At 48.2% G+C, this 69,762-nt stretch overlaps 3 protein-coding genes and 1 long non-coding RNA gene across 16 annotated transcripts; 1 reads left to right on the forward strand and 3 right to left on the reverse strand.

The window, feature by feature from the left end:
- The first annotated feature begins 4,862 nt into the window (after nucleotides 1-4,862).
- APBB1 (amyloid beta precursor protein binding family B member 1) lies at nucleotides 4,863-28,938 on the forward strand. Of its 12 annotated transcripts, none has more exons than XM_065528655.1 (15): nucleotides 4,863-4,956; nucleotides 10,423-10,472; nucleotides 12,922-13,656; nucleotides 20,214-20,389; nucleotides 20,489-20,545; nucleotides 20,629-20,714; nucleotides 20,825-20,888; nucleotides 21,333-21,482; nucleotides 21,846-22,078; nucleotides 22,364-22,478; nucleotides 22,623-22,707; nucleotides 22,981-23,064; nucleotides 27,856-27,971; nucleotides 28,106-28,282; nucleotides 28,364-28,938. In XM_065528655.1, exons 3-15 carry the CDS (start codon nucleotides 12,936-12,938, stop codon nucleotides 28,529-28,531), a joined length of 2,232 nt encoding a protein of 743 aa, XP_065384727.1. In that variant the 5' UTR covers nucleotides 4,863-4,956; nucleotides 10,423-10,472; nucleotides 12,922-12,935; the 3' UTR covers nucleotides 28,532-28,938. The 12 variants fall into 12 exon arrangements, with proteins under 12 accessions (XP_065384727.1, XP_073870580.1, XP_065384726.1 ...); XM_074014479.1 differs by having other exon boundaries at nucleotides 21,846-21,973; XM_065528654.1 differs by lacking the exon at nucleotides 10,423-10,472.
- Nucleotides 28,939-29,065: 127 nt separating this feature from the next.
- On the reverse strand, nucleotides 29,066-33,597 carry SMPD1 (sphingomyelin phosphodiesterase 1). Of its 2 annotated transcripts, XM_005578810.4 has the most exons (6): nucleotides 33,139-33,597; nucleotides 31,889-32,661; nucleotides 30,670-30,841; nucleotides 30,366-30,442; nucleotides 30,020-30,165; nucleotides 29,066-29,863 (listed from the first exon to the last, which is right to left on the reverse strand). In XM_005578810.4, exons 1-6 carry the CDS (start codon nucleotides 33,448-33,450, stop codon nucleotides 29,454-29,456), a joined length of 1,890 nt encoding a protein of 629 aa, XP_005578867.3. In that variant the 5' UTR covers nucleotides 33,451-33,597; the 3' UTR covers nucleotides 29,066-29,453. The 2 variants fall into 2 exon arrangements, 1 of the variants encoding a protein (XP_005578867.3); XR_012423438.1 differs by lacking the exon at nucleotides 30,366-30,442.
- Nucleotides 33,598-34,835: 1,238 nt separating this feature from the next.
- LOC107127328 (uncharacterized) lies at nucleotides 34,836-39,178 on the reverse strand. The gene is made up of 3 exons (XR_006692230.3): nucleotides 38,913-39,178; nucleotides 37,042-37,221; nucleotides 34,836-35,420 (listed from the first exon to the last, which is right to left on the reverse strand). It is a non-coding gene; the product is annotated as an uncharacterized lncRNA (long non-coding RNA).
- A 17,498-nt stretch (nucleotides 39,179-56,676) lies between these two features.
- LOC102137390 (V-type proton ATPase subunit E 1) lies at nucleotides 56,677-57,587 on the reverse strand. The gene is given in 1 exon segment (XM_045392425.3): nucleotides 56,677-57,587. A coding segment is annotated over 1 exon segment (681 nt). The 5' UTR covers nucleotides 57,580-57,587; the 3' UTR covers nucleotides 56,677-56,898.
- Nucleotides 57,588-69,762: the final 12,175 nt, after the last annotated feature.

Genomic DNA, 69,762 nt, shown 5'->3' on the forward strand with positions numbered 1-69,762 from the left:
AACACGAGCATGCAGATATCCCTTCAACATACTGATTTCAGTTCCTTTGGATATATACCCACCAGTGGGATTGCTGGATCATATAGTAGCTCTATTTTTAGTTTTTTGAGGAACCTCCACACTGCAAAAACTGAATCTTTTTTTTGTTTCAAGGATTCATGTAGGAGAATCTCACATCCCTTTGCAACTACTGTCTATTCTTTCTTCCAAATTTCTCAAAAGGGGGCTCTGCACTTATTTGTTCTACTTTTTCATTTTCCATTTGCTCAATTCATTGCATTTTGGCTTCTGCCTCCATTTTCTGCTAATACAGATCAAATCATGGGGATCCATAACCTCCATGTTGCCAAATTCAAAGGATACCTTTTTTTTTTTTTGCCTTGACCTTATTGGAAATATTTTCTGCATTTGATGTTGTTGACCACTTCTTCACCCTTGAAAATCTTTCCTCTCTTGGATTTCTCCCATGACATTACTCTTTCCTGATTCTTCTTTTACCCTTCTGCTAATTCTCAGGTTTCTTTTTGACTGTCTTTTTCTGTGCTGGCTCCTAAACACTGGCATTCCAGAATTCAGTTCTCAGTCCTTTTCTCTTCTCACTCTATACTCTTCTAGGTAGTTGTTGGAATAGTCCTGTTGAACCAGGCTTGGTTGCTCACCCCTGTAATCCCAGCACTTTGTGAGACCACAGTGGGAGGATTGCTTGAGTGCAGGAGTTCCTGACCTGCTGGGGCAACACAGTGAGACCTCCATCTCTTCATAACAAACAAACAAAAGAATAGTTCTGATGAAGAAGGGTATTGGATTGAGAAAATTTTTGCCAGGTCTTGAATTTGACTGAGGAATTCCACTTCGTGTAGGATGTGGGAAGACTTTATTCCTTATACATGTTCCAAATGAAAACCACCATCAAGAAGAAAAGAGGTGTGTCAGATCAATCATAAGAAAAATTACAATACCAAAGCAGTATTTATATATAGTGGAGGATAACGCTGCCTTCATTCCAGAAGTGTCTTTACTTTTAATAGAGATGAAAGCTCTATACTTTCATATAGGTGACTTGGGTGCCAACTGTCTAGTAATGCTAATTAGCTAGACTACCAAACCAAATAGCATAAAGCCACTACTCTTGGTAAGTGACTCTAGATGGATTTGCTTATAATTCAATTTTTTCCTGATAGGTCCAAAGTAATAATTTTCAAAACTGCTGCCTCAGAGGAACCCACATTGGTCAGAACTATATGCAGCATCTGAAGTGGCTCACAGGCTATTCATTGGTTGCTCCCACACCATAGAAAGCATCAGAAGAGGGAAGAGATTATAGTAGAGAAAGGATGGGTGAAAGGCACAGGTTGATTCCCCATTGGTCAGGAGACTTTGAAGACCTCAGAGGAGATCAAGAATTCAGTAAGACTGCCTGTGGGTCAAATACATAAGGAAGAAGATGCCCATGTGAACTGCACATGGGCATCCCTAGCTAATTAGACTCCTCCCTTCAACCTCATCATGCAATCTGTGTCCTTCTTACCTGAAGAGATTTCCCTGAATACTGCAGCCTTCCTGCTCAATGAGATTGGGAAGACAAATATTTTGGCATGCTATCTGTAAACGGGTGATACTTCTGGATTTTTTTTTATTTTATCAAAAATAAATCTGGATATCATTTTTTTCTCTACAATTCCATAGCTAATCAACCAATTGATCACTGATTTCTGGGAATTCTACCTCTTGAATATTTATTAAACCTATGCAATTTTCTCCATCCCTAGTCCCACCACTAGAGTCCAAGCCATCATCATCTTTAACCTGGTCTCTTGCTTCCTAACTGGTCTACATTCCTTCAATTTTGCTTTCCTCCTGTCTATTCTTCCTCAGGAGCTGAAAGCGATCTTCTAAAATGCAAGTGTGAACATGCCCCTCTCCTGCTTCAAACCCTTCCATGATTTTCCATTGCCCTTAAAATAAAGGTCAAACCCTTAGCCCAGCATACAAGGCCCTCCTTGATCTGGTACTTTCCCACCTTCCTATTTCATCTTATGCCATTCTCCACTATCACACCTGCGTTAGGCTGTTCTTGTGTTGCTATAAAGAAATACCTGAGACTGGGTAATTTATAAAGAAAAGAGGTTTAATCAGCTCACAGTTCTGCAGGTTATACAGGAAACATGGCACCAGCATCTGCTCGGCTTCCAGGGGAGTTTTTACTCATGGCAGAAAGCAAAGTGGGAACAGGCATCCCACATGGGCTGATCAGAAGCAACAGTGTGTGAGGGTAGAGGTGCCATACACTATTCATTTATTTGAGATGCCCAGACTGGAGTGCAGCGGTGTGATCTCAGTTCACTGTAGCCTCCGCCTCCTGGGTTAAAGTAATTCTCCTGCCTCAGCCTCCCAAGTAGCTGGGACTACAGGTGCCCACCACCATGCCTGGCTAATTTTTTTGTGTTTTTAGTAGAGATGGGGTTTCACCATGTTGACCAGGATGGTCTCGAACTCCTGACCTCAGTTGATCCGCCCTCCTTGGCCTCCCAAAGTTCTGGGATTACAGGCCTGAGCCACCGCGCCTGGACATGCCACACACTTTTAGATAACAGATCTCACAGGAACTCACTCATCATGGGGAAGACAGCACCAAGCCATGAGTGGTCTGCCCCTATGACCCGAACACCACCCACCAGGCCCCACCTCCAGCACTGGGGATTATAATTCAACATGAGATTTGATCAGGGGCAAATATCCAAACTATATCAACACCCATACTGACCTTCCTGTACTTCTCCTGCTACTTGGAATACTTTTCTCTTCTCCTGGCTGACCCTTCATCCCTTTCCCTCACTGAATTGTCACTTCCTATGATAGCCTCCTAAACTTCCCAGGCCAAATTAAACCCACTCACATAGCTCCCTGTACATCTCCTTCAAGATACTCACCACATTCCTAATTACATGTTTAATGTCTCTTTCCCCTGTTAAATTTCAAGCTATATGAGAGACGGAACTATCTTGTTTCTTGACCGGTTGCTAGCACCAAGGACAGTACCTCACACATAGTAATTATTTGCTGGAAGAAAATGAATGAATGAAGACACCTTTGTTTTTCTGGGTAATTCTTCATCTTACAACAACTCAGGTCAGATGTCATCTCCTCCAGGTGAGATGCAGTCAAATCTGATTCGTCTTTGGATCCCTAGCGCCTGGCTTGGGACCTGATACACAGTTCATATATCATAGGCATTTGTCAAATCATTATAAACTATTGGCTGTGAGTTGATAATTGTTGAAACTGAACGATAGGTATATGAGGGTTCATTATATTGTTCTGTCTACTTTAGTATACATTGGAAATTTTCCAGAATAAAAAGTTAAAACATTTATATTTACCTCAAGTAAAATAAAAGTATATTCAAAGATTACTTTGAAGCTTCCGGCTTGGGAAGCCACCAGTAGTTGGTGTCATTCATTGGAATGGATGGAACGGAGCTGTGTCCAGTGTGGGATGTGTGTTGTGTCGTGTGTGTGTGTGTTGAAGAGGGTTCTTTTTCACCCCAGTGAAACTCCTTAGAAGACTAATGAAGGGGGATGAAACAATGAATTCAGGCTAGGTACGGTGTCTGACGCCTGTAAACTCAGCATTTTGGGAGGCCGAGGTGGGAGGATCGCTTGAGCACAGGAGTTCCAGACCAGCCTGGGGAACATAGTGAGACCCCCATCTCTACTAAAATACAAAAAGCCAGGCGCGGTGGCACATGCCTGTGGTCCAGGTACTCTGGGGGCTGAGGTGGGAGGATCACCTGAACCCTGGAGGTTGAGGCTTCAGAGAGCCATGATCTTGCCACTGGGTGATAGAGTGAGACCCTGCCTTGAAAGAAAGAAAAAGAACGAATTCAGATTTGGACATCTTTAGTTTTAGGCACCTTAGAGGGATTAGCATGTAGGGCTTTCTGGATGGTAATATAACCTCTCATTATCCTTGATGGCCTCTGGGTCACTGAGCTGACCACTGGGATGTATCCCACTATCCAGGGAGGGCCTGTAGTAAATATAGTACCCCACCATCTTTCCTTACATCTTTACACTTTTCATTCACAATATCCCCTTCCTTGTGAATTTCTACGGGGGAGCAATGTATTCTTGATATTTTCCAGGCCTTGATATCAGCTTTATGTTCAGCAGCAGAGGTATTTCAGTGTCAAGAAACATCGGAGTTACAGTCCAAATTCATCACTAATTGTGACTGCGGGCAAATCGCTTTACCTGTCTTAATCTTAGCATCAGCCTCTGAAAAATGAGGATAATAATTCTGGTGATTTTACAGGGCTGATGTGAAGATTAATGCGCGTCAACGGTTTAACACCGAGACCCCCACGGCGTAAGTGGTCAATAAATACGAGCTATTATTATCAGCAACGCTGTGTCCTCAGAGCCTCCCCACCAGGACGTCGGGTAGCGGTGCAGCAGGAGCGGAGCAGGCTGCCTCCCCGGAATCCCTCCCGGCGCGGCAGCGGCCCCGCACCGCCACCGCCACCGCCATTCGGGCTCCAGCCCAGTCTGCGCGTCTCCCGGCGGGGGTGCGGGGCCAGGGCCCTGCGGGGCGCGCAGGGTGAGTGTGTGGAATCGTAGTGGATGGCGCCGCGCTAGGCGGGGGTCCCAGGAAATCGGCTGCAGGGATGTCTGCTGGAAGGGCTGGAACGCGGGGCTCGCCGAGGTCCTAGGGTCTCCTACAGGGTGAGGCCCCCAGGAAGCTGCGGCAAGTGCCGCGCCCGCCGAGCTCGCTCCCGCGCCCGCCCCAAGATGGCGCCCCTCCCCATCCCCCCGCGCGCGCCTCTGCCGCTCGGGGCGCGGCCCCGCGGCCCGCGCGCTCCTGGGCGGGGGATGTTGTGATGGAGAAGCCGCGGCGGAGCCCGAACCCCGCAGCCTGAGCCACCTTCGTCATCTGGGCCGGGGCCTCGCCGCGCAGGTAGGAGCTGTCCCTGCCCCGGCCCAGCCCGGGTCGCTGCGTCCCCATCCCCAGCGGCCGGCGGATCGTGCAGCCCCTACCCCGCGGCAGCCCGGGTCCCCCGGCCGGCCCCATCCCCCATCCCCCATCCCCCAACCCCCATCCCCCATCCCCGGGCTGCCGTCTCACCGCGCGCCTGCGGAGCGTCCCCTCATACCCACCATCGCAGGGTCCGCTCGGGCCCTCACACTGCCCCCTCCGCTGCCCTTTACCTCCTGCCCCTCAGGGTGACTAGGGGCGGGTATGGAGGATGAGAAACCAGGGGCGGTGGGGATTGGGGGAGGGGAGGCCCAGGGCCGGGAAGGGGACGTGGAGTGGAGTGGGCTGGCAGGCCGCGCCGATTCCAGCAGGGGTCCCGGGCCCTGGATCTGTCAAGCCGCATTCTGTTGCCCTCGGCGACCGAGGGGTGTGCCCTGGGGCGGCTGTGTCCACAGCTCAGCCAGGAGGCCTAGCACTGGCAGGAATACTCAGTAGGAGGAGTTTTCCCACTGCCAATTCCTAACCTGTTTTGTATCCGCCTGTGTATCTCTTGCATTCTGAGCCCCTCCAGCTATAGTCCCAGCTCTCTCCACCCTTCAGAGTCTACGCTTGCTGTCTTCCTTACTTCCCATTCATTCTTAAAATCACTCCACTCTGTGTCCCTGACACCTACTGAAACTGTCCAGGACAAGGTCACCGGAGTCCTCCTTGTGGAGAACTCCAGTAGACACTGTTATCTCATTTACCTTTGAGTAGTATTCGGTGGGATATGTCAACTCATTCTCATTGAAGCGTTTTCCTGCTTTCTGCCCTACAGCATTGTCTGCTCTTCTCAATCTCATTTGCTTCCTCTCCTACTCTCTTTAGATGCTGGTGAGGCTCTTGGCTCTGTCCCGAGCTGTCTTCTCTCATTCTCTGTTCTTTCTCCCCAGATATTTTATTCACTCCCAAAGCTTCAAATTTCATATATATGCTAACGATTCTCAAATTTATATATCCAGCCCAGACTTCTTTCCTGATATCCAGACTCATATATTCAGCTGCTCTCTTGACATCTCCTTGAAAGACAAACAGGAATTCCAAACCTATAGATTCCAAGCTAAATTATCTTCCCTGGTTTTCTCTGTACCCTACTTCCAAATCTGTTCTTTCTTCATATCTCAGAAATGGCTATTTGCCAATGTGGAGTCATGAGCAAGACTTGAGATTAACCCCTCTCTCACCCTCTGCATCTCATTTCACCAAGTTCTGTCACCACTGCCTGAATATTTCTCAAATTCATTCATTTCACTCTTTCCCCACTGCCACCAAAGTTAATCTGGGCCACCACCTTTTTTTTTTCCTTGACTACTTTAATAGCATACCCTCTTGCCTACCTCCCTTTAACTATTCTCAACACAGCACCCAGAGTGATCCTTTAAAAAATGCTTCCACTCACTTATTCATGCAACACATATGATTTGGGCACCTAATATATGCCAGGCACTGTGTTATGTACGTCCTGAAGATACAACTGTGAGCAAAAGAGACTGAGTCCTTGGAGCTGACAATCTAGGAGAAAAATCAAATAAGAATAACATTATGAATGTAATATATACCATGAAGAAAAGCAGTATGGTGCCTTGAGAACGCACAAGAGCAGCAAATAAACTGGTCATGAGGATAAGGAGAGAGGGTCGAGGTCAGCTTCTCTGAGAATGTGACGTTTGAACTAAAATATAGTGGGTGAGTAGAAGTTGATTCAGCTTAGAGAGTAGGAGAAGAGGTCCCAGGCAGCATGGAAATCATGTGCAAACACCTTGTAGAAGGAAAACACATGACGTCTTTCAGGAATCAGAAGAAGGTTACTGAGGCTGCAGAGCAGAGTGACCAAAGCCAGGGGCAGGGAGGAGGAAGGCAGGCGCCAGACTGAGCAGGAAATTTAGGCCATTTAAGAATTTTGTCTTGGCTGGGTGCGGTGGCTCACGCCTGTAATCCCAGCACTTTGGGAGGCCGAGGCGGGCGGATCACAAGGTCAGGAGATCCAGACCACGGTGAAACCCCGTCTCTACTAAAAATACAAAAAATTAGCGGGGTGCGGTGGCGGGCGCCTATAGTCCCAGCTACTCAGGAGGCTGAGGCAGGAGAATGGCGTGAACCCGCGAGGCGGAGCTTGCAGTGAGCCGAGATCGTGCCACTGCACTCCAACCTGGGGGACAGAGCGAGACTCTGTCTCAAAAAAAGAATTTTGTCTTAAGGGCCAGGCACGATGGCTCACGCCTGTAATCCCAGCACTTTAGGAGGCCGGGGCGGGCGGATCACCTGAGGTCAGGTTCAAGACCAGCCTGGCCAACATGGCGAAACCCCATCTCTACTAAAAGTACACAAAAATTAGCTGGGCATAGTGGTGTGTGCCTGTAATCCCAGCTACTCAGGAGGCTGAGGCAGGAGAATCGCTTGAACCCGGGAGGCAGAGGTTGCAGTGAACTGAGATCTTGCCACTGCACTATAGCCTAGGTGACACAGCAGGATTCCACCTCAAAAAAAAAAAAAAAGAAGAATTTTGTCTTAAGGTCTTTGTCCTTGGTTGTAGTGGATGTGGAGAGTTGATGCAGTTCAGAAATTTTTCTCAGAGAGGCAATCATCAGTACTTAGGGATGGACTGAACATAGCAAGTGCTGGAGAAGGACATGTCAAGATGTACCCCTACTTCAGATTCACAGAATAGGATGGATTGTATCATTCCATGAGCCAGGATCCTGAAAGAGGACCAGTTAGTGTGTGGGAGTGGGAAACACGAGTGGGTATATTAGCTTGAGACATCCAAGTGGAGATGTTGAGTAGAAAGTTTAATGTACTTGTCTGGAGCTCAGGTGAGGGGTCTGAAATGGAGATTTGACTTGGGAAATCATCAGTGTATAACTGAACCTGTGGGCATGAATGAATATTTATACTGATTATAGGATAAGAAAGAGGAAAGGGCATGAGAATAAGCCATAAGAAACTCCAGCATGTTATGGCCAATAGAGGAAGATGAGCCAGCAGAGGAGTCTAGGAACCCAGCAAACAATAACAAGAAGTGTAAAAGATGAGATGAGATGAGGAGTGCGGAGATGAGAGTGTGGAGGCCACGGATAGGGGCTGGATGAGAGATTCATGGGGTCAGATGCTGCTGGGAGGACAACTAAGATGAGGACTGTGTCTGTTGGATTGAATGACACAGGGGTCATGTTGACCTTGATAGGAGCTGTTTCTGAGTCGTGTTGGGACTGGAAGCAGGTTTGGAAAGGGTTGAGGAGTGAGTGGGAGGTGAGGAAGTAGCAACAGTGAGTAGAGACAACTCTATCAGGAAGTTTGCCTGTATGAGGGAGGAAATAGCAGTGAGTGGCTCTGGAGGAACGTCAGGTCAAGTTGGGAGATAGTGGATCCTATTGAGAAGGAGAGGTTGATTATATAGAGGAGAAAATAGATAAACAGTGGTATAAAATTCCTGGAAAGGTATCATAGGAAGAATCCAAATGATAGGTGAAGCAGTTGGTTTTGGGAAGGAAAGAAAGGGATAGGTGCTGAAGTTTGGTTAGGTTTTTATGTTTGAGGATGTTCCCCAGTTGGATGGCTTCCCTTTCCTCTGTGAATTAGGAGGGGAGATCATCCTCTGAGAGGGGTGGCCCACAGAGAGTTATGTCCTAGTCTCAGGCAGGCCTTCGCTGATGTCTTGGCTATAGCAAGCCCCAGGTTCCTGTAATGCCCTCCTCTTCCTCCTTCGTGATATTCAGGCAACAAATAGGGAATGCTATGGGTGCCAGGCACTGTTCTAGATGTTGCCATTACACTGCGTTGTAACAAGTTGTTCAATGACTGTTTCCCCCTACACTGAGAACTCCTCCAGAGGAAGAACTATTTCTTTTTTATTCATCACTCTCCCCTGTGTCTAGCACAGTGCCTGGCATATGGTAAGCTGTCAGATTGAACAACTTCTGATTTGGAGCAAGACTTAACCCCAACGCCTGTGGTCTGATACCAGGATCTTCAGGCTTAGTGGCTACTTCTTTCAGTTCCTGCCCTGAGGCCCCTGCCCAGCTCCCTGCCTTGAGCCAGAACCCATTTGGCTCTTTGCATCCTTTGGTAACTCCAATGAGAGGGGAGAGATTAGGTTATGTTCCTTCTCTAAAAAAATTGGACTGAGGTCATCTTTTTGACCTCGAGCAGTGGGGTGTTGGTGACCACACCACCTCAGGCTAGATGCTAAAGCTTCAGCACTTAAACAGTTTCCCCGTTCCTCCTCTAATACTTCCTGGCCTGGTGACCAGATTGGCAGGGCTGCCCTGAAGTCAACTTGGCTCTTCACTGTTTCAGCCTTACAGCGCACGCACCCTTTTCAGATCGTAACTCCTAATGCCAAGGAGGTCAGTCTCTGCCTGACCTTTGAGAAACCTGGCTCTGTACACCACTGCTTCAGAGAAGAGTTTGCCATCCTTAAGGTCCTCCGAGCATGGCAGAAGTCTTCTACTTCCTGAAACCCATGGAGATGCCACTCTTGTACAGTGTCTGAGCCAAGATGTTGGTTTAAGCTACCTGCCTCACTCCCTTTTCCTAGATCTCAGCCCTCACCTCTCTGGGATTCCTGTCCCATCTTACTTCCCTCTCAGGGACCCTTTGGCATTATCTGACACCCTCCCAAACGCTCCCTTTGCTCCTCTCCAGCCCATTGGGCCCCACAGCCTTTCTAGGTATTTATTCCCAGCCAGTTCTGAGCTTCCTAGATCCTCTCAGCCCCTGTGTCTGTCCCATTCATCCCTTCGTTCCTTCTGCGCGACAGCCCAGTCTGTGGCGGCACACAGCACACGCTCTTTGATAATGGGAATGTGAAATAGAATAAGACACCGTCTCAGATATTCTGATCGAATGTGGTCCTGGATGTTGTGAGACACGAAGGAGAGAATAGTCACTTGATGGTGGGGAGAGAACAGGAAAGACTGCTTAGGAGCTGTGACTGCTGAGGTTAGCTTTGAAATACAAGCAGAGATTTTCACAAGGGGAGACAGAATTCCAGGCCGAGGGAGCAGTATAAACAAAGACCCAGGGCTTTAAGAGTGTGCGACATGTTCCAGAATCTGCCACACTGCTTGTGGCTGGAGTATAAGGTATAAAGGAGGTGGGAGGTGGGGAGAGGTCTGACAGGTTATAGAGGTTGGCTCAAGGGGGCTCTTGGGTGTTCTGCTAACGAGTGCAGACATTATCCGAAAGGCAGTGGTGAGCCCTCTAATTTTCTGAACCAGGGAGTGACACAATCTGGTTTCCATTTTTGGAAGATTACTGTGGTTCTGGGAGGAGGCAGAGCTGTCTATTTTTTTCTTCATTTATTCCAGTGGCCATGAGTTTTCTCATTGGCCAGGAGGAGTCACACTGAGCAGATCAACAGCTACACGTGAGGCAGACACATGCACATAAACCTTTTTCATTTTACAGATGTATGGGCAGCATCGCACTAGGGTCTGAGGAACTAGAGACATAGAAAGGTGAGCTGTGGGGCTGGGCTTAGTGTCTCAAGCCTGTAATCCTAGCACTTTGGGGGACTGAGGCGGGTGGATCACCTGAGGTCAGGAGTTCGAGACCAGCCTGGCCAACATGGTGAAACCCTATCTCTACTAAAAAAAAAAAAAAAAAAAAAAAATACAGAAATTAGCTGGGCGTGGTGGTGGGCACCTGTAATCCCAGCTACCCAGGAGGCTGAGGCAGGAGAATCACTTGAACCCAGGAGGCAGAGGTTGCAGTGAGCTAAGATCATGCCATTGCACTCCAGCCTGGGCGCACTGCGCCTGGAGAGATGGGCAAGCCTTGCTCAGGCAGCTGCAGCACCTCTGCTCAGTGCTGAGGACACAGAGGGAAGGGAGGTAGTGGGGAGTCGGGGAAAGAAAGAACTCCTTAGTGGAGGAACAGAGAGATAGGGAACTCTCAGATAAGACATCAAGGAGAAAGGTCTGTACAGTGGGAATTAGAAAGAGCGCAGTGCAGTGTTTGTTGGGACAGTCAGTGAGGGAGAATTGTGTGTTGGTGGAAGGGTCGGGTAGGAAGAGAGAATCAGTGAGGCCATCGAAGGAGGAGAGAGTAATGTGGTAGGGGCTGTCTGAAGGACGGCTTGCATGGAGGGCTCAGGATGAGAGAGAAGTGGGCAGTGGTTGGTTAGGGAGAAATAACTGAAATCAGGGGCTGGTAAGGTTCCAGGGAAAGAGCACTTTCTTGTGGGGGTCCGGGAAGGAGAGCAGCAGAGCAGCTGGAAGGTCAGGGAGAGTGGGGAGGATGGAATGGGGCCAAGGGTGGGTCCCTGGGTGGCGGGCTGGAAGGATAGTTGGGACTGAAACGGTTGCGAGAAGCTGAGCCACAAAGGGCTGTGAGGAGGCAGAGGGAGGTGTCGGGAGGGGAGCTGGCCTTGTAGAACAGGGCGTCCACTTCCCTGAAAGGCAGGTGGAGTTTGTGTGGGGCACCATGAGGCTCAGTAACATAACCAAAGTGTTTTCTGACACTGGCAGAGGAGAGGCCAAAGCGAAGCCTGGAGGAAATGGGGACTGATTCATACATTCATTCAACAAATATTAATAGAGGTCCTGCTCTGTGCCAAGACTACACTAGGCACTAGGCATACTGTATTTAACCAAAAAGGCAAAATCCTCACCAACACGGAGATTATAAATTGTAGTCTTGAGGAGACAATCATTAGACAAAGTAAATAACAAATTGGCTTGTCAGATGGTGACAGGCGCTGGGGAAGAGTTAGGGATTGCTGAGGAGGGACTGAGGTAGCCTGTGGTTTTAAAATGGGTGTTCAGGGAAGGCTTCACTGAGGCTGTGACATTTGGTCAAAGATCTGAAAGGCTGGGCCGGGCGCAGTGGTGCACGCGTGTAATCCCAGCACTTTGGGAGGCCGAGGCGGGCGGATCACGAGGTCAGAGTTTGAGATCAGCCTGACCAACATGGTGAAACCCCATCTCTACTGAAAATACAAAATTAGCTGGGCGTTGTGGTCGGCACCTGTAATCACAGCTACTCAGGAGGCTGAGGCAGGAGAATCACTTGAACCCGGGAGGCAGAGGTTGCAGTGAGCTGAGATCCTGCCATTGCACTCCAGCCTGGGTGACAAAAGCAAGACTCCATCTCAAAAACAAAAACAAACAAACAAAAACCCCAAAAAGCAAAGATCTGAAAGGCTGAAGGGCCCAGGGGAAAGGCTCCCATAGTGATCCAGGACAGGGCATTATAAGGGCTGGCAGAGGGACCGGTGCCCAAGGGGAGCTACTTCGTGGAAATTGTCACCAAGATGTAGCTTCATCTGGCCAGCGGAGCCGTGAATTGCAGCCGAGCACCCTCCCTCTGTGACCTGCCTTCCTGTGCCATGCCCTGTAGGGCTGGTTCTGCAGCTTATTTCCTCCTGTCCTCACAGTCCCTAGTATGGGGTGGGCTTGGGGGCTGGTTGAGCTGAGTGACTTATGGGAATAGGAACACAGCCGGAGGAGCTTACAGTGGTGGGGCTTGGGATGGAAGTGCAGCAGGAGAGGGGCAGTCAGTGATCAGTGTCCAAAACACACGAGCCAGTCCCACTCTAGTGGTGTTCCTGGCACAGTAAGCCCCGGGTGGATGAGCTGGGGGGTGGGGAGGCACAGAGAGCCATTGTGTGGAGGCCCTGCTGGTGGGATCGAGGGCGGAGCAGGCACCAGCTGTGCCATCCCAGAAAGCTCAGGGCAGGGGATATAGGGATGGGTTGAGCCTCAGACCTGGGCCTGGCCTGTGATGGGGACGATAGTGCTGGGACAGAAGATGAGCCCAGTCATTCTCATAGGATAGAGAGCCATGGGTGCTAGCCTGCTTAGTGCAGGGAGATGAGGAGGCACAGGGCATAGCCCTGGGGCAGAAGCAGTGATGCTGCTGTTCTGGACCAGAGGCTCAACAGCATCTCCCTTCCCCACCCCACAGGAGCTGCCAAGGCCATGTCTGTTCCATCATCACTGAGCCAGTCGGCCATTAATGCCAACAGCCACGGAGGCCCCACACTGAGCCTACCCCTGCCTCTGCACGCTGCCCATAACCAGCTACTCAACGCCAAGCTGCAGGCCACAGCTGTGGGACCCAAGGACCTGCGTAGCGCCATGGGGGAGGGTGGTGGGCCTGAACCAGGCCCTGCCAATGCCAAGTGGCTAAAAGAGGGCCAGAACCAACTCCGGCGGGCCGCCACGGCCCACCGTGACCAGAACCGCAATGTGACCTTGACCTTGGCGGAGGAGGCCAGCCAGGAGCCTGAGATGGCACCCTTGGGCCCCAAAGGCCTGATACACCTGTACTCTGAGCTGGAGCTCTCAGCCCACAACGCGGCCAACCGAGGCCTACGAGGACCTGGCCTGATCATCAGCACTCAAGAGCAGGGGCCAGATGAGGGAGAGGAGAAGGCGGCAGGGGAGGCTGAGGAGGAGGAGGAGGAGGATGATGATGAAGAGGAGGAGGAGGACTTATCTTCTCCCCCAGGGCTGCCTGAGACCCTGGAGAGTGTGGAGGCCCCTCCCAGGCCCCAAGCCCTTACAGATGGCCCCCGGGAACACAGCAAGAGTGCCAGCCTGCTGTTTGGCATGCGGAACAGTGCAGCCAGTGACGAGGACTCAAGCTGGGCTACCTTATCCCAGGGCAGCCCCTCCTATGGCTCCCCAGAGGACACAGGTACCTTGTGGAGCTTGACATGGGCATGTGGGAGGGTGTGAGGGCAAAGGTTAGGCCTCTCATATAGAGGCCAGTGCCAGCCTGATGTGAGCTGAAAGCCCATGTCCTGAGGCCACAGCAGGCCATGTCCAGGCTTTCTCGTTCAGAGAGTGCTTGGACATTCTGGTAGATCTGACCATCATGCATGCCTGGATGGATAGATCTGTTCATTATGCATGCCACCATGGTTGGTAAGTGGACTAGTTTGTTTACTGGGCACTGACTAGGTAACTGGCCCTCTACTCAGCATTTTCAGGCTTTATCCTCACAGTAAAGCTGTGAGGTAAATACTATGATTATCCCCATATTACAGATAACAAAAAAGAGACCCAGAGAGGTTTAGTAGCTTTCTCAAGACCACAGACAGGCTGAGATTACAATAGAGCTGAGATCTAGACCAGGTCTGAGTCCAGGTCTGAGCTCTTGGCCCTGTGTTACACTGCCACCACAGCACAGAGCACAGTGCACTTAGGTGCACTTGGGACAGTCTGCCCCGTTTTAACAGGTCACGTCTGTGGGGAGCTGCTGTCAGGAGTAGGATATTGACTAAAAGTTAGAAAAGAAAACCCTTTGGGTAGGGGGAGGAGAGTAGATACTAGGATTCCAGGGCTTAATAATTAAATATGTCCCATTTAAATCAGCTGAGTCTCCACATTTTCTAATGTCATGTAGAGAATACAGGAAAAGCTGAGCAACAAAGGATGGAGATAATGGGCTATAGTCACAACCCTGGAGTTCTGTAGATGGGGGTCTAAGAAAGATTAGGAAAGATCCCCATCCTCACCAGGCAGCGAACACCATACCCATACCCCAAACTGTGCAATCTTTGTAGAGAACATGCAGTTCAAATGAGCCTAGGGCTGCACACCATCCCCGTTCGAAAAACTCATTCTGGACATTTTCAAACATATACAAAAGTAGAGAGAAAAGAATAATGAGCCTGATTTACCCATGACCCAGTTTTACCAATTATCAATACATAACTAATCTTGCTACCTACATGCTGTCTTCCATTCCTAGGCCCAGCGTAGGTTATTCTGAAGCAAATACTTTTATTTATAAATGTTTACAGCTGGGTGCAGTGGCTCACACCTGTAACCCAGCATATTGGAAGGCTAAAATGGTCAGATTGCTTAAGCCCAAGAGTTCAGGAACAGCCTGGGCAACATGGCAAAACCCCGCCTCTATAAAAAATACAAAGAAGTTAGCTGGGAGTGGTGGCATCAGCAGCTGTGGTCTCAGCTCCTCAGGTGACTGACCTGAGAGGATCACCCGAGCCCGAGAAAGTCGAGGCTACAGTGAGCCATGGTTGTGCCACTGCACTCCAGCCTGGATGGCAGAGACCCTTTTTCAACAACAACAACAAAGTTTACTTTTGCATTTCTGAAAGATAAAACTCTTAAGAAAAACCCACCATAATATCAATGTACCTACAGAAATTTAATAATCTCTTAGTATCATTAAATATCCAGTTGATATTTATGTTTTTAAAAAGGCTGGATTGAGGCTGGGCACAGTGGCTCACACCTGTAATCCCAGCACTTTGGAAGGCTCAGGTGGGCGGATTGCTTGAGCCCAGGAGTTCACAACCAGCCTGGCCAACATGGTGAAACCCCATCTCTACTAAAAATACAAAATTAGCTGGGCATGGTGGCAGGCGCCTGTAATCCCAGCTACTCGGGAGGCTGAGGCAGGAGAGTCACTTGAACATGGGAGGTGGAGGTCATGGTGAGCCGAGATTGAGCCATTACACTCCAGCCTGGGCAATAAGAGTGAGACTCCATCTCAAAAAAAAAAAAAAAAAAAAAAAAAAAAAAAAAAAAAAAAGTAGAGACAGTGTCTCACTATGTTGCCCAGGCTGGTTATGAGCTCCTGTTCTCAAACAATCCTCCTACCTTGGCTTCCCAAAGCACGAGGCTTACAGGCCTGAGCCACCATGTCTGGCCTGATCCATCTCTTAAAGTTTCGTTTGATCAAGTTCCCCCTGTCTATTTGTTTTTTGCTTGCAGTTTTGCTTTTGTTTTTTAACTGAAGAATCATGTTGTTTGTCCTGGGTTTTCTATGGTCTGGATTTTTCAGACTCTCTCCTGTGGTGGTATTTACTATGCTCCTCTTCCCCTGGATTTCCTGTAAATTGGTAGTTAGTTCTAGAGCCTTGATCAGATTCAGATTTGAGCATTTTTGTGTTTTGCTTTTGCAAGAATATTTCATAGGTGGTATTTTAAATACTTCTACCAAAGGCAAAGTCTGATTGCCTCTCTTTTCATGATGTTAGTGGCCTTTGGCAGTCATTGCCTCAACTCCTTTTATTTTTTATTTTATTTTATTTATTTTTTATTTTTTATTTTTTTTTTTGAGACGGAGTCTCGCTCTGTCACCCAGGCTGGAGTGCAGTGGCCGGATCTCAGCTCACTGCAAGCTCCGCCTCCCGGGTTTACGCCATTCTCCGGCCTCAGCCTCCCGAGTAGCTGGGACTACAGGCGCCCGCCACCTCGCCCGGCTAGTTTTTTGTATTTCTTAATAGAGACGGGGTTTCACCGTGTTAGCCAGGATGGTCTCGATCTCCTGACCTTGTGATCCGCCCGTCTCGGCCTCCCAAAGTGCTGGGATTACAGGCTTGAGCCACCGCGCCCGGCCCTCAACTCCTTTTAAAAGGAACAGCCCCTCCTGCACTCCAGCTGATTACATGTGGTATTGGGGTGAGGAAAAATGTAGTCTCAATGCAGCCAGTTAAAGGGAAACTGAAAACTAGATATTGGTGTAAAATAGCCCAATTTCTAAATGTTAACGACAAATTCTATTTTTTAAAAAGCACGGTGCAGGCCACACACAATCTATCTGAGGCTTGCATCAGTCTGCAGGTTGTAGGTTGCAAGTTTGCAAGACTAGGAGGTATGAGTCAGTGACCAGATAGAGGCCTAGTTGCTCAGTTGCCCCTGGGATGGTCACTGTAGTGGCTGCAACTATGAATAACCTATGAAGCTTCTAGGAATAGGAGGATAGTATTGCTGAAGAGCTGGGATGGGTTTGCTGGGCAGTGACCTCAGCAAGGATGTTGGAGGGGTGAGAGGATTCTCAAGGATCTTGCACTGGTGGAGACTTTGTGAATTGAGGATAGAGGTGGGGGCCAGCCCAGGAAAGGGGCCAAGTCACTGATTACTCTTTTATGACTGTGTTGCTATGACCAAGAGGGCTGCAGAGAAGGTTTGTGCTTCTGCAGAAATGAGGCTAGAATTGAGCAAAAATTATTTTCTCCTTCCTATTGTAGGATATTCATAGAGCTATGGATTGAATGCATAAATGCATGAATTCATGAATTAAATGAATGATAAATGAATAAACTTTACTACCTGTGTTGAATTCATACTCTGCTCCAGGCCTTGTCCTAAATGCTGGAAATGTATACTGTGAGGCAAAGATGTTTTTGCCCTCCTGGCCTTCACAGCCTGGTGAGGAGACAAAGAAAGAAACAGGAGGTTATAATCAGTGCGATGAGCTCTCTGGGGCTGGGGAAGTCCAGGAGGGGCCCCTGACCCTGCCTGTGAGAGTGGTGGGGGAGAGGGCAATGGGTCAGTTTTAAAGGGACCTGTATACTGATGTCTGAAGGAGAGGTAGGTGATAGCCAGGTGAAAATCGAGAGAAAGGGAGGTGGGCTGGGAGAGGACAAGGGGCGTGTCCCAAGCCAAGAGAGAGAAGGGGAGTGGCCAGAGGTAAGGCTGAGAGGCAGACAGGGGTTCATGACAACACATAAAACCTGGGGAGGAATTTGGACTTTATCCTGAGGGCAGTGCAAAACAATTAAGAGGATTAAGTTGGAAAATTACTTGATTAGTTTAGCATCTCAGAAGAATCATTTGGGCTGTAGTGTGCAGCTGAGATTGGAGGAGACCAGACAGGAAGAGAAAGACCAGTTAATGATGTTTTTGCAATGATCCAGGTAAAAAAATGCTAGTAGCCTGGGCTATGTTAGTTATGTGGGGTGGAGAGAAGGGGAGAGCATTAAGTCAATCACTGATTCCTGAGCAAGTGAGTACACCTGGCTTTGCCACTAAAGGCATTTGTGGATGAATGAATGAATGAAGGAAGGAATGATATGTGAACATTTAATATATTTTATGTGTAAGTGTCTGCATGAATCGATGCAGGAGTGAAGGTGTACGTTCTGGAATAAATGCATGTATGTGAAAGCAAAGGCCTGGGTGGGCTGTGCTTGAAGGGAGATGTGCCAAGCTCCAGAAGGGCCTCCCAGATGGCCAAGCAGGGAGAAGCTGCCCTTCCAGGACAGATCGGAAGGATGAAGCTCTTTGAAGCAGGAAGGTACAGGCTGTCAGGGATGGCAGATGGATTGGTGTGTGTCACTCAGTCAGGAGATGGTGAACTGGTCCCCAGATTCCAGAAGTGTCCAGCCCTCCTGAAGCAGACTGTGGCTGTGGAGGGCATGGAGGCCTTAGGTGTGGTGTTTCTGGAAGGTTTTAGCAGGAGAGTCCCGAGGCAATGGAGGGTCTCTGGGGAACAGCAGGTATTCCCTGAGCCTCAGTTAAGTTTCAGGTGCCTATTGAAAACCTTATTCCATAGGGTGTCAGTTAGGGGGAAGTGGGGGCGGGGAGAGGCGGTGATGGCTGCCTAGAAGGTGGATGGGCAAGAGCCACTCCTCTTTGGGTGTCTGTGGGCCCACGTCATTTGGAAGCTGAGGATGGTGAAGCACCCTGCCTGAATAACTCATCAGGTGTGCAGCCACCTTGGAGTAACCACGCCCACTTCCAGCCCTGCTGTGTCTGGTTGCCCAGCAGCTGGGGTCTTGGGACTGCCTGTCCCTTAGTGCTGCCTCTTGGACCAGTCAGGATTCCTGGTTTCCCTGGTAACGGGAAGCACGTCAGCAGTCTGGGCGCTCCCAGCCGGTCCTGGTGCTGCGGTTGCCGAGGAGACGCTGCAGCCTAGCTGGGCCCTGGCAGGTGAGGGGTGGGGGGTGGTGCTGGGAAGCCCCAAGCCCAGCCTCAAGCTTGCTGGGGCTCAGGAGCTCAAAGCCCACCCTTGGGTTCAAACGGCTGTGCAGGTTCTGGACAGGGGCAGGATCCCCGAAGGCCTTGAAACCACACCCTATTTATGCTGAGAGCTATAGGCTCTGCAGGGCCCCAGGCAGCTGGGGTATTCCTGAGGGGCTGAGTCTCCTGGTATCCCTAAGACTGGGCTTGGCTTAGGCACTGAGATAACCACTGGAGGGTGGGATGGAGGTTCAGGATTGGGGGAGGGGAGCCAGGGTGAGGAAGAAGAGGTGTGAGCAGGAGGGGCTGGGGTCTCATGAACCTCCCTTTCTCCTCCCTTCCCCACCCCCTCAAGGAGATTCCCTAGCATGGTGGTCCTGGCCCCTCCCTAGCAAGCTTCAAGCGGGGGAGGATCTTGCCTGGCAGACGCTCTGCCCTGGTGAGAAGGGGGCGGGATGAGTTTTTCTCTGCAGCCCAGCACCAGGCTGTGAGCCCCAGCTGGCTGGGCTGGAGGGGCTTTGAGGAGGGAGGGTGGAGGCAGGAGGGGCCGGGAATGAGCGCCACGTTCTCCCAGGACTTTTTCCTGGCCATCATCCTGCAGGACAGCAGCCCAGGTGAGGGGCAGCACGAGGTTGGGCATCATGTGGGGTGGGGCTGACAGGGAAAGAAGAGTTAGAGGACGCATGAGCGGGTTACAGGGATGGAGTGGTGTGGCTCTGTCGGCAGACAAGGGTGTATGACACAGATGCGAGGTATGTGTGTATGTGCATGACATGTTTGCTTGCAACTGTGTGCAGCAAGGGTCAGGAAGTGAGCGTCTGTGGTGTCTGCACACATTTGGCAGGGTTTGATGTATGCCGTGTGTCTGAGTGTGGGTCCACCTGTATGTATTGTACCCACACATGTGTTAGGTGCCACTGTGGTGTGGTATCTGCACACCTGTGTGGCAGGGGCTCATATGTTTAGCTGCATGTGCATGCCTCTGTGGTGTCTGCATAAGTGTATGGCTAAGGTTGGTGTGTATGTTTGCCCATGCACGTACATGTGCACCTGTGTGTGATACCTGCCATCTGTGCTGGCATTTTCTGTGTTGCATACCCTGGTGTTTGTGGCTGCACAGGTGTGTGGTAGGGCTTGTATGTGTTGTGTGTCTGTGTGTACATGTATGTGTGCAGGAGCTAAAAAGTGTTCCCCTTTGTGTTCACTGAGATAGAGATATGTATGAAAGGAGGTTAATTGGGGTCACCCAACCTTCCTTGCTCCGTTCCTTCCTCCTTCCCTGCCTTCCTCCTTTCCACAGTGTGGCCACATTAGCCACCAACAGGGCCCAGGAGGAGACCTGAGCCATGTCCCCTACTGGTGGCCCCACATGTGGTGACTCCAGACTATAGGCTCTAGGCAGAAGCAGGAATTGTGTTGTGGTATAGCTTTTCCTCCACCCCTTCTCAACCATGGGGTCTCAGAGGGGACCGGGCATAGGCACCAACTGTCTGCTCTTTAGGAAGGCTGACCCTCACCAAGCCTCCCACCTGGCAGATTCCTTCTGGAACCCTAACGCCTTCGAGACGGATTCCGACCTGCCGGCTGGATGGATGAGGGTCCAGGACACCTCAGGGACCTATTACTGGCACATCCCAACAGGGACCACCCAGTGGGAACCCCCCGGCCGGGCCTCCCCCTCACAAGGGAGCAGCCCTCAAGAGGAGTCCCAGGTGAGGCTCACAGGCCTGTTGGTTTTGGGCCAGAGGAGGGAGTATGTGCTGCTGGAGTAGGATAGGACACTCGCTCACTACTCCCTTCCCTCCTCCTAGCTCACCTGGACAGGTTTTGCTCACGGAGAAGGCTTTGAGGATGGAGAGTTTTGGAAGGTGAGTAAGGGGACCTGCTTTACCATGGGATAGCTGGAGGAGGTGCATCACTTTGATCCTGATTCCTCAATCCCCTTCCCAAGGATGAACCCAGTGATGAGGCCCCAATGGAGCTGGGACTGAAGGAACCTGAGGAGGGGACATTGACCTTCCCAGCTCAGAGCCTCAGGTGAGCTGCCAGATGCAGTGGGTTGGCAGTGGGATGGATCTGTCTGGAAGGGGCCTTGGGACAGCTCCATTTATGGGGGCCCTGTGCCAAGTATTACCATCTGCCTCCAGCCCAGAGCCATTGCCCCAAGAGGAGGAGAAGCTACCCCCACGGAATACCAACCCAGGGATAAAGGTTTGTTCAAGACTGACACCCATTCTGAGACCAGGGCCCTCTTGTGTGTAGGACAGCCCCTAATATTGTGCTCTGAGGGGTCTCAGTGCAGTCCCCCAGGTCCTGAGTTAGGAGTTCTTCCAGCCTCAGCAAAGAGCCCTGTGAGTGAGCTGGAGGCACTTCCAATTTTTAAATCAACCAGCCCAACAGACAGGTTGGGGGCCCTCGTAGTCTTGGTTCAGGTGCTTTTTTGTACTAGCCAGGGTCTCATATGACATCTCCCTCACCCTCACCACATCCCCCTCTCCCTAACCACATCCTGTTTGGGGAGCTTCTCCGTCTTAGTTCAGAACACCCTGCCTCCTGCCATACTCTGTATTCAGGAACTCTGCTGTGTCCTGTGCTGAGGGCTCTCCAGTTTTGACTCCGATCCTCTGCCTCCTGCCCCTCTTCTGTGTCTGGCAGTGTTTCGCCGTGCGCTCCCTAGGCTGGGTAGAGATGACCGAGGAGGAGCTGGCCCCTGGACGCAGCAGTGTGGCAGTCAACAATTGCATCCGTCAGCTCTCTTACCACAAAAACAACCTGCATGACCCCATGTCTGGGGGCTGGGGGGAAGTAAGGACCTGAGCCAGCAGGGGTGGTACTATGAGAGAGTGTGAAGGGAATTATGAGAGATGGGAGGTCTGACCTGCCCACAAGCAGGCTGGGAAAGGGGCATATTGGCCCTCCGTAAGTGGCAGCCCTGTGGGATGGATGAGTGACCCCAGGCTAGGACCTTGCGAGATGGTAGCCTAACAACAGTGGAGTCGATGTGAGAGATGACACGTGACCTCCACTAGAGTGAGGCCTGCAGGGCGGGTGGTCTGACACCAAAGCAGGGGCCCCAGAGCTGTGGCTAACATCCCCTGAGCTGCAGGATCAGAGATCAGCTACCATCCCGGCTGGAGTCCCACTGAGTGCCTGCTTCTGGGCCTGCAGGGAAAGGATCTGCTACTACAGCTGGAGGACGAGACGCTAAAGCTAGTGGAGCCACAGAGCCAGGCACTGCTGCACGCCCAACCCATCATCAGCATCCGTGTGTGGGGCGTTGGGCGGGACAGTGGAAGGTGGGAACAGGGCCTGGGATTCCAGGGTGGGAGTTCATCCAGCATCAGAGTCCTCCTCTCTAACTCTGTTCTTTGCCTCTCTTGTGCTGCTGGACCCAGAGAGAGGTACTATGCCTATTTTCCCCCTCCTGCACCTGGACCAGATGCCTGGAAGCACCCAAGCTCCCCTCTTCTGCCTTGCCCCTTCCAACCTGCTATGCTCCACCATTACCTTCCACCTCAGCATGCTTGCCTGTCTACCCTCCCTCCAGAAGACAGCACCTATGGGGGACCAGCTGTGGGCAGAAGCCCTGGAGGAGCTGTGACGGGCAGGGAGGACATGGGTGGGGTGGGGACCAGGCTTGGCACTGGATGGTACTGGGAGACACTGAGGTGCCCCTCCCCCAACAGGGACTTTGCCTACGTAGCTCGTGATAAGCTGACCCAGATGCTCAAGTGCCACGTGTTTCGCTGTGAGGCACCCGCCAAGAACATCGCCACCAGCCTGCATGAGATCTGCTCTAAGGCACGGCCCCCTCCACTCCCTGGACTAGCTGCCACCTTCACTCTACAAGGGTGTGGGTGGGGTTACTGAGTAGGGTGGGGGGGCCCCAGGGCAATGAGGCTCTAATAGATTCTCCCTGGCTCCTCGCCTCCCTTCCTTCCTCAGATCATGGCCGAACGGCGTAATGCCCGCTGCTTGGTGAATGGACTCTCCCTGGACCACTCTAAACTTGTGGATGTCCCTTTCCAAGGTCAGTGTCAAAACCCCTCCAGGTCCAGATCAGATTTGTTGGCAAAGGTGGGCGACTCAAGGAAAGGCATGAGCTCCTGGACAGCGCTGATAGAAAAATGAACACATGAAGACTGAATACTCCAATAAGTGGAGGGACTCCGGTTAAAGGGAGGCAAGGGACGAGATGGAAGTAGGACCTCGGCTGGGCAAGTGTCTAGCTTATGCCCTGCTGGTGGGGACTGGGGGTGAGCAAGGTCTCCCACCATGATCAACCTTCTGTTCTTTCCCATAGTGGAATTCCCAGCGCCTAAGAATGAGTTGGTCCAGAAGTTCCAAGTCTATTACCTGGGGAATGTACCTGTTGCTAAACCTGTTGGTATGTGTGTCCTTCTGTACCCAGGGGCTGCTACCTTGATCCTAAAGCTCTGCCCCTACCCTCTGCCTTCCAATACTTCTTCTACCAGACCTTCCTCATGCTTCATGTCTCCCTACCCTTTAAAATGCATCCCACCTCCCTGTACTTCTGTCCTAGCTATATTCACTGTCCTGCTTATAGCAGCAGTCAGCATGCCTTCGCTGAGCATCAGCCACGTGAGTGGTGCTGAACCAGGCACAGAGGGAAACCCCACTCCTTCATCCCATGGAAAAGCTTTGGTGGGATTGGGAGGCAGCTATTAGATGACTGGAAACACCAGACAGCAGCCTGTAGCTGGGTTAAGTGTTACAGCACGAGCTGTGGGCTGGAAGTATCAGGAGAAGGAAACAGTGAGCATAATTGTCACATACGTTATTGTTGCAAATATTTTTTTTTTTTTTAAGACAAGTCTTGCTCTGTCCCCCAGGCTGGAGTGCAGTGGCATGATCTCAGCTCACTGCAACCTCCGCCTCCCGGGTTCAAGCAATTCTCCTGCCTCAGCCTCCTGAGTAGCTGGAATTACAGGCTCCCGCCACCAGGCCTGGTTAATTTTTGTATGTTTAGTGGAGATAGGGTTTCACTGTGTTGGCCAGGGCTGGTCTTGAACTCCTGACCTCAAGTGATCCGCCCACCTCGGCTTCTGAGAGTGCTGGGATTACAGACTTGAGCCACTGTGCCTGGCCTGATCTGGTTAACTCTTATATTTCAGTGCTGTCATAGTATCTGCTATTTATTTGTTCATTCACTTAACAAATACCTTTGAAGCTTACCATGTGGCAGGCCCTGGACTAGGCGCTGGGAGAACAGTGGCCACAGTCCCATTTTCATAGAGGTTATAGAAGGTTGTGGTAGAAAAAAACCAGGAATTAATAAAATAATCACACAAATTGTGAGTTATTCATTGAGAGAAAGTAGCAAGATAGAACAGAGGAATTTCATCTAGTCTGGGGTCATAAAAGACTTCCCTGTGAAAGTGACGTTTGAACTGAAATCCAAAAAATGAATAGAAGTGAATGCAGTCAAGTGGAATGGAGGTGGGGGTAGGATGGGGGAAGATCAGGATCTACAGTGGGTGGCACTTTGGCACTTCCAAGGTACTGAAAGAAAGCCAATGCAAGATGAGGCTGAGAGCCGGGCAGTGGCCAGGCTGCCAGGTCAGGGATCTCAGGGATTATGTTAATGATTTTTTCTTCATCCTAAGAGCAGCAAGGAGTTATTGAAGTCTCCAAGAGTGCACTTGCCTTAATCAGATTTGAATTTTGAAAGCTCACTTTGGCTATTTCATGGAGGGGACTGTTAGGCGGGTGGAGGTGGATGTGAGCAGCTCAGTTAGGAGGCCGTTGCAGTAGTCCTGGCCAGTAATGAGGGTATCTTGGACAACAATGGAGCTGAGGAGGAGTTCGTGGATTCCAGAGCTGTTTAGACAGGTATAGTCAACAGGCCTCGGTGATTGGTTCAGTGTGGGTGAGGGACAGAGGCATTAAGGGTGACTGCTAGGTTCCTGGCTGTTGGACCTTCTGGATAGTGGATTCTTTCTTTCAAGGTGGCAGATGTTAGAAGAGGCCAATTTGAGTGTGGAGATTGTAAGCTAACGTTTGGACATGCTGAGTTTGAGGTGCCTTTGGGGAAACTGAGAGGCAAAGTCAGGTTGGCAGCTAGATTCACAGATCTGGAGCTGAGAGGAGAGGTCTGGGCTGGAGATAGAAGTTTTGGCATTATTGGGTTGTAGAGGTAATCAAAGCCATGGATGTAGAGTAGCTTGACCCTGGAAAGTCGGCATCCTGAAGTGAGAAGGGAAATGAGGCTAGTCATAGCCTTGAGGCCCTCCAACATTCAGTGGATGGGTGGAGGATGAAACTGCCAATGATAGTGACAACAGGAGAGAGGCAGGAAGAAGAAAAGAGACTACTTGAAGAAGTGGTGGCGTATCATGTCAAAAGACACATAGGAGGAACTCAACAGATTTTTGATGAATGAATTTAAAAAATGAATTAATGAATAAATGAGACTAGCTTCAGATTACATGGCCAGGAAAGCTAGACCTAGGAGTCAAACCCCGGTCATCTTTAATTCTCTGCACTTTCCCTCATACCGTGCTGACTTTCATGTCCAAAATCTTACATTGAAAGAGGGGACCCTTCTTAGAAAAGGTGGGGATTGAACTGAGGTTTTGAAGGAAGGCTTGGATTTGCAGAGTGGAGTGGATATTTCATTTGGATTCAGTGGCACTGCCAAAGACTTGGAGCTAGAGTTGAGAAAAGCATGCTGACCCTTATGCCTTTGCTTTCCTCCTTCTCATCCTCAACTTCTACACCCTTGTTGGCTCTTCCGGTTGTTACCCCCATTCCCATATGTGCTTCTTTGCATCTACCACTTGACTCAGGTCCTCCCTATGCCAGATCAACTGCCTGTGACCCTTGACTGCTCCATCAGCTCCACACTTTTGGACAAGTGGCCTCTAAACTTACTTCCTGCTTTATCTTATGCTCCTTTTTAACCTCCTTTTTTAACATTAGCCCCTCCAGAAGCTGCAGTATTCGTTCATTAATCATTCATTCATTCAACAAGTGGTAATGAGTGCCTGATGTGTGTCAGGCACTATTCTAGCTTCTTGCCATACATTGATGAACAAAAGTGACAAAGATCCCTGCTTTTATTTAGCTTACATTCTAGCAAGGAGAGACAGACAATAAAATGAGTAAACCATGGAGTATATTAGAAGGCAACAACTGATACAAAAAAAAAAATAAAAGAAAAAAGAAAAGCACACCAGGATAAGGGGGATTGCATGTGGGGCTGGAGGTCAAGGTCACGGTGTAGGTTTTAGTCCTGAGTTGCTATCAAATCTGACCGCCTTCTTCCATACCTTGCTCCACTGCTTTCACTGCTTCCCTGCCAAACCTCCTAAGACTCTGAGGCCGGGCTCCACTTCCCACAGCCCCATCTACTCAGCAGTTTGACTTTGATGTCCCTTTCACACAACTGAACTTTGAGATTTCCAGTTGCCCTGGCCTAAATGTCATAAACATCACACCCCTCTGCCTGGCTTTTGAAGCGCTCTGCAATATGACCTGGCCCATCCACTTCTGTGACACTTGGTTTTACCAGTTTGGGTGCATTTGCTCATGTTGCCTTGAGAGTGACTTGCTCATGCATCTGGAATTTCTTCAGCAGATAAGCGCTGTGTTAGAATTGGGGACAGAGGGATTAATTAAATTCCATTTCTGTTCTTGAGATGGCCAAAGCCCAGTGTGGAAAAAAGTTTGCCAGCAGTTACAAGATGTTGTGGTAAGAGTTGTCTCAGAGTTGTCTTCTCCCTGCCCTGCAGCAGGGATGGCTTCCTAGAGAACACCTAGTCGGAGCCCTGAAGGATGACAGTCTGGAGTTTCTCAGTCCAGCGGGGAAAGGGCAGTCAAGACAGAGGCTTTTCCCTCAGTTGCAGTCTGTGTCCCTCAAGGACATTCTCTTCTCTTGTTTTGTATTCCCCATCTGCCTTACAGGCCATTTGCCAAGATTGGTTGTTAATAATAATGCTACACAAATCATCTGAAGCTGAGGGAGCAGTAAAATATGAGGCTTGACAGCTCTGGAGAGGCCAGTTTTTGGAAGACTCGCATGCTTTTGGGAGCAGTTTGGCCTTGCTCCAGCCAGAAGTAAGATGAGCAAGGCCAAGATGGGAGAAGACATTCAAGGAAGACATTTGTCCTCTGCCCACAAAGAGTCCACATGGTCCGCTCCTAGTGGGAGCTGAGAGGCACTAAAAGGGGCAGAGGGCCTGGGACTGGACCACAGAGGCATATGCCTTTTGCACTGGCATTGTGCAGAGACAGTAGATCACATGGGCAGCTTATAAGTGTGGGGACTAGGACTGATGCCTTCACCACACCATGTGCTCCTGCCTTGGTGCTTTGCTGAGTGCAAGCAAAAGTGGGATCCATGAGGGGAAATGTTTAACAGCAGTTTGAGGTGGAGGAGAACATGCATTATAAGGGAAACCTGATTGATCTAAAAGTCAGGAACCTTGGGTTCCTTGGCCCTTGAGCACATTATAGACATTCTTGAGTAGAACCTAAGATCTTGAAAGCCCTTGTAGTTCTGAAAACTAGTAATATAGAGAAGAGGTAGGAGAAAGGCATGGCTAAGAACCCAGGCTCTGGAATCAGACTGCCTGAGCTCAGGTCTCCATTCCTTGATGTGACCTAAGGCATGTTGCCTATCTCTACCGTTTCCTTATTTGTAAAATGGAAATCTGTTGTGAAGTTGTTGTGCGGGCACAAATGAGGTAATACACTGTGATGACTTAGCACAGTGTGATACAGAGTAATCACTCCTCAAATAGATTATCTTAAAAAATAATTGGGTCTTGGGAGAGGACTGGCCTGTAGGGGCTGACTTGGGAGTTATTGTGGTGTGAAGCAATGTGGTGTCTGAGTGTGATGAGCGCTGAGAGAGCACAATTTGGGGAAGTCAGAACTTTGGGAGGTCAGTCGGTTCACAAGTGTGGAGGAATAGGCAGAGCCAGTGAAAATAACCAGCCTAGGATTCAAGATTTTAAAAAGTAGGAAAATGTCCAGTTACTGAGGCCAGGGGACCCAGGGAAGGGATACTTGGACAGCATTGTCCAAGATGTAGGTTGGCAAAGTGGGGATGGGGCAAAGGCCCTGGGTTTGACTGGGTGGAGCTAGAGTTCTAGGGTAGAGCTGGGGTATCCTCTCTCTACCGTCAATGGTGTCTTGTGTCCATATGTTCTAGGGGTAGATGTGATTAATGGGGCCCTCGAGTCAGTCCTGTCCTCCAGCAGCCGTGAGCAGTGGACCCCAAGTCATGTCAGTGTGGCTCCTGCTACCCTCACCATCTTGCACCAGCAGGTAAAGAGCTGGGGTAGAAGTCGTGGCTTTGCCTTGCCGTGGAGGGGAGACGGGGTGAAGGGAAGAGCTGCTAAGATGGATGTGGAACACAGTGTGGGGTGGTGTTCCTTTTTAACTGAGTTCCTTCCATGCAGACAGAGGCAGTGCTGGGAGAGTGTCGGGTGCGTTTCCTCTCCTTCCTGGCCGTGGGCAGAGATGTCCACACATTTGCATTCATCATGGCTGCCGGCCCAGCCTCCTTCTGCTGCCACATGTTTTGGTGCGAGCCCAATGCTGCTAGCCTCTCAGAGGCTGTGCAGGCTGCGTGCATGGTAAGCCGGTAGGGTGGTGTGGTGGTGGCGTGGCACCATGTGAGGCAGGCTGGAGAGTGACTGCCCCACTTGCCTCCGCAGCTTCGCTACCAGAAGTGTCTGGATGCCCGTTCCCAGGCCTCCACTTCCTGCCTCCCAGCACCCCCTGCTGAGTCCGTGGCACGGCGTGTAGGGTGGACTGTCCGCAGGGGTGTTCAGTCGCTGTGGGGCTCCCTGAAGCCCAAACGGCTGGGGACCCATACCCCATGAAGAAGCCTCTGCCTTCCCTCCACCTGCTTGTGTCGGGCCCCAGGGAACTACAGGGTGTGGGTCAGGTAGGGGTCTAGAGGCTATTCCTAGGCCTTAGGCCTCCCAAATATGCCCCTCCCCAGTAGCTAGGGTTCCCTGCCTAGGAGCTGGGGAGGGAGAGATCTAATCCCTTCAAGGAAGTCATAACACTGGTGTGGTAACAAGAGGAGCAGGAAGCAAGGCCAGCCCTGGCTCTCCATCCCCATGTGTTTCAGGTGGAACAGGAGGAACTGGCCCAGGCCAGGCCTCATACTCCTGGGACCCAGCAGGGGCAGGAGGAAGGGACTGGTCCAGGCATGGGTCCCTTCCCTTTGCTCCGTGGGCACCTCTACTGTATTGATATCACTAATAAAGTCTGTCTGCACTGCTGTGTGCCTTCTATGCCTGTACTACACCATCAACCCCATTACCCTATGCCTCAGTTACGATCTTGCCCCAAAGATCTCCTTGCCCTGCCTGCTTGAAGGAAGAAATTGGTACAGTCACACAGGGGTCTAGAGTCCAAGTCTCTTATCTTTATTTTAACAGACTGGCGGGATCAGGTCGCAGCGGCAGTACAGGGTTCCTGGCTGGGCAGCACAGGCCTGGGGCAACAGCTCCTGTCTTGTCTGCCAGGGCGGTGTCAACTTAGGCCTCTATTCCACGGCTGTGAAAGGACAGCAGCCTCAAGGCAGTTTAGCTCCTGGGCACAGGCAGCCAAACCCCCTCCCATATCCAGCTAAACCAGCTCCAAGAAAGGATAAGGTCCTGTTTCCCCGGCATCCTTGGGGCCCAGGGACTGGTTCTTCCACTGGATGACCTTGCTTGGTTGAACCACAGCAGCATTTGGGCTTTTTCATCCTTTCCTACATCAAGAACTTTCCCAAATGTGGGCCCTGGGGCCCTAGCAAAACAGTGGCCTTGGCCACAGGCTCTGGGCCTCTGGGAGGCTCCCATCTAGCATCAGGTGGCGGCACAGAGCAGGGCTGTCAGCACGGGCAGAGAGCTGGGCACAAAGAGTAGCCAGACGGCAGGGCGTGCCACAGGGCTCTGAGGGCGGGTGGCCCTTATGGTAGAGAAACCAGAAGGTCTGGAAGAGTTGCATGTCGCCCCGCATGCGATATACCAGGTTGTGCCAAGCGGTAGGCAGTGTGTTGGGCAGCCCATAGGTTTCTCGAGCCTTGTAGAGAAGCTGCCAGTGCGGTATAGCTCCCGGTGTGTTAGCCTGGGTCAGATTCAGGATGTAAGTCTCATGGTCCAAGACTATGTGAGAGCTCCCGGAGTAGTTTCCATCTATTTGGTACACACGGTAACCTGCAAGGAAGCGGGACTGACTGGAGGGGAAAGGAGCAAGGGCAACTCCAGGGAGGGGCCACACATCCTGCCCATGCTTTGCAGGCTCTGGCTCCAACCTCCTTCCTCTGTCCCACCAACTCCAGGATAAAGGAGGCTCCCTTCTGCCTCACTCACCAGGATTAAGGCCGATGTAGGTAGTTGCACTGGGTGCTAGGAAGGCTACAGCCAGCGGCCGGCTCAGAGTCTCTTCATCATAGAAGACCTCAAATTCATCCACATGAGTGTGGCCAAAGAACTGAGCAGCCAGGGTGTTCTCATACCTGGCCAGAAAATACTACATTCAGAAGATTCCAGGGAGGGGTAGGAAGAGATCTGGGGAGATAGGATGCCCTTTCTCCAACCTGTTCTAGTGAGGAGTCTCCCCACTCCATGGGACAACAGGGATGGTGAGATGCTCAAGGGAATCTTCAGCCTTCAGACACTCACCCTGTCCCTACTCCCACCCTCATCTCCCTCCTACCTGGCTACAATTCGGTAATAATTCCAGCTCCAGCTCTTCAGACAGTGCCCTGGGGGAATGTGGCCAATTATATGCACCTAGCAGGGAGAGTTAAGGATGGTAATCAGGGCATCCAGGGGTCCAGGCAGCCCTGGCTAGAGAGGGGGACTGAATGAAGGCTTTCAACAGTGACCATGAGCTGAACCCCCAGGGAACACTTGTTGGGAATGCCAGGAAAATCAGACTTCTCTGCCCAGAGGTGCTCCAGCTCGACAGAAGCCTGCTTGTCCCCCAGCACCACTGTGTTCCCACCACTCCCCCTCACTTTGTCTCCTCGATCCTCAGCAGCCTGAAGCTCCCCCACCAGCCACTGGAGCTGTCCTGCGGGATCCGTGGAGTTGATCAAGAGCCAGAAGTTCTCACGGGAACAAAAATTCATATTGAGAGAGATGAGGCGGAGACCGGGGTATGGGGAAAGAGCATAGAACCCCCCAATTCTGAAACAAAGTAAACATGAGAGGTCAACACTTGTTCCAATCCTGTTCCTCCTGTGCTGGGCATTTGGGTGGAGGGTAAAAGCATACATGACATCTTCCCTACCTGCAAAGAGCTCACAGTCTAGCTGGAGACCAAACAGTTCTAATTATTGGGTCTGTGTGACACAAAAGAAAGGCTCTGAGGGCAGAGGACTCCAGGAGTATGGTGGAGGGATAAGAGTGAGCTAGAATGGGAAGCAAGGGCCACACAGAGGGAAGATGACATGAGATGGATAAGGTGAGAAAAATTGCAGCAGTTAAAAAAGGGGAAATCAATTCCAGAGGGCCAACATGAGCAAAAACGCAGCTGAGGCATGGAGAGGTTATGCTGCCAGACCTTTGAAGGAGGGTGGCTAGAGATAAGAGTAGAAAGGGAGGGCTGGAAGGCTGGGTGCGGTGGTTCATGCCTGTAATCCCAGCACTTTGGGAGGCTGAGGTGGGCAGATCACGAGGTCAGGAGATCACAACCATCCTGGCCAACATGGTGAAACCCCATCTACTAAAAATACGAAAATTAGGGCGTGGTGGCATGCACCTGTAGTCTCAGGTACTTGGGAGGCTGAGGCAGGAGAATTGCTTGAACCTGGGAGGTGGAGGCTGTAGTGAGTTGAGATCGTGCCACTGCACTCCAGTGTGGGTGACAGAGCAAGACTCCATCCCTGCTCCCCCCCCCAAAAAAAGGAGGGCCGGGAGCAGTAGCTGACGTCTGTAGTCCCAGCACTTTGGGAGGCCGAGGCAGGAGGATTGCTTGAGGTTAGGTGTTTGAGACCAGCCTGGGCAACATAGCAAGATCTTGTCTCTACAAAAACTAAACTATAAAAAAAAAAAAAAAATAGCCTGGTGTGGCAAAAGAGTAGAAAGGGAAGGTGGAGTCAGATTAGGGGAGCTGAGTGAAGAGCACTAAGGACTCATGCTAGAGCAATCAGAGACAATGCCCCAGGTTCCCTTCTCCCTTCACTTTCATTCACCTTTTTTTTCCCTTCCTGGGTTTCCATGGATGATAAGTACCTGAGGGTGCGCAGGGCTTCAGCAGGCAGCCAGGGCTCCCAAGCCTTGGCCATCGCTTCGTAGAGCCAGCGGGAGGAGTGGTTGCCCTCAATGAAGGGGGGAGGGAAGCTATTGACGGGTGTGCTCTCGTGGTTGCCCACAGCAGGGTACACTGGCACTGGCCCCAGGAACTTCCTCACAAGTGCTGTGACAGTGGTCAGGGCCCGCAGCTGGTCCTGACGAGTCTGGTGCCAGACATCATGTGCAGGGATGTCTCCTGTCCAGTACACCATATCAAAAGGGCCGGCTGGGCCCAGCCCACTCAACAGGCTTTCCAGGGTCCTCAGGGGCAGGTCACACTTGCTGTATTCGCCCCAGTATCCAGCACCTGGCCGGGACGCGGGCGGCAGGCCAGAACCCTGGCGGCAACACAGTGGGTCGGCACAGTCAGGGTCCATGCCCTCCAGGTAGTCATGATCCCAGTGCAGGTCAGTGAGGAAGAGGACGCGGCTGACAGGGGCACCTGGGGCTGGGGGGCTAGGGGGTTTGGGGGGCGGCTTCGGCACAGTAGGCAAAGAGATGTTCCAAGATGAGAAAATGTCCCAGTGCCCACAGGTGGAGCCCAGGAGCAGGCCGCAGGCCTCAGATGGGCTCAGCACTGAGCGTCTCCACACCTCCACCATGTCATCCTCAAAGAGCTGGACAATGGATTGGCACACGGCAGGTGGTGCTATCTTCAGCAGATTGCACAGCTTGATGGCCATGGAACCCACGCGAGCCACATTGGGTTCCTTCTGCAGTGGGAGGAGCACATGGTGAGAAATCAGAGGCAGAGCAGAGGAACCAGGCCAACCCCTGGCCAACACCCCTTGGGCTTCCATTTCCAAACTGGGGCTGGGCAGGACTCAGTGCACCATGGTGAAGAAAGCTCAGTGCACACCTTTGCCTTCCAGATATTACCCTCTAACTCAGGCAGCACCAGGCCATCACTTCCTCTTTAGCTCAGCAGCCTGTGGCATGAGGCCTTTGCTTGACAAGCTGACTTTCTCAGGCACTGTCTGCATTATTTTCTTACTTCACAAAGGTCACAATGGGGTGGTGGTGGCATGTAGCCATAGGTGTCCCCAAAGGGGAGCAAACTCAGTGACGGATTGTAGATGCCACCCTCTCCATCAGGGATGCATTCTGACCCCAGGGCACCAGCATCAGCCCCAGCCCCCAGCCCCAGCACTCCCTTCGGCCTCCTCCACTGCAACCCCTTCAGCGCTCACCTTCAGCCCAAGGTTGATGGCGGTGAATAGACCTTTGCAGACTGGGCAGGTGAGGTTCCCCCACCCAAAGACATCTCGGAGACGGGGCACTATGCGATGTAACCTGGCAGGATGGCCTTGGGGAGGAAGAGGATGAGCCTCTGCCGGAGCCCAGAGAACCAGAGAGTCAGACAGAGCCAGAGCCAGAGCCAGCGCCAGCACCAGTACCAGGCCCATCCAAAGGAGTCGGGGGGCTCCGAAGGTCCTGTCTTGTCCCTGCTCCCGGCCGGACCTGGGGCGACTCTGGCGCGGTGATGCTCCGTAGCGGGGCATTGTCAGGCTTCCTACACGGGGCTAGTTCGTTTGTCCCGTCCCCACCGGCCTGGGCCCTAGCTGGCCCTCAGGGCCCCAGGCGGCGCTGAGGACACCCGATTACCCTTCTCTGTAGTCGGCTGACTGCTTCGCGGCCGGCCGCAAAGCAGCTCCGCCCCTTCCTCTTCCTCTGATCTCCAACAGCTGATCTCCCGGCGGCGGGCAGCTGTCAACGCTGCGGAGGCGGAGCGGGCTGGGCGCTCCCGGGACCGCCCCGATTCCGCCCCCTCTCCACGCCCCCCGCCCTGCCCCGGGGCGCAAGGGCGGTGGGGGTGGGGACTCTCCCTGAGGTCACCAGGGGCTCGGCCTTGAGGTCACAGCCGGGGGAGGCCGTGCTTGTGCTTTGGGGCTCCATGTGATGTGGTTGGTGAAAGACGCCTCCTTTGTCCGAATCCGCGCTCAGATTCCCAGAATAGCTGCCAGACCGACCCCGGCATTTAGCTGGGGTAAGGAGGGTAGGAGAGAGCAGGGCCGGCAGGATCCTCCCACTGGGTGTGTTGCCTCTGACAGGAAGGTGCCTTCCCTCGATTTCCCATGCTCTGCCACTGGCACCAGCACCCTTGAGTCACCCTGAGAATCATTCACCTTTGATTCAGATGAGGAAACCAAACCTTAGAGATGGTGAAGAGACTAGGAAGCCGTAAAGACCATATAGCCATGGGGACCAATAACATGAGCTGGAACCCAGTTGGGTCTCCCACCTCCGTGTATCCATGACGGTAAAAGCGAGCATTTATGGAGTTGTTTACGATGTGCCAAGCACCAATCCAGTCACTTTATAATTAATAATATTCAATTCTCACAACAGCGCTAAGAAGTACCTATTATATTGGGGCCCAGAAATCCATACCCAAAATATGGTGGTTTGACTTACTAAGTTAAGCCTCAAGGTCTCTCTGACCTTCCTACACCCGCCCCCTTTCTCCCAAAGCCTTTACCTAGCGTCCAGACCCATCAAAAGGAACAATTGTTTTTTTCTTCCCCTCCCTATAAAACCAAAAATATAATCACACCTGAACAGACCCTTTCACATGACCATCTACTAGTTAATGTGTTCCCTGATCCATTCCTTCTCCCTCAGCAGAATTCCTCTTCCCCTCACTCCCATAACCTGCTTTGCCTGGATGGCACATAAGCTTCTGAACTCAGTTGGGAAGTGGGTAGTCACTCTGTGGTTGCCCGTGGACACATTAATAAAATTTGTATGCCTTTTCTTCAATTAATCCGTTTTTTGTGGGTTGATTTTTCAGCAGAATTTCAGAAGGTGAAGGGGAAGTTTCCCTTGGTCACTACTGTAAGGGTAAACTGAGGCTGGAGCCGAACCAGGAACGAAGACACAAGGCAAATGGCAGTGAGAATAGCCTTTATTAGGACTCGTGGGTGAGGTTCCTCGGTCCAAAGGTGCGGGCCGAGGAAGTCACGCTGAGGGAGGAGGGTAGGGGCTTCTTATAACCTGAGAGGTAGAGAAGCTGGTTGTGCAAACAGGGCCTGGGGGGTCTTGAAACTACTAGGGCAGGAGTTGAGTAAGGGTCATGAGGAAGGGGTCTTTGGAAACTGTCAACCGAAATGGCTGTTTACCAACTTGGGGAATGCAGGTGAGCTGCAGGTCATGGAGGAGTGTGACTGCCCAGCCGGAACTCTGACGCATGTAAGTCTGCGGGTGTGTACAAGGGTGAAGGGAGTCTTTAACAAAAGGCCTGCTACACCGGGTAATGCTGCCATGTTGAGTCTAGATTCCTGCCTAACATTCCGACCTCTTTCTAATAAGAAAGTGAGGCGACGTGTTCATCTGGCTGCTTCCTGCTGGTATGGGTCATCGTGGGGTTTTTCGGAGGTCGGAACTCGGGTATAGGGGTGGAGCAGCATCTGATTGAAAGTGACCTGGGAGACTTCTTTCATGTGGTCCCGGATGAAGTGGAGGACACAGGGAGCTATGAGTAGCAAGAAGCCAATGATTAGTAAGGGGCTTAGAAAGGGTAGGACTTAACCGGCCACAGACGACTGCCACCACCTAAGTGAGGGCCTCTTGGGTAAGTTCTGTGGCAGCCGCCAGGGCTTGCAGACAAGGTTGCCAGCCCTGGACTGTGGGATCTAACTGCTTGGAGAGATAGGCCACAGCCTGGTATGTGGATCCAACCGGCTGGGCTAGGAGCCCAGTGGCTACCTTCTGGCACTCCTCGGTGAATAGATGAAAGCGCTGAAGGGGGTTGGGGAGAGAGAGAGCAGGGGCAGAAAGGAGACAATCCTGAAGCTTCTTGAAAGAGTTGGCAACCAAGGAGGGGTCGGACAGTGGTCTGGTGGATGTCTCCCTGGCAGCCTGGTAGAGGGGCTTGGCTAGGATCCCAAAGTTGGGAATCCAATGCCTGAAATACCCTACTAGTCCTAGGAAGGACAAGATCTCTTCCACATCCTGAGGAGGCTGGAGAGTTTTAATGAGGCTTATTCTATCTGCCGTAAGGCTTTTTGTAGTGGGTGTGAGTAGTATGCCTAGGTAGGTGACAGAAGGGGTGCAAAGTTGAGCCTTAGCCGGGGTAACCCGATAAACTCAGTCGCCTAGAAAATTTAGAAGTGTAGCAGTGTCTGCAAGGGAGCACTCCCAGGAAGGACTACATAGTAATAGATCATCTATGTATCGTAGAATGGTGCTATGGGTTAGGGGGCCGAGGAGGATGTCCTGTGCCAGTGCCTGTCCGAAAAATTGGGGGCTATCTCGGAACCCTTGAGGCAAGACAGTCCAGGTCAACTGGGAAGAAATATGAGTGTCTGGGTCCTCCCATGTGAAGGCAAACAGAAAGTGGCAGTCTGGGTGTAGAGGGATGTTAAAGAAGGCAGCTTTCAGGTCAAGAACAGTGAAATGAGTGGTGTCAGGGGGAATGCACGAGAGGAGTGTATATAGATTAGGATCAACTGGAAAGGTAGGGACTACTGCCTCATTGATGAGGCGTAGGTCCTGCATGAGGCGATAGGCCCCAGAGCTTTTCCATACAGGCAGGATAGGAGTATTGCATGGTGAGCTGGTGGGAACTAGAATGTGTTGTCAGAGCAGGCGTGTAATGATAGGTTTTAGTCCCTGTCGGTGTTCAAGGGAGATAGGGAACTGGGGTCTAGAGGGGAACTTGGAAGGGTCTTTTAGCCGGATGCGGACCAGAGTGTGGTGCTGAGCAATGATCGGGGTGGAGGTGTCCTGCACCTTAGGGTTAATGGGGACTGGAAACGGGAGTGGGGGGTCAGCCTGGCAGGGTTTGTCAGGTGAGAGATGGGGGAAGAGGAATGTGAGGTGTGGGGAGGGGTTGGGTCGGAAGTGAACTGAGGCCCCTAGCTTGGAGAGGAGATCTCGTCCTAACAAGGGGACTGGGCATGAAGGAATGATAAGAAATGAGTGCGAGAAGAGGGAGCCATCCAGGCGGCAAGACAGAGGAGGAGTCTGGCGGTAGGTGGAGGGAGTGCCGTCAATTCCCATGACTGTGACAGTGGAGGGATGGCTGGGGCCACTGAAGGAAGGCAAAACAGAGTAGGTAGCCTCCGTGTCCATAAGGAAGGATATGGACTTACCTGCTACCTGGAGCATAACCCTGGGCTCAGTGAGAGTGCGAGGGGTCCCCGAGTCTGGGCCTCTTCAATCTTCATCGGTGTTGAGAAGCTGGAAGGCGCCTCCAATACCTGGAGGAGGTTGTCACGTGGAGGCGCAGCGACCGTCCTTAGGTCGGGGCAGTCTGACTTCCAGTGGCCCATCTGCCAACAGTTTGGACAGGGGCGAGTTGGCTTCTTTGGGTTAGGGCACTGCCTGGCCCAGTGGCCATCGTTGCCGCACTTGAAGCAGGCACCAGGTGGCGCTTGGATAGTACCTCCTTTCTGGGAGCTCCTGGAGCCAGCCGGTCTTAGGGCTGCTACCAAGGCCTGGGTTTGGAGCTGTACCTTCTGTTTTAGCGTGGCCTGTCATTGGGCCTCAGCTGCTTCCTCCCTGGAGTTGTAGGCCTTGAAGGCCAGTTTGACTAAGCCCTGGATGGGAGTTTGAGGGCCTTCCTCTGCCTTAAAAAAATTTTTTTTTGGATATCAGGGGCCGACTGAGAAATGAAATATGAGGCCAAGATGGTTCCTCCTGCAGGGGAGGCAGGGTCAAGGTGGGTGTACTGAATAAGTGCCTCAGTCAGCTGGTTAAGAAAAACAGCCGGATTTTCATCTGCACCTTGGACTACCTCCTTTAGTTTTTTAATGTTGACTGATTTGTTAGAGGCTGCCTGCATGCCAGCAAGAAGGCACTGAACCATCATGTCTCAGCGGCAGCATCCTACCTGCCCTACCTGGTAGTCCCAGTTGGGCTCAGCCGAGGGCACTGCCTCGGTGCCGACTGGCATGGCAGGGTCAGTTAAATGAACCTGGTTACCATGCTGCCTGGCTGCCGCTAGGATGCGTTTCTGCTCCTCAGCAGACAGGGTTGAAGTCATAACGACATGAAGGTCGTGCCAGGTGAGATCATATGCCTGGCATAGATACCTAAACTCTTTGATATAATGAGTAGGATTGGCCAAAAAGGAGCCTGCATGCTCCTCAACCTTAGATAAGTCTGCCAATGAAAACGGCACATGGACCAAGACTATTCCTTCGGCGCCTGCCACCTCTCATAAGGGACACAGGAGGTAGGTCCTGGACCGAGTATGGGCTGATGCAGGCGAGGAAGAGGAGGAGGTGGAGGTAGGGGAGACAGAATCTGTCGGGTTTGGTAAGGGCACAGGAGGGGGAGAAGGGTGGGGAAGCGTTGACGAGGATGGGGATAACAGTGGGTCAGGGTAAGGAGGAGGTTGGGCAGGAGACCAGAGGGGTGGCCGGGATAGGGTGTCAGGAGGCTCAGAAAAAGAGGAGGAATCATCCCTCTCCTTGCTTGAGGGAAGAGACTTTGCGAGCAGAACTTGAGCTAACGAGCACTGGGCGCAGAGATCTGGGCGAGAACACAAGTCCCAAAAGGCCTGAACATAGGGTATCTTGTACCATTTGCCTAGTCTCTTGCAGAAGTTGGTCAGATCTGTGAGAATGTTAAAGTCTAGAGTGCCTTCTGCAGGCCACTGAGACTGATTATCCAATTTATATTGTGGCCATGCTATTGTACAGAAGAAAATGAGCCGCTTTCGTTTTATGTCTTGGCTGAGACTTAAAGTCTGGAGATTCGCCAAGAGGCACCCCAGAGGAGATTTTCGGTTTGGTTTGGACTGGGTAGTTCCCATGGTCTCAAGGCGGGCAGTCTGGAGGCAATGGGCACGTCCTCCCACTGCCACGCACAGTGCGGGGTACAGTGGCTTCCGGGGAGGTTGAATGTCTCCTAGTCCCCAGTGCTGAGGTCACAGCTGACCAGAGAGAGCCCCTGACGTGGCCGCACATTTCGGACAGGGACTCCTGGAGGGAGCCTTCAGGACGGGGGAAAAACTTACCCAGCAGTGATCGGATTGAGTCAAATTTGGTGAGACGGCTCCAGGCTTGAGGAGGGGATCCCGGCTCAGGGAGAGGAGAGCCTGCCCGACCCGGCAGGGGTCTGGGAAGGGGGTCTCCTCCCGGGTTTCGGCACCAAATGTAAAGGTAAACTGAGGCTGGAGCCAAACCGGGAATGAAGACAAAAGGCAAATGGCAGTGAGAATGGCCTTTATTAGGACTCGTGGGCGAGGTTCCTCGGTCCAAAGGTGTGGGCCGAGGAAGTTGCACTGAGGGAGGAGGGTAGGGGCTTCTTATAGCCTGAGAGGTAGGGAAGCTGGTTGTGCAAACAGGGCCTGGGGGGTCTTGAAACTACTAAGGCAGGAGTTGAGTAAGGGTCATGAGGAAGGGGTCTTTGGAAACTGTCAACCGAAATGGCTGTTTACCAACTTGTGGAATGCAGGTGAGCTGCAGGTCATGGGGGAGTGTGACTGCCCAGCCAGAACTCTGACGCATGTAAGTCTGCGGGTGTGTACAAGGGTGAAGGGAGTCTTTAACAAAAGGCCTGCTACACCAGGTAATGCCGCCATGTTGGGCCTAGATTCCTGCCTAACAACTACAACTACTATTATTACCCCTCCTTACAGATAGGATGAAGCACAAAGAAGTTAAGTGGCAGAACAGCAATTAAACCCTAAGTTGTTTGGCAAGTGCTTCTGAGGGATCCTCAGAGCTATCAAGTCCTGTCAGTTCTTTCCTTTGATAATTTTCTACAAGTGTTTTTTTCCCCCCAGTTTTGGGGACATCATCTCAGATAGAGTACTCACAGTAATCATTACCATGCATTTTGAAGATTATGTACTATGCAAAAAACAAAACAAAACAAAAACCATTTTATCTGAGGAAGATGAGCCCCTTTAAACTATCAGGCCCAGAGACGCATTTAAAATGTAACAACAGTCACTCTCCCTCTTCTTTGAGCTAAGTAATTATCTTTTGAAACCACCTGCTATGCTAAGTAGCCATTAAATGCCATACACCTGATAGTTCAACAATGTATAGCCAAGCACTAACCAATGTATAACCAGTGTTATTTCTGTAAACAATGAGAATTCCTGATGAACAACTTTTGTAATCACTTCCTCTCCTAATTCATCTTTTTATTCTTTACAAATGTGAGCCCCTCTTTTGTTGTCCAGAGCACTCCCCTGAGACAACTTGCAAGTGTGCCCTGGGTTGCAGTCCTCAACCTTGGCCCTTGGCCCAAATAACCCTCTACAGGTACTTTTCTGAGGACTCTGCATTAACTTAATCCCCACAACAAAGTCAGGAGTATAATTATCCCCATTTTACAGAGAAGGAAAGTAGGATTAAGTAAGTGGCTCAAGATCCCACAGCTAGCTAGTAAATGCTGGAACTGGAATTTGAATGTGTCAATCAAAACATGTCTGAGACAGGTCTCAATTTAGAAGTTTATTTTGCCAAGGTTAAGGACATGGCTGGAAGAAATAAATACGGAATCACAGAAACAGTCTGTGGCCTATGGCTTTCTCCAAAGATGATATTGAGGGCTTCAATATTTAAAGGGGAAAAGTGAACTGGAGGGAAAGAGGAAGGGTATGGTAATCCACATGTCTCAAGAGAAAAGGAGCAGGTAGGGAAATACTCAATTATGTATTTGTCTGGCACATTACATAAGATAAAGTAAATATGGTGTGGAGACATTTAGCCTTTTGTTTTTTGTTTTTGTTGTTTTGTTTTGTTTGAGACACAGTTTTCATTGTTGTTGCCCAGGCTGGAGTGCAATGGTGCAATCTCGGCTCACCACAACCTCCGCCTCCCGGGTTCAAGTGGTTCTCCTGACTCAGCCTCCTGAGTAGCTGGGATTACAGGCATGTGCCACCATACCCGGCTAATTTTGTAAATATTTAACTTTTTTTCTGTAGCTATCTGCTTAGGAACAAAAGGAAAGGCAGCTTTTTACATGATTCAGTTTTCAGTTTATTTTTTTCCTTTTGGCATAGTGAACTGGGGTCCTGAGTTTTTATTTTCCTTTCACAAATGCAACATTCTGGCTCTATTCTTTGCTGTGTGGGGATCCATTCAGAACACCAGAGTTGGTATAACAATTATTTTAAGCTGAAGATATTTCAGATTCAATAGATGCAGAAATAAACCTTCTGGGAGCTTTCTTCATCTGATTAAAACTTCTGGGAAATGTCGACCTAAAGGGAAAAATCTAAGGCAAACTTAATGTAAGTGTAGCAGGACAAGCCACAGACAAAACCCCTCAGACACCGAGTTAAAGAAGGAAGGGCTGTATTCAGCTGGGAACTTTGGCAAGACTCACATCTCCAACAACCAAGCTCCCGGAGTGAGCAATTCCTGTCCCTTTTAAGGGCTCACAACTCTAAAGGGCTCTACTTGAGAGGGTCGTGATCGATTGAGCAAGCAGGGGGTTCGTGACTGGGGGCTGCATGCATTGGTAATTAGAATGGAACAGAACAGGACAGGGATTTTCACAGTGCTTTTCTATGCTATGTCTGTAATCTATAGATAACATAACTGATTAGGTCAGGGGTGATCTTTAACTACCAGGCCCAGGGTGTGGTGCTGGGCTGTCTGCGTGTGGATTTCATTTCTGCCTTTTAGTTTTTACTTCTTCTTTCTTTGGAGGCAGAAATTGGGCATAAGAGAATATGAGGGGTGGTCTCCTCCCTTATTTGTAGAGAGTTTATTTGGGCCAAGTTTGAAGACTGCACTTGGAAGCGAAGATTCAAGTTGCCCTGAGTATATGCTCCCAATTAGCAGAAGTCACAAGTGGGTTTTTAAAGAAGAGGCAATTCCTAATGAGGACTAACCTCTGATTTTTTCTTATCTTGCCCAAATTCCTATTGAAAGGGTCTGAGTAGTCATGCCCTACAAACCATAAATTCTCATCAGATGGGTTTTATTTGACCCTATATATTGTGACTGACTTTTCAGTCTGACTCTAGCATAAAATTACATGACAAAGAAGAAAATAAAAATATTTACCCCAAAACTTGTTTCTTTGCCATATATATATATATATATATATTTTTTTTTTTTGGTCAGGGGGCGGGATGGAGGTTCACTCTTGTTGCCCAGGCTGGAGTGCAATGGGGTGATCTCGGCTTACTGCAACCTACCCCTCCTGGGTTGAAGGGATTCTCCTGCCTCAGCCTCCCAAATAGCTGGGTTTATAGGCACCCACCACCACGGCCGGCTAAGTTTTGTATTGTTAATAAAGATGGGGTTTTGCCATGTTGGCCAGGCTGGTCTCGAACTACTGACCTCAGGTAATCCGCCTGCCTTGGCCTCCCAAAGTGCTAGGATTACAGGAATGAGCCACCTCCCCTGGCCACTTTGAAATGGCCCTGCAAAGTTGTCCTTAATGGGGGAAAATTTACATCTGTAAAGAATGTCTAATAACACAGATAGATCTTTTTCTTCCGGGCCCTCCCAATCCTGAAGAGATTAACTGAGAGTCTAGCACCTTTTAAAGATCTGAATAGGAAACATTATCAACTGTTGTCTCTAAGGGCAGCCACTGTGAGACTTCAAAGAACCTTGGTCTCCACAATCTTTTATCTTAACCTGAACATTTCCTTTCTATTGATCCCAGGTCTTCAGACAAACTCAACCAATTGTCAACCAGAAAATGTTTAAATTTCCCTATAGCCTGGAAGCCCCCCCTCCCCCACCTCACCACTTCAAATTGTCCCACCTTTCTGGACCAAACCAGTGTATTTCTCAAATTTATTTGATTGATGTGTCTCATACATCCCTAAAATGTATAAAACCAAACTGCACCCTGATCACCTTGGGCACATGTTCTCAGGACCTCCTGTGGGCTGTGTCACGGGCCGTGTTCACTCATTTGCCTCAAAATAAATCTCTTCAAATATTTTACAGAGTTTCACTCTTTTCCTAGACACTAAGTTGTTCACCAAGAATTTACATAAAAATAACATAAGCTATTGATTGACTATACCTTGTTCTTTGTATCACAAATCCCAGGAATGTGAAGATAAAGGGTGAGGCATGTCTGACTAAGAACAAACAATTGCACCCCAATTCTTGGTTTTGTGGTAACAAGCATGGGGGTAAGGGGTGGAGTGTATGACTGAAGTCCCATACTCATGTCTCTCTGGGCCTGATAAATTTTGCATACCTCAAATAGTTCAAAGTGGTCTGAGCTATTTTTCTTTTATCAGAAATGAAGACTGCCATACATGTCCTCTTCAGCAAGGCTTCCACTCTGAGGAGGGAGACCAAGAGTAAACTCAACATAAATACCCTTTCCGGGGGAGTTTAATGACTCTGAAGAAGACAGAAAGACCACTCATGCTGGCATAGACCACAGTAGCACACACTTTCTGGTCTGACGTTTGTTCTTTAAAAACTCTTTTGTCTTTCCTTAAGAAACCTCTTTCTCCCCTAGAACTTTCTCCCCTTTCCACTTCTCCTACTAAGTTAGATGTGTAAGCCTGCCCGCCCGCCCTTCCTTCCTTCCTTCCTTCCTTCCTTCCTTCCTTCCTTCCTTCCTTCCTTCCTTCCTTCCTTTTTGAGACAGAGTTTCACTCTTGTTCAGGTTGGAGTGCAATGGTGTGATCTCAGTTCACTGCAACCTCTGCCTCCTGGGTTCAAGTGATTGTCCTGCCTCAGCCTTCCAAGTAGCTGGGATTACAGGCATAAGCCACTACACCCAGCTAATTTCAACCATTTGATGAGCCAGCTACTTCTTTTGTGGTTCCCCTGTGCATACGAATAAACCCTTTTCTCCTGTAAATTTGTCTTTTGTCAGTTTAATTTACAGGCCCCAGCCACTGAACCTAAAAGGATAGAGGAAAAGGCTTTTCCTTCCTGATAGCTACTTCTTTTTCACAACTGTAGGCTTGGATCTATAATCTTCAAGCATTCGAATTTTGGCAGTAGGAAAAAGAGGGAGGAGGGATGTCATGAACAAAATACAAGGCATGAAAGAGCCTGGTAAATTTGCTATGAAACATAATCTCCCATTTCCCTGTCAGGGATTTCAAGTTGCCTCATTCTCCTTCAATGTTACTGTCCATTCAGGACAGTAGATTCAGGACAGAGATTCACTCTGTCTGTCCTTCCTTATGGAGGACACTGATGACCCCAGGGTCCAAATTTTATTGATCTCCAAGACCTCAGCACATACCCAGTAACAATAACATCTTTCTTGATCACATCCTCTTTTATACAATGTTTTCATACCTGTTGTTTTTGATGGAACCATCACTTGCTGCCATATCACATGCCCTTATCCTTCTGGATAGATGATCAAAAGTCCCTTTTCCCTCAACATGAATGACACTGTTCTCTAGGAATCAGGTTCTAAGACAGAGATTAATGTGAGAGAATTGTATTAGAAAGTGCTCTTGAAATGAACACCTCTGAAAGGAAAGAGAAGAAAGCAGACTTAGGTAAATGGGCAAGTCGATCTGTGATGCTGTCTCAGAGAGGTCTTGTTGGACCCCATAGGAGCACTGAAGTTGGGATGACCCTTCAGAGTTGTCCTGAAATGGGATGAGAGAGTTTGTTTCATTTAGGAAAATCCCTGTAGGGGGCTGATGACTTTCTGTTGAGACCATTCTGAGCAGCTGTAATTGCCCAACAGGTTCTCCTTGTCTGCTGCAGAGACAGAGCCAATCTATCAAGATAAGAATTGCAATAGAGAGAGTAATTAGCCGGCTGTACCAGGAACTGGAGTTTTATTATTACTCAAATCAGTCTCCCCAAGAACTCAGGGATCAGAGTTTTTTAGGATAATTTGGTGGGTAGGGGCTCATGAAGTGGGAAGTGCTGATTCGTCAGGTTGGAGATGAAATCATAGGGTGTCAAAGTGAGTTTTTCTTGTTGTCTTCTATTCCTAGTTGGGATTGCAGAGTTGGCTGAGCCAGGTTACTGGTCTGGGTGGTATCAGCTGGTGCATCAGAATGCAGGATCTGGAAAATATCTCAAGCACTAATCTTAGGTTTTACAACAGTGATATTATTTCCAGGAGCAATTTGGGGAGGGTCAGACTCTTGCAGCTGAACGCTGCCTGGCTCCTAAACTGTAATTTCTAATCTTGTAGCTAATTTGTTAGTCCTACAAAGGCAGTTTGGTTCAGGCAAGAAGGGGCCTTATTTCAGGAAAGTGCTATTACCATCTTTGTTTAAAAGTTAAGCTATAAGGCCTGGTGTGGTGGCTCTCACGCCTATAATCCCAGCACTATATGGGAGGTGGAGGTGGTTGGATCACCTGAAGTCAGGACTTCAAGACCAGCCTGGCCAACATGGTGAAACCCCTTCTCTACTAAAAATACAAAAATCAGCTGTGTGTGGTGGCAGGTGCCTGTAATCTCAGCTACTCGGGAGGCGGAGGCAGGAGAATCACCTGAACCCGGGAGGTGGAGGTTGCAGAGAGCCAAGATTAAGCTATTGCATTCCACCTTGGGCAAAACTCCATCTGAAAAAAAAAAAAAAAGCTATAAACTAAATTCCTTCCCAAGGTTAGTTCGGTTTACGCCCCGGAATGAACAAGGACAGCTTGGAGGTTAGAAGCAAGGTGGAGTCAGTTAGGTCAGATCTCTTTTACTGTCATAATTTCCTCAGCTATAATGTTTGAAAAGGCGGTTTCACAGCTGGATGTTGATGAAAAGAGGCAAACTTTGTAAAATACTTGAAGAGATTTATTCTGAGCCAAAAGTGAGCGACTAATGGCCTGTGATAGAGCCCCAGGAGACCCTGAGAGCACACGCACAGCATGTGCCCAAGGTGGTCAGGTTACAGCTTGGTTTTACATCTTTTAGGGAGATGTAAGAGGCCAATCAACACATGTAAAATGTACATTGGTTTGGTCCAGAAAAGCGAGACAACTGGAAGCAGTGGAGGTTGGGGGAGTCGAGGAGAGGAGCCTCCAGGTCATAGATAGATTCAAAGATTTTCTGATTGGCAGTTGGTTGAAAAGAGTTATTATCTAAAGAGCTGGAATCAATAGAAAGGAATGTCGGCAGGGTATGGCAGCTCACGCCTGTAATCCCAGCACTTTGGGAGGCTGAGGCAGGTGGATCACCTGAGGTCAAGAGTTCGAGACTGGCCTGGCCAACATGGTGAAGCCCCGTCTCTACTAAAAATACAAAAAATTAGCCAGGCATGGTGGCAGGTGCCTGTAATCCCAGCTACTCAGGAGGCTGAGGCAGGGGAATCGCTTGAACCCGGGAGGTGGAGGTTGCAGTGAGCCAAGGTCGGGCCATTGCACTCTAGCCTGGGTGACAAGAGCAAAACTCCATCTCAAAAAAAATAAAAAAATAAAAAATGAAAAGCATGTCTAGGTTAAGATAAGGAGGTGTTGTGGAGACCAAGATTTTTGTTTGTTTGTTTGTTTTTGTTCTGTTTTGTTTTTTGAGACAGAGTCTTGCTCGGTGGAGTGCAGTGGTACGATCTTGGCTTACTGCAACCTCCGCCTCCTGGGTTCAAGCAATTCTCCTGTAGCTGGGATTACAGGCGCCTGCCACCACATCTGGCTAATTTTTGTATTTTTAGTAGAGACGGGGTTTCGCCATGTTGGCCAGGCCAGTCTTGAGCCCCCGACCTCAGGTGATCCACCTACCTCAGCCTCCCAAAGTTCTGGGATTACAGGCATGAGCCACCAAGCCCGACCTGGAGACCAAGATTTTATCTTGCAGATGAAACCTCCATGTAGCAGGCATCAGAGCTGTTATCGGACTTAAAGAGGTGTCAGACTCTTAATTTTCTTCTGGATCAGAGGAGAGACCTGGAGAGAAAAAAAAAAAGGATTGTGGACAGAATGTAGGTTTTCCCCATTAAGATCTTTTATTTATTTATTATTTATTATTTTATATTTTATTTTTTGAGATGGAGTCTTGCTCTGTTGCCCAGGCTGGAGTACAGTGGTGTGATCTCGGCTCACTGCAACCTTTGCCTCCCGGGTTCAAGCAATTCTCTGCCTCAGCCTCCCAAGTGGCTGGGATTACAGGCATCTGCCACAACGCCCAGCTAATTTTTGTATTTTTAGTAGAGATGAGGTTTCACCATGTTGGCCAGGCTGGTCTTGAACTCCTGACCTCGTGATCCACCTACCTCGGCCTCCCAAAGTGCTGGGATTACAGGCGTGAGCCACTGCACCTGGCCAGATCTTTTTAAATGTTAATGCTGGTCACTTGTTCCCAATTCTGAAGAGAGGAGAGTATGATGAGGCATGTCCAATCCCCACTTTCGATCATGGCCTGAACTAGATTTTCTTGTTTAGATTGGAATGTCTTTGGCAGACAGGGGAGTCTATCAGTCGGTCAGGGGGCTTAGATTTTTATTTTTGGTTTACATGGGGGAATAAGCCCTTTGTCCCTGAAGGGAGGTCATGTGGCACATCACAGTGTCTACCACAGACTACCTCTTGTGCCACTTGGATTCATTTCACAGAAGTCTGGAACAGCTCCTCTAGCATGCTAATGAGTCTCTCTTCATGGTGGAAGTTAGAAGAAAGATAGTGGAAAGAATTATAGCTCTCTGAAGCCTCTCTCAGGACAGCAACTGATACTCATCATTTTCTTCTTTTATTCTTTTTAGCTTTCCTTCACCCTTAGTGGGCATCTCTGCTGATTTCAGTGGCTTACCTGATGGTGTGATGCAAACTTTCTCCCTGGGGGGTCTGAGCCCCAGTATCCATGCTGTTCTCAAGCCATGCTGCTGCACTTGTCTTTTTACCATCAAAATAGGGCAGGGACTACCAAGAGGCACCCAAGTGGGCCAGCTGGCTGCCAAGCATATCCCCCATGTCTCCATTTTCTAACAGTTGTATTATCAGGATCAACAATCAGGATCCTGATTGTCAAATCAGGATCAACTCTACAGCCACTATGATCATGCCTCTTCTTGCCTGCTGGCCTCTGCACGCAGGAACCCACAGTTCCTAGGCAACAACCATAACCCATTCCCCTGCTGGATACATTTCCCCACTGGGAATCAGAGCCTCTAAAGCAGCAGAGCCTAGAGTTGTAGGGGCAGAAATCACAAATTTCCCATGTAGATTACTGGGAATGATGGTGAACAGGGCCATACCTGCTTTCTCTCTTTGGTTCTGAACCCTTATGTTTTACCTTTTGGGAACAGAACACCAGGTTGTTGGTTTAAAGTGTATACTGCATGCTAGAAGATGGCACCTCCTCCTCTCTAGGAATTACTTCCATGTTTGTGCTTCAGCTGTGCATCTACCAGCTGATTCTATCACTGTGTTAGGCTGGCAGTTTCTAGGTGGTCTGCTGTAATGTGACCAGTGGATACAATAGTCATATGCCCACTTTACACCTCTTTTGCTGAGAAGTGGTTCCTGGTATGACATGATAGGATTCCATACCTGTTGCTCAGACACTCTGTAAGCCCTTGGATAGTAGTGATGGTTGAGGTCCAGGAGGTGGAAAAATTCATTATGAACAAAGTTTTCTGCAGGGCTGGTAGTGGGAAAGGTAAGACAACGTTTTAGAACTTCTGAAACCTATTGTGGAGGCTTCTAGGCTATTGGATAATGACTAGAACTTGGGGAGGGAAAGGTATTTAAAGATCTAAAGCTTATACAGGCCCTGCCTCTGTGGCGAACTGAGTGCCTGGCTTGGAGAGTGACTGGCAGAGGGAAAAAACGGGCTGCCTGGTTGGGACAGAGAACTTCCTAGTTAATTTGGAGTAATTTAAACAGGCATTCGCTTAGGGTATCTACATTTTGTTGTGTCAGGAAACCTGTACAAATAATCTGTACAAGTGGCCAGCCAATTCTTGAGCTGTGAAACTGCAAATGGAATTCGAAATTCCAGACAGCAGTCTAGCACTGATGGGGAAAGGTCTCCCTCTTGTGGAAATTTTAGGGATTACTGGAAAGCTGGTAATCTATACATTTAAGAGCCGAAATCCGGAAGAAATTTTCTCTTGTCAGGCAATTCCAACGCAGTGTATGTAGAACCCCCAATAGTAGGGGCTGCAATTTATTTGTTTATATTTATTTATTTATTTATTTATTTATTTATTTATCGAGATGGAGTCTCACTCTGTCGCCCAGGCTGGAGTGCAGTGGTGCAATCTCAGCTCACTGCAAGCTCCGCCTCCTGGGTTCACACCATTCTCCTGCCTCAGCCTCCGGAGTAGCTGGGATTACAGGCGTCCACCACCACGCCTGGCTAATTTTTTGTATTCTTAGTAGAGACAGAGTTTCACTGTGTTAGCCAGGTTTGTCTCAAACTCCTGACCTCAGGTGATCCACCTGCCTCAGCCTCCCAAAGTGCTGGGATTACAGGCATGAGACACCACGCCCAGCCAAGGGGCTGCAATTTAAACTCAAGCTATCTGGATTAGAATCCTTGTTCTGCCACTTATTAGTTGTGTGACCTGGACAAAGCACATCAGTTTTTGAGTTTCAATTTCTTTCTGTGTGACATGGAGATAAGAGATAATATAAGGTTGTGAAGATACAATGAGATAGTACTTAGATCAACAGATAAGACAGAAGAAGACTTTTAGTACCTGAGGCAAACTTTTAAAGTTGCATCTTATATTTCATCACCAACTATACAGTATCTACAGCCTTACACTTAGTAGATGCTTTATCTGTACTGACTATCATTGATTTAATGAGGTCTAGCTGATAACTTCCCCAGTCTTCCATGCCTTGTCCACACTGTCTATTGTCAGGAGAGAGGAAATCTATGGTTACAGTGAGGTGGAGGCCGAAGGAAAAGTTAAATTTTAAAAAACTGCCCCTCACCACCCTGCCCTGTGGAAGATGTAGGGAGTATTTACTTAATGACAATAACTTAGCTCTATCTAGAGTCAGGGAATCATCCATTTATTCCCATCCACCCCTGCCAACACACACACTGTTCTGTGTCAGGCTCAGACCAAGAAGCTGGGGATATACCTGTTAGTAGGAAAGGCCCTGCCCTACAGGAGACTCCAGCTCAGGAGAGGATAGGGGCAAGAATAACATACTTGCCTCCCCCCATCAGCCAGCATGAGGAAGCAGCACAGAAGCTGTCCCCTGCAGACCTCCTGTCAACAGTCACATGAACACCCAATGTCACCAGTGTTGACAGATGATCTTCCAGTCATTCCTGGGAGAAGGCTCTCCATCGCAGCTGCCTACATCTTACATAGGATGAAGGTCACCTCTCTGTGTCCTGAGATCTTGCCACACTCCAATCACACTGTCTCATGTGGAAATTCATTTAAAATGACTCAGGATACTTGTAAGCTCCACTGAAGCCATCAGATCTTTGACACACAGGAAGGGGAGTGTAATGTGGAAGGAAATGTCTCAGCCCCGTTCTTGGGTAGGCTGAACAAGGGGGAAATCTAGTCCTGAAAACTAGACAGTTATACATTTTATTTTACCCCATCTCTATTCTGTGAAGAAGCTAATCCTTGGGGGGATATTTTTCAGCTTCCAAATAGAAATTAAACTAGGAAACCAATATATGTGGTTGTGCATGCACATTTGTGTGCACATGAGTGCATGGGTGGTGTGATGGATGGGCACCCCCCCCAATGCAATAGCTCTCTGACTTCATCAATGCATCCAATCTATCCTCCTTTTCTCTCTGTTTACCCACCTGCTCCTGGCTTTCTGCCATTTAAAATAATACTTTGTAATCTAACATTATAGTAATTCCTTCGCAGATACGCTCAGCTCCTGCGTTCCCCTCTCCTCTGTCATTTTCATCTGGCTGAACTTCAATCTCAAATGATCCCAATCACTTTTATTTTCTTCTTCTGAACCAGAATAGCTGAAATTGTTACAGTAAATTCTATAGCTAGAAAAAGTGATATAATGATAAATTCATGATCCCCAGACTCACATGGTTCCTCAGTGCTGCCTGGTAATTTTTCCATGTTTCTCTAGTCAGCTTGCTCTTTTTCTACAATAACTTTTTCATAACTTTGTAGATCTTCTCATATTCTCTGCATCCTCTGCCCTCACACCACCCACTTTCACTTATTGATTTTGCCTTCTATTTTAGAGATAATTTAGAAGCCATCCAGACAGACATTCCCTTGTCTTTGTTACAACAGATTAAAACCCTGCTTGCATCTGTAGCCATCCTCTCCCTTTCCCCTTCTCTTATATCCTAATATTTTACAGATGATGAAATACAGGTGCAGAGAAGTTATATAGCTTGCCTAAGATCACACAGCTGGCAAGTAGTCGAGCCCAGGTCCCAGTTGATGAAACATCCCTCTTACAAAGGGCTGATACATTTATATTCTTCTATCTCTCAGGGATCTGATTATCTTAGTTATTCCCCCTCTCCTAGTTGAATTTTTTTTTTTTTTTTTTTTGAGATGGAGTCTCGCTCTGTCACCCAGGCTGGATGGAGTACAGTGCCACAATCTCAGCTCACTGCAACCTCCACCTCTCAGGCTCAAGCGATTCTCTTGCCTCAGCCTTCTGAGAAGCTGGGACTACAGGTGCGCACCACTACACCTGGCTGATTTTTGTATTTTTAGTACAGACGGGGGTTTCACCATGTTGGTCAAGCTGGTCTCAAACTCCTGACCTCAGGTGATCCACCTGCCTCGACTTCCCAAAGTGCTGAGACTGTAGGCGTGAGCCACCTCGCCTGGCCCTCTCCTAGTTAATATTAGGTCATCAGTGACAAAAAACTGAAAATAACAGCAGCTTTAAAGGAGGTCAACATTTATTCCTCCCTCACATAGACACAGCCCATGCAGGACTTGCATGACAACACTGTGATCAGCAGGAAACCAGGCTGCTTTGATCTTGCCCACCATCCCCAAAATGTGGCTTCCACCATCCCCAAAATGTGGCTTCCATCTTGTGGCTCATGCTCCAGCCATCATATCTACACTCTTGCCAGCAGGAAAAAGAGAGCCCTTTCCTTTAAGGACACTTCCTAGAAGTTGCACAAGACATTTCTGCCTTTATTTCCATGGCTAGAACTTGGACACATTATTCTACTGCAAGGGAAGTGAAGAAATGTCATTTTTGTTCTAGGAGGTAATTTACTCTGCTGAAATTCACAGACTCTACTACCATAGAAGATGAGAGAATGGCTATTAGAGGACAAAGACAGTCTTAGCCACACTGTTTCTGACATTTTCAACCTCTCTTGCTCAATTTGAAAATCCCATCAAGATTCTATCATTAAAAGTCAAAATGAGGCAAATCAACACAAAACAAATGCAAGCTTCTTACTAGACCTAACCCAATATCCTTCACTACCAGTGTTTCTCTGCTCTGTTTAACAGAGAGTATCTCGAAAGAATGTCCTGCACATGCTATTCCCATTTCCTTGCATTTTGACCACCACCAATCTATTAAAATGGCTAAGGCACCTTATGACTTCCACACAAATATATCTAAGGGGCCCTTTTCAGTCTCTTTCTTCTCGATCTGTCAGCAGAATGGGATGCATTTGATTGTTCTCATCGTCTTTGACACTTTCTTCTCTTGGTTTCTCCGACATCTCAGTCTTAGTTTTCAGATTGTTAAAGCAAACTAAATATGGCCTGAGAAAGATTCCATACTTCTATATTTGAATCATCATTGACAAATCGTAACATAGCTTAATAGGCACACAAGATTGAAAACCTAATTTAAGACTATGCATCTGTAATGATAGCTGAGTCTTGGCCAATCCCAGCAGTCATACTTCAACCACTCATAGACTGCTGAGTGTTCAAACTGTGTTCAAATAAGGCAAAGGCCAACCTGTAACCTATCCAGCTGTTTCTGTACCTCATTTCCGATTTTTGTATATTACTTTACTTTTTTTTGTCTATAAATTTGTTCTGACCATGAGGAACCCCTAGAGTCTCTCTGAATCTGCTTGATTCTAGAGGCTGCCTGATTCATGAATCATTCATTGCTCAATTACACTCTTTTAAATTTAATTTGGCTGAAGTTTTTCTTTCAACAACATAAATTTGTCACTAATAAGAGTTTTAATTTTTTTCCAGTTTGATTTTCTGTCTTTTGCATTTTGCTTATGGTAGGTTTTGTAATGTGGATTTTTTTTTTTTTTTTATACTTTAAGTTCTAGGGTACATGTGCATAACGTGCAGGTTTGTTACATATGTATACTTGTGCCATGTTGGTGTGCTGCACCCATCAACTCGTCAGCACCCATCAACTCGTCATTTACATCAGGTATAACTCCCAGTGCAATCCCTCTCCCCTCCCCCCTTCCCATGATAGGCCCCAGTGTGTGATGTTCCCCTTCCTGAGTCCAAGTGATCTCATTGTTCAGTTCCCACCTATGAGTGAGAACATGTGGTGTTTGGTTTTCTGTTCTTGTGATAGTTTGCTGAGAATGATGGTTTCCAGCTGCATCCATGTCCCTACAAAGGACACAAACTCATCCTTTTTGATGGCTGCATAGTATTCCATGGTGTATATGTGCCACATTTTCTTCATCCAGTCTGTCACTGATGGACATTTGGGTTGATTCCAAGTCTTTGCTATTGTGAATAGTGCCGCAATAAACACACATGTGCATGTGTCTTTAAAGCAGCATGATTTATAATCCTTTGGGTATATACCCAGTAATGGGATGGCTGGGTCATATGGTACTTCTAGTTCTAGATCCTTGAGGAATCGCCATACTGTTTTCCATAATGGTTGAACTAGTTTACAATCCCACCAACAGTGTAAAAGTGTTCCTATTTCTCCACATCCTCTCCAGCACCTGTTGTTTCCTGACTTTTTAATGATTGCCATTCTAACTGGTGTGAGATGGTATCTCATTGTGGTTTTGATTTGCATTTCTCTGATGGCCAGTGATGATGAACATTTTTTCACGTGTCTGTTGGCTGTATGAATGTCCTCTTTTGAGAAATGTCTGCTCATATCCTTTGCCCACTTTTTGATGGGGTTGTTTGTTTTTTTCTTGTAAATTTGTTTGAGTTCTTTGTAGGTTCTGGATATTAGCCCTTTGTCTGATGAGTAGATTGCAAAAATTTTCTCCCATTCTGTAGGTTGCCTATTCACTCTGATGGTAGTTTCTTTTGCTGTGCAGAAGCTCTTTAGTTTAATTAGATCCCATTTGTCAATTTTGGCTTTTGTTGCCGTTGCTTTTGGTGTTTTAGACTTGAAGTCCTTGCCCATTCCTATGTCCTGAATGGTATTACCTAGATTTTCTTCTAGGGTTTTTATGGTATTAGGTCTAACATTTAAGTCTCTAGTCCATCTTGAATTAATTTTCGTATAAGGAGTAAGGAAAGGATCCAGTTTCAGCTTCCTACTTATGGCTAGCCAATTTTCCCAGCACCATTTATTAAATAGGGAATCCTTTCCCCATTTCTTGTTTTTCTCAGGTTTATCAAAGATCAGATGGCTGTAGATGTGTGGTATTATTTCTGAGGACTCTGTTCTGTTCCATTGGTCTATATCTCTGTTTTGGTACCAGTACCATGCTGTTTTGGTTACTGTAGCCTTGTAGTATAGTTTGAAGTCAGGTAGCGTGATGCCTCCAGCTTTGTTCTTTTGACTTAGGATTGTCTTGGAGATGTGGGCTCTTTTTTGGTTCCATATGAACTTTAAAGCAGTTTTTTCCAATTCTGTGAAGAAACTCATTGCTAGCTTGATGGGGATGGCATTGAATCTATGTATATTTAGAAAACTCCATTGTCTCAGCCCAAAATCTCCTTAAGCTGATAAGAAACTTCAGCAAAGTCTCAGGATACAAAATTAATGTGCAAAAATCACAAGCATTCTTATACACCAGTAACAGAAAAACAGAGAGCCAAACCATGAATGAACTTCCATTCACAATTGCTTCAAAGAGAATAAAATACCTAGGATCCAACTTACAAGGGATGTAAAGGACCTCTTCAAGGAGAACTACAAACCACTGCTCAGTGAAATAAAAGAGGACATAAACAAATGGAAGAACATACCATGCTCATGGATAGGAAGAATCAATATCGTGAAAATGGCCATATTGCCCAAGGTAATTTATAGATTCAATGTGGAATTTTTATTTTATATTGTCAAAATCCTGACTTTTCCTTTTATGGGTTATGTGTTGTGTCATACCTAGAAAGACCTTCTATGCTCCAAGAGAAAAATCCTGTGCTTTCTTCTTCTACTTCATTTATTTATTTATTTATTTTTTTGAGACAGGGTCTCACTCTGTCACCCAGGCTGGAGTGCAGTGGCATGAACTCGGCTCACTGTAACCTCTGGCTCCCAGGTTCAAGTGATTCTCTTGTCTCAGCCTCCCAAGTAGCTGGGACTACGGGCATGGGTTACCATGTCCTACTAATTTTTGTATTTTTAGTAGAGACAGGGTTTTGCCATGTTGCCCAGGCTGGTCTTGAATGCCTAAGCTCAGGCAGTTCGCCCATGTCGGCCTCCCAAAGTGCTAGGATTACGGGCATGAGCCACAGTGTCCAGCCAACTGTGCTTTCTTCTGAAGAAGAAAAAAAATAGAAATTGTGGCTCACATGGATCTTCATTCAGACTTGACGTGTCCCACTGGGAAGCTCTGCTGGCCCCAGCTGGTTCCAAGCATCATTTCTTAGAAAATGTTGCAGACGTCACTCCAGAGCAGGGATCTGCTCAGAGGTGGGGCTGGGCAGAAACCCTGTTTGAAAGGTCTAAGGGCCACACTGGAATGTAGGATTCACTTTTTTTTTTTCTTTTTTTTGAGACGGAGTTATGCTCTTGTTGCCCAGGCTAGAGTGCAATGGCAGGATCTCAGCTCACCACAACATCTGCCTCCCGGGTTCAAGGGATTCTCCTGCCTCAGCCTCCCAAGTAGCTGGGATTACAGGCATGCACCACTGTGCCAGGCTAATTTTGTATTTTTAGTAGAGATGGGGTTTCTCCATGTTGGTCAGGCTGGTCTCGAACTCCCAACCTCAGGTGATCCACCCACCTCGGCCTCCCAAAGTGCTGGGATTACAGGCATAAGCCACCTTGCCTGGCCAGGGATTCACTTTTTTTTAAAAAAAACTTTAAATTATTATTATTGTTTTTTGAGACAGGGTCTGACTCTCTGTTGCCCAAGCTGGAGTGCAGTGGCACCATCTTGGCTCACTGCAACCTCCACCTCCTAGGCTCAAGCCATCCTCCCATCTCAACCTCCCGAGTAGCTGGGATTACAGGCATGTGCCACCATGCCCAGATAATTTTTTTTTTTTTTTTAAATAGAAAGAGGGCTTCACCATGTTGCCCAGGCTGGTCTTGAATTCTGAGTTCAAATGATCTGCCTGCCTTGGCCTCCTAAGGTGCTGGGATTACAGGTGTGAGCTACCACACCCAGCTGCGATTCACTTTTGACCAAGAGAAAAAACTTAAGACGAATCCAGTTGTCCATAAAGTGACAAGGAATATCTGCTGCACATTTGAAGATCTTCTGATCAACTTAATACAGAATCTGGCATCTTTACATCTCCTTAGGGCCAGATGACCATAGCCACTCCCAGCCTCAGATACTTTTTTTTTTTCCATGTAACTCTTTTAATAAATAAAGCATATCCATGGCTTAGATTTTAAATCACATTTACAGATGAGGGAAAACTTCTAGGCCTAAACAGGTAACAGTAAAGTGACTACTGCTGGAAGGAGTGGTGCGCCACACGCACCTTAAGCCTCAACAGTGGGGACTGCAGGGCCAAACACCAAACACATCACCTCTAGGCCAGATGGAGAGTGGAGACCCAGGAAGCCCATGCGACCACCATCTGCCCCTTCCCCTAGTGCTGGAGAACCAACTGGACACTGTGTTACTTTCAGATGAACTGGAGGTGGGTCCTGATCATATTACATGAAGCTTTCCACCACTGTGAACAATTAGGCAAGGCATGAGTGACAAGAGGGGCATCACTGATAAATACAGAGCAATACTGGGGCAGTAAAGAGGAAGCTACAGAGACATTCGTGTTTCTTCAAATATCAGAAGCTTCCACATCATAGCAGGAGAGTTGAGGATGAGCTCCACCTCCTGAAGGCTTAGTCCAAAAACTTCCTGTTGGCATTTGCACCAAACAAGGCTCCCCGGACTTCTGGCATCATCTGCTGGGCTATGAGATCCAGCCGGCTTTCCAGGGTGTTGGAAACCTTTATTTTACGATCCCCATTATAGATCTCAACTCCACCAGCTATGTCTTCAGGCAGGTAGGACTCCTGGTCAATTTGGACATCAACATCGTTTTTGGTGGCAATTTTGTACATAGGGATTGCCTTCTGCACTGCAGCCTTTACCAGAGGGAAATTTTGTTTCCTGCAATGAACAATTGTTCGGGGCTCCAGCAACTGGTACAAACCCTGGAGAACCAGTCCATCCAGCAGCGCTTGGTACCTGGTTGTGTCTTTTACCACCTTGCTGAGTCTCTGTTTTGCTTCATTTAGTAGGTCTGTGATAAGGTCATCTCTCGCTCTGAGGACTTTGAGTCTCGCTTAATTCATCAAATTGGACATCTGAATTTTCTTCTGCTGCTCAATCTGTTTCTCTTTCTTCTCATAATATTCCATAATCTTTAGTCTTTGGGTTTGCACAAGCCAACCTTTCTCTATGTTGAACTCTTCTTCTGCCTTTGCATCTATTTCTTCTGCTTTCTCATTGGCTTCTTGTTCAATGAAAGCCATCATATGCTTTATCTGCTTTTGCACGTCAGCATCGCTGAGAGTCATGGCGAGAGCAATGCTAGGTCGGTGAGCAGCAGGCTCGAGTTTACGTTTAAAGGGTGAGGGGAGATGAATGGGCAAAGGGAAGCCCTGTGCAGATCTCGGTTTCCTTTCTCAGATACTTTCAATATATTGATGAATTTCAGATTTATATTTTCATTTCATGCCTCTCTTCTGAGCTCAGACATCTCTAACTTAGCTATGTCCAAAATGGAACTTTCGATCTTTCATTCTGATTTTGACACTGCTCCAGTCTTTCCTAACTAGGGATAGGTGCCTTGGCATACCAGACACTTCGAGTCATTACATTTTTAAAAAAAAATTTTTTTAAATTCTTTTTTTTCTTTAAACCATTTTTTCTTTTCTTTTCTTTTCTTTTTTTTTTTTTTTTGTTAGGTAGGGTCTTTCCCAGACTGGTCTCAAACTCCTGGGCACAAGGGATCCTCCTGCCTCAGCCTCCTGAGTAGCTAGGACTACAGGCACACACCACTGCACCCAGCTCTTGGAGTCATCTTTGATACTTCATCTCCCTTTACCCCTACATTTTATTAATTATCAAGTCATGTCTGTTTCTTCTCTAAAACCTATCCTAAATCTTACCTCTGATCACCTCTGTAGCTATTGTCTTAGCCTAAGTTACTACCATCTCTATCTTAGATTTCTACAAGTTATCCTAATTGGTTTCCCCTGCTTTCACCATTGCCCCCAACCCCACAGTCGATTTCCCATAGCCCACTCTTCTCTTTTGAAATTGTATATCAGATTGCTTCATTCCCCTGATGAAAATTAATTAATTAATTCTACAAATTAGTATAGGGATCTACAGTGCTCCAGGCACTGTTCCAGGTATTGAGGGATACATTAGTGATGGGGATACATCAATGTTTTGAAACTAAGTATTCAAAAATCCCTGCTGTCATAGAGTTTACAAAACAGCAAACAGTGCCATGAAGGAAAATTAACAATGAAAGGGGTTGGGGAGAGCTGGGGTGGGTGTGCAATTTGAAGCAGGGTGATTATGGGATGTCTCATTAAGAAGACTATATTTGGGTGGCCAGGTGCGGTAGCTCACACCTGTAATCCCAGCACTTTGAGAGGCTGAGGCCGGTGGATCACAAGGTCAGGAGTTCAAGACCAGCCTGGCCAAGATGGTGAAGCCCCGTCTCTACTAAAAATACAAAAAATTACCCGGGTGTGGTGGTGGGTGCTTGTAATCCCAGCTACTTGGGAGCTTGAGGCAGAGGACTTCTTGAACCCAGGAGGCGGAGGTTGCAGTGAGCCGAGATCATGCCACTGTACTCCAGTCTAGGTGACAGAGTGAGACTCCATCTAAAAAAAAGGAAAAGAAGACTATATTTGGGCAAAGATTTGAAGGAGATGAGAAAGTAAGCTTTGTGGATATCTGAGAGAAAATATTCCAGACAGAAGGAACAACATGTGCAAGGTGTTGTGGTGGGAGCACATCTGGGCAGTGCTGAGGAAGAGCAAGGAAATGACAGTGGCCGGAGTGGAGTGGGGAATGGAAGGAGTAGTAAGAACTGAAGTCAGGCAGTCAACGAGAGACTGAAGTCAGGCAGTCAATGAGAAGGCCATTGCTGGGACTGATCTGAAGGCCTTGAGCAGAGAGGTGGCCCTGCCTACCGCACCAACCCCAGCTCCTCTGGTTCCTGCCCTGGTACACGGAATGCATGCTTATTGCTGTTTGAACACACTCAAATATTTCCCTTTTATGGCCTTCACACTTGCTCTTCCCTCTCCCTGGAATTCTCTTCCTCCCAGATCTTTATCCCATGCCTCACCCCTTCACATTATTTATGCTTCTGCTCAATGGATCTTTTCTGACCACAGATTTGAAAATAGCACCCTACCTCCCTTCTGTGTTGATTAGGGTCCTACTAGGAAAACAGGAACTACACTGTGCATTTTCATAAGATAAAGTTTAATACAAAGAACTGGCTACATGGGTGATTGAAAAGGCAGAGACTCCAACCAGGAGAGTGAGGCGACCCAGAGACTAGTAACCAAGACAAGTTGCGACCACCCCTAGGTTGGAGGGACAGAGAAGAGATTTTTTTCCAGGAACAAGGTCACTGTGTAGAAGTGACCTATTCAGCAATGGAGGCTTAAATGAGATGCAGTCACAGTGGAGGCAGAGGACAAGGTGGTGAAAAATCCTGGCAGGCTGCTTGATTCTGACTGCCAATCTCCTACCAGTTGCTCTGAATGGTTAAAGTCCACCAGCTAACAGGAGCCTGGGAAATGCAGCCTGCAGAGATCAGCTCCCCAACAATTCAGAGCCAAGCAGGACAAGCTCTGGAAGCAGACCTGAGGAGCAGGACCTCACCCTGTCCTTACCCAGTTTTATTTTTCTTTAGGTCACTTATCCCTACTCCTATTCCATTCTATTTTGTTCTACTCTAATATGCTCTGTTTAGTTCTTTTCTGTTCTAGTGTTTCTATTCTACTCTCTTCTATTCTATTTTACTGTTTCTATTCATTTGTTCTCTTCTCTTCTATTTTTTACTTGTTTGCTGTCTGTCTCTTCCACTAGGAATGAACTGCACAAAAGTAGAGACTGTTCACCAGTGTAACCCAAGTAGCTAGAACAGTGGTTGGAATATTACAGGTGCCAAATAATTATTTGTTGAGTGAATTAATGAATAAATTTGCTTGCTGTTAAGATTCAAGAGGGCAGGAAATATATATACTGTGTTCATTATGATACACCCAGTGTCTACCACAGTACCTGGTCGGCATGTGTATTAGTTTCCTAGAGCTGTTGTAAAAAATTACCACAAACTTCGTGGCATAAGGCAACATAAATTTATTCTCGTAGTTCTGGAGATCAGAGGTTTGAAATTAAGATGTCAGCAGGGCCACACTCCCTCTGAAGGCTTCAAGGGAGAATCTGCTCTTTCTGCTTCTGATAGTTCCAGGTATTCCTTGGCTTATGGCTGCATCACTGCAATCTCTGCCTCTGTCTTCAGTGGCCTTCTCTTGCGTGTGTTTCTTATAAGGACATTTGCCTTTGGATTTAAGGCCCATCAGATAATCAAGGACCCTGAGATCCTTAACTTGATTACATCTTCAAAATTCTGTTTTCCAAATAAGGTCACATTCACGGGTTCTGGGACGTGGGCATAACTTTTGGGGCGGGAGAAGCAACTATTTAACCTGCTACAGAACTTAAGAAATGCTTGCTGGCTGACTGGCTAGACTGACTAGTTTCCCTGGGTCTACTTTTGCCCCCGCCCAATCCATCTTCCACAATGCCACTAACCTGACCTTTCTAATTAGAAAAAGGCTTCTTTTCTTTTTCGTTTTCTTCTTTTTTTTAAATCATAACTTCCTACTTGGAAGTTTGAAAAAACTTCTGTGTTTTTCCATCCTAGGGGGAAAAAATTCATACTTCTTAGCTCAGCTACAAGATCTTCCATCTGTTGTTCTCTGCGTCCCTATTCAAGTCTCTCTTCTCCCACTCTCCCCACTTTTCACTTTGTGCTCCAACCACGTGGGTGACCAGGGTCCTCTGTACGTTTGTGAAGTATATGCAGTTTCTTCTTTCTCAAATAATTTCCTATCCTTTGACTATTTGGCAAACGCCTATTCATCCTTCAAGTCTCAACCAAAATGTCTCTTCTATGCTGCCATCCCTGCACACTGACCCCACACCCCTATCTAGAATCCTAATATGTAGATGCTCATTTGATATTTGTTTGAATAAGTAAATGAGCCCAAATGGGATGGGGGCTGAGAAGGGTAGGACCTGGATTGGGCTCGGGTCTGGAAGAAAAGGAAAATGGGAAAAGTCACACCTGGTATCTGGGACAGGTGCCAGTGACTGGTGGGATGCTGGGACTGGAAGCATTTGGCCTTTGAGTAATATGGCCTGAGATAGATGTGATGGGAGGCCTGCCTATGGGAGGTGGCAAGATGGCACAGGGGTGTGTGGTCTGGTGTTAGAGGACCAGCAGATGCAAGGCACAGGTGGGCTGTCATGCTACAGAATCTAGTCTTCTCGGGCCACAGTTCCCGGGATGGGATTAATTAACTCAACAGACCACCTTTGTTATGAGACCTGGGCACAGCTGTGGCCATGTCTGAAGGGGGACCCAGGAGCACAGGCAAAACAAAATGCAAAGCCCTGATGACCAGAGGCCTCTCTGGAGACCAGTGGGAGGGGGACGATAAACGGAGGAAACAGATGGGACCTATCCAGCTCTTGGGGATCAAAGAGCCCCCACAAACACCACTCCTTATGTCCACTGAGTAATGGTCTTTAGTTACCTAGGCACAGAGGGTCCTAAAGGAGAGGACTGTAGATCACTGAAGGGACTTGGTCGTGGGCGTCTGAGAGAGGCTCTGGTCTTTGGGAGTCAAGAGCTGTAGGTCCCGGTCATTGAATGACCTGATTGTGAAGCCAAGCCTAAGTGAGCTTGAATGAGGGGTTCTGGTCACTACAGAGCCTTAGAGAGAGGCCCTGGTCACTGTGCGCATGACCTAGGGGCCCTGGTCACTCGGGGGTGGGACTGGGGGCTACATGAGGGGCCCTGATTCCTGAGGAGACTGATCTAGAGGCTGTGGTCACTAAAGGACTTGAGCGGGGGGCTCTGGTGACTGAAGCCTGAATGAGGGGCTCTGGTCAGTGGGGGCTTAAGGGAAAGGCCACTTCTGTTATTTCTGAACTGAGGTGGGGAGGGCTTCTCAGTGCTCCCTGTCAGCCCAGCATTCTCCTGTGCCCTCCCAACCTGACCAGCATGGCTCGCAATAGCCAGAAGATGGCACTGTGGCCTCGCATGATGAGAAGTGGGCAGGCTGCAGGCAGTCCTTGGGGTGAATAAGCTCAGCAGAGACAAGCTCAGGTGCTGCCTCCAGCAGCTTTGGGAGCTGCAAGAATTTGGGAGGGGGTGTGGTAAGACAGACCTTGATCAAACTCTCTGGGGTGATGGCCCAAAGCAGACCCCCTGGAAGCAGAGAATGCTGTGCCATGGGTTAGAAGGCCTCAGTGTCTTCCATACCTCAGAAGGCAGGACGGGCTTGGTCAATAGCTCCAGAGCTCAGAACAAACTTTAATGCAAATGTGGCCCAACATACCCAGATACACTTTCACTCCAGGATGAATGCAGCTGTCCCTGTCACACCACAGATCCAAGACAAATTAAGATGTACCCTGAACATTAAGCTGTCATTTCCCGGCACTCTCAGTATTCCAGAAGGAATTAAGAGTCTGCACTCTGGCACAGTCAGAACTTGTCATAGCCCAGAACTCAATACCTCACTCATAGGGTGTGGCCACATTCCAGAACCATGTCACAGTCCAGGGCCTTGTCATACCCCAGATATAGACACAGAGTGGGGCTCTGGCATCCCTCAAATAATGGCACGTCCCAGGAACCTCCATGTACAGAACAACCCAGGGCCTGTCCTGTCAATCTTTATATGCTGGCACTTCCCAGGGGCTTGTGACAGCCCCTGCTTGGCCCTGAGCTGTGATAGCATCTGGTATGTGACAGCTTGGATGTGACAGGGCCCTGGGATATGGCAGTATTGAGTATACAACAGAGTCCTGAAATGTCCCTGTATTGAGGGTTGACAGGGCCGTGGGCTGTGACTTTATCCACAGTGTGCAGTAACTGATTCCAAAACTCACACCTGTGGGTCTGGCCGTCATCAACAAGTATTAGTGATCAGAATTCAAAGCAATTATGGTGACAAGCCCCGTGGGGGATACAGAGTGTACAAAGCAGTGATTCTCAAACTATCCATAGTGACAAGACCAATTTTATTCTAAAAATTTGCATTTCAAATCCATTGCAGATTGACATTTTTGTAAAATGCAATTAAATTGCTAGAAAAACAAAATTTGGCCAGCGTGGTGGCTCATGCCTGTAATCCCAGCACTTTGGGAGGCCGAGGCAGGCGGATAACCTGAGGTCAGGAGTTTGAGACCAGCCTGGCCAACATGATGAAACCCCATCTCTACTAAAAATACAAAAATTAGCCAGGTGTGGTGGTGGGCGCCTGTAATCCCAGCTACTCAGGAGGTTGAGGCAGGAGAATCGCTTGAACCCGGGAGGCGGAGGTTGCAGTGAGCCGAGATCGCACCATTGCACTCCAGTTTGGGGGACAAGAGGGAGACTTTGTCTCAAAAAGAAAAAAAAATAAAAGAAAAAAAATTTAAAAAGACACAAAATATGAACCCAGTTTGTAAAAATAAACTTTTTATTTTGCAATAATTTTAGATTTGCAGAAAAGTTGCAGAGAGTGGACAGTTACTGTGTGTCCTTCATTCAATTTCCCCTAATGTTACTATCTTAGATAACTGTGGTACATTTATCAAAACTAATACATTAGCAATGGCATGGTACTATTCACTAAACTACAGACTCTCTTCAGATTTCAGCAGTTTTTCCACTAATGTCCTTTTTTGGTTTCAGAATCTAATTCAGGATACCATATGGCATTAGGTGTACTTTTTGTTATTAGATTAAATGATAAATAATTATTCTGTCAAATTGCTATAAACATTTCAAATGCTTACTCTCCATTTCTGAACTTAATTTCTCATGGGAACAAATAACTTGTAGGTGGATACTGGCCTGTAGGCCACACCTTGAGTAGTGCTGGTATAAAATGGCTACCTGTCATATATACGGTGGTGTGGCAGGGAAGTGAGGGGTGGGAAGCAACTGGCATTTACAACTAGAGCACAGGGGTGCGGAGGAAGCAAAGGTGGTGGTCATGTGGATGGGTCTTGGCCATGGAACACAGTAATGGAAATGGGAAGCTTTTGGAATGCAGTCCCAAAAGATACCTAGTAAGATGGTGATCCTGCAAGTGTGCATTTGTGTGCATTTTTTGAAGTTTTGTTGTAAATACCTGCAACAACCAGCAGGTCCTGATGATTATTTATGAGCTCATTGAGCTACAAATGTGGGTAGAGAACTTATAATTTTTTTTCTTTTTCTTTTCTTCTTATTTTTAGAGAGGAGAAGAAATACCACACACACGGATCAGATGCCTCCAAGCTGAAGAAGGTGAGGCATAGAGATCTCTTACCACGAGGGAACATATCTGAGCCAGTCAGCACCAAATATGTTAGCAGTGGCAGGTATCTGAGTTACTGGCAGCGAATCTGTACCCGTCTGCAGCAACCTCAATTCTTGCCTCCGTAGAAGAAAGAATTCAGCCAGGCACGGTGGCTCACGCCTGTAATCCCAACACTTTGGGAGACTGAGGTGGGAGGACCATGTGAGGTCAGGAGTTTGAGACCAGCCTGATCAAAATGGAGATGCCCCATCTCTACTAAAAATACAAAATTAGCCGGGCATGGTAGCGCATGCCTATAATCCCAGCTACTCAGGAGGCCGAGGCAGGAGAATCGCTTGAACCCAGGAGGCAGAGGTTGAGGTGAGCTGAGACTGCGCCATTGCACTCCAGCCTGGGCAACAAGAGGCGTAACTGTATCTAAAAAAAGAAAGAAAGAAAGAAAGAAAGAAAGAAAGAAAGAAAGAAAGAAAGAAGAAAGAATTCGACTGAGGAGCATAAGGCAGAATAAAGGACCAACGCAAATTTCAGAGCAGCAGTGGAAGTGTATTAAAAAGCTTTAGAATAGTAAGGAAAGAAAAGTAGGGAAGTACACTTGGAAGAGGGCCAAGTGGGTGACCTCAGAAACCAGGTGCCGAGAACTTATAATTTGAAAAAACAAAGTTGGCTCTGGAGATTCCACAGTCTGACCTAGGCCCCTGCCAGTCCAATGACTCTGGTGAGTCAACGTTGTCTTTTAGACTTACGTCTAAGATTGCACGACATGAGATCCGGAAGCACAAAGGTTCAGGGATAGCAAACTCCCCCCGAGGAGGGAGGAAGGGAACAGGACAAGGTGGATGTGTTCATGCTTCAGGGCTTCATCCTGCCCACGTTATGATTTGGGACTCCAGCAAACGGAGAAGGTAAACACACTGGTCTTAGTCTCCCAGTGACTGTACGGTGGAGTAAATAAAGTAACCCCAAGGAGGATTCTGAGGATGAACTGAGAGTTATATGCAAGTGTTGGCATGATGTCTGGCATGAAGTAGGAGCTCCCCCTTTCTGCTCAGGACAGTCCTTGTGGGGTGATCAGTTTTCTTATCTTTAACTGCTTCTTTTCCTCCAGGTTCCATTGGTTTCATAAAGCTGTAATCAAGGTCCTAGTAGGAGGTGCCTGGCCTAGGTCTCATCACATCCTGGATTCTGTCAGCTTCCTTCTCTTTGCATTAGTGCCACTCATCCTTCAGGTGTCAGATGGAAGCCTTCAGTGGGTTTCACAACACTTCCCTCCCATCACCTCTAAGATGCGTTTGCTGCTAAACACTTTCTGTAGTCTATCATTATTGCTATTTGATTATGAGTATAGTAACAGCAAAAACCATGCATGTCTTATTTTCCACTCTATTTCCAGCACCTAGCCAGTGTCTGGCCCAAAGTCAACATTCAGTAAACCGTTGTTGGATGAATAATTGGAAGTAAAGTATGTGATTTTTTCTTTAAAATATTTTGAGTGTAGTTAACAGACAGTAATAAACAATGCACAGTCAGGTGTCAAATAATCTTTTCTTGGAGCTGAATAGGTTGCCTGGAAAAAAGATAGATCTGATATATATGAATTCAATATACCATAAAAATGGAATAAAAAGTCCTTGGGGGACAGGTGCAGTGGCTCACGCCTGTAATCCCAATGCTTTGGGAGGCCAAGGTGGGAGGATCGCTTGAGTCCACGAGTTTGAGATCAGCCTGGGCAACACAGGGAGATCCCTATCTCTACAAAAAAAAAAAAATATTAGCTGGGTGTGGGGGTGTGCTCTTGTGGTCCCAGCTACATGGGAGGATTACTTCAGTTCGAGGAGGCTGAGGCTGCAATGAATGGTGTTTGTGCCACTCCTCTCTACCCTGGGTGACAGAGCAAGATCCTGTCAAAAAAAAAAAAAAAAAAAAAGTCATTGGAAAAGAATAACATTTTTTTTGAAATGGAGTTTCGCTCTTGTTGCCCATGCTGGAGTGCCATGGTGTGACCTCGGCTCGCCGCAACCTCTGCCTCCCGGGTTCAAGCAATTCTCCTGCCTCAGCCTCTGAAATAGCTGGGATTACAGGCACTTGCCACCACGCCTGGCTAATTTTTTGTATTTTTAGTAGAGACTGGGTTTCACCATGTTGGCCAGGCTCATCTTGAATTCCTGACCTCAGGTGATCTGTCCACTTCAGACTCCCAAAGTGCTGGGATTAGAGGTGTGAACCACCGCACCCGGCCAAGAAATTTATTCAATATAAAGTTCTGGGAAAACTGGTTACCATCAGATCAGCCTAGATCCTCTTCTCACATTGTATACCAAGTACTTTCCAGATGAACTAAAGAGCTTTAAAAAAAAAATTCCCAGAAACACCAAAATATTTATCAAATCTCTGGAAGGAAGTAATGTTTCCATCTTAGAAGCAGTAGAAGTGATCACAAAGGAAAAGATTAACTGACTTGGCTATGGAAGTATTTTAAACTTTAGCACGTCAAAAAATAAAAGTTAAGCAAAATAAAAAAGGCAAACTAGGGAAATATTTGCAGTCAGCTGCATCAAGAACTCCCATAAACTGACTTCAAAAGAATACACTGAGGCAGTGAATAGCAGGAAAAATACATGATCAGATGATTTTCCAAAAGAAGAAAGACATAAAATGGTGCTTAATCTTCATAATTAAAGAACTCCAGGAAGGAGAGGTCAGTGGTGGCCAAAGAGTCAGGGAGAATTTTGCAGGGGAGATAGAGTGTAGGCTTGTTCTTGAAGACAGACTTTAAAGAGACGGAGGCTAGAGATGCTCACATTAGTGGGGCCTCCCCTGCCTACTGACCTCTCCTGTGTTCCCTGACTTTACAGAGCTTCTGAGGCCTAGAACTGGATTCTAAGTGTCTCCTGGGCCACCATAATCTCTCAGTAATGGAAGCAGCTTTGCTCATAGAAGCATACCACTGTGGAACTTAGGGAAGTCTGGCAGAGGGGAGTTCTGGAAGGAGGATTCTGCAGCAGTGGGGAGCAGGGCAAGGGCCTTGAGCTTCCCATCCCTATCCCCACCTCTTTCCCCAGCAGTCTGAGAGTTTTCTGACTTCAAAACTAACTGCTTGCCCAGCCTTGTCCCCAACCTCTAATTGGAGTTGGGCTGTTCCTTTTTAACAGCTTTCCCAGGAATGTGAACAAAACTTTGATTCCTCTGAACAGTTTGAACTGGCATTTTCATTTTAGGGTCTTTTCTTTATACTGTATTACTGTGAATCTATAGCTTTAAAAAATTAAACAAGCAATACATAGTTAATGAAGAAAGTACTGATATAGATGGCATTTTATGAAAGTTTTTCTGAAGAACAGAGGAAGAGAAAACATAAGATATAAATAGCTCACCTACGTCAAATTTCCAAAGCACAGGATTCGGATCACACAATAAGGAGACCCTGGCACTGGGCTTTCTGGTGCCTCTCCACTAGGTTCCAGGCCTGGCTAGATCAGGACATCTCACTGGGAGGCCACATTGGAGAGATGTCTTGACATCGTTATTGCCTCAGGGCCAAAAGCCCCGATTCACTCTTGCAACTTTCTCCTGCCAGGCCTCCCACTCAGCTTCCTTTCTGGTCTAAAGATTGTGACTCATCCTCAGCCGTGCATGGCGGCCATTCTCAATCTTTTCTCCACCACCCACACACAATGGATGACATCCATATTCATACACACTCTCAAAGGTTAAACCCAATTTTATCGAAACCCTGGAAGAATTTTGGCAGGAAATCAAAGCCAATGGCAAAAATAACTATTACATTTCAATGCAATACAATGACTTGAAAATGACATGACAATTGGTGTGTTAGCAATCTTCCCACCGCTGCTGGGTGCATGTGTAGCACAGGTTTTGGAGAAGCAATTCCTGAGAGCTGGTTGTGGTGCCACTCCCTCTTCTCCCCAGTGAGGGGGACATTATTATAGGGGTAACTTAGTAGTGTGTCACTGTTAAGCCTCATGCATCTATTTTTAATTGCAGTTATTGGGGCTTATTGTGTATCTGTTTACACGTCTGTTTTTTTTTTTTTTTTGAGATGGGGTCTTGCTCTGTTGCCCAGGCTGGAGTGCAGTGGCGCAATCTCGGCTCACTGCAAGCTCCGCCTCCCGGGTTCACGCCATTCTCCTGCCTCAGCCTCCCAAGTAGCTGGGACTATAGGCACCTGCCACCACACCCGGCTAATTTTTTTTTTTTTTTGTAATTTTTAGTAGAGACGGGGTTTCACCGTGTTAACCAGGATGGTCTCAATCTCCTGACCTCATGATCCGCCTGCCTCAGCCTCCCAAAGTGCTGGGATTACAGGCGTGAGCCACTGTGCCCTGCCTATGTCTGTTTTCACAAATAAACTTTTCTGTTAATTACTGTCTCTTTAGTGTCCAGCACAGTGCCTGACATTAATCAAGAGGTTAAACAAATGACATTAATCAATGATTAAACAAATGAGGGAACAAGCCCACTTTGCCGTGAAGCTTGTATGCCCCTTGCTCTGACTCTAAGAAATTCTGCCTTTCCTGTCTTCTAATCTCTGGCCAGCCCACCAGCAGCACTCTGCAACATTTTCTAAACACAGTTTGCCTTCTTGTTTGAACTGTTTGTGCTAGTCCAATATGTCAACCCTGACACCTTGGCCCTGTTTTCTGGACGTCTTTACTCAACACTTTTGTCTTTTCCAGTCCTTAAGAGTCTTTGAGATAGTCTCAAGAACTGGAGACTGAGAGGTTTCTCTTAACTCTCCCTTCCCTAGCAGGAGCTCTGGGTTGGCTCTCCACGTCGATTTTGAATATTTGACAGTAGATTTATGCCTTATCCACTTATTTTATAGCACCCAGAGCATGTAGTGCAGGCCTAGACAAATAGTAAGTCCATCTCCTTTGTAGTATATATCACATTTTCTTTCTTCTTTTCTCTCTCTCTCTCTCTCTCTCTCTCTCTCTCTCTCTCGACACAGTCTTGTTCCATAGCCCAGGCTACAGTGGAGTGTAGTGGCACAATCTTGGCTCACCGCAACCTCCGCCTCCGGGATTCAAGCAACTCTCCTGTCTTAAGTCTCCTGAGTAACTGGAACTATAGGCACATGCCACCATGCCTGGCTAATTTTTTTTTTTTTTTTTGTATTTT

This window comes from Macaca fascicularis, chromosome 14 (genome assembly GCF_037993035.2).
Source record: "Macaca fascicularis isolate 582-1 chromosome 14, T2T-MFA8v1.1".
Classification (NCBI taxonomy): domain Eukaryota; kingdom Metazoa; phylum Chordata; class Mammalia; order Primates; family Cercopithecidae; genus Macaca; species Macaca fascicularis.

Bases quoted from the DNA above. Each gene is read 5' to 3' on its own strand.
- APBB1 (XM_065528655.1), top strand. From the start codon at position 12,936: ATGTCTGTTCCATCATCACTGAGCCAGTCGGCCATTAATGCCAACAGC. The intron at 20,715-20,824 runs GTGAGCTGCCAG...ATCTGCCTCCAG, and splicing joins TTCCCAGCTCAGAGCCTCAG to CCCAGAGCCATTGCCCCAAG. The intron at 20,889-21,332 runs GTTTGTTCAAGA...TGTGTCTGGCAG, and splicing joins ATACCAACCCAGGGATAAAG to TGTTTCGCCGTGCGCTCCCT.
- SMPD1 (XM_005578810.4), bottom strand. From the start codon at position 33,450: ATGCCCCGCTACGGAGCATCACCGCGCCAGAGTCGCCCCAGGTCCGGC. The intron at 30,443-30,669 runs GTGAGGGGGAGT...TCTCCCTGCTAG, and splicing joins CTGAGGATCGAGGAGACAAA to GTGCATATAATTGGCCACAT. The intron at 30,166-30,365 runs GTAGGAGGGAGA...TTTTCTGGCCAG, and splicing joins TATTACCGAATTGTAGCCAG to GTATGAGAACACCCTGGCTG.